The sequence below is a fragment of the Nicotiana tabacum genome, chromosome 22, assembly GCF_000715075.1.
Source record: "Nicotiana tabacum cultivar K326 chromosome 22, ASM71507v2, whole genome shotgun sequence".
Taxonomy (NCBI): domain Eukaryota; kingdom Viridiplantae; phylum Streptophyta; class Magnoliopsida; order Solanales; family Solanaceae; genus Nicotiana; species Nicotiana tabacum.
In genome coordinates, this window is record NC_134101.1 from 201,727,231 (window position 1) to 201,799,319 (window position 72,089).

A 72,089-nucleotide genomic window follows, 5' to 3' on the forward strand; every position below is an offset into this window, starting at 1 on the left:
TGCTGGGTTTTCAGTTTAGTATTTCCTGGGTTTATTGGTTGTTGTTGCTGCTGTGTTACTGTATATGCTACTGTTGTGTTTCTGCACTGATCTTCCCCTTTTCTTCTTGTGTCCATACCAGGTACACTTTTACAAATCATTTTGATGTACACTTTGAAGATGAAATGAAATGCAGAATTTTAGCATGTTTTGTATTTTAGATAGACTTTAATTATGTTGTTTTATGTTAAATGAATGTTAGACATTTGTATAAGTATGATTGTTTCTTCTATAAGATCATGTTATTAGCAATAAGTGATAAGTAACCTTAGATTGTGGAACTGAATTCCTTGAAAAGATATGAGCACCAATTAGTATAATATGTGTGTTCAATTTGAGTAATATGTAGGTTTTTTTTTGAACTTTTAAGTCTCGCGTGAGTTTCATAGTTAAATAATGTTAGTTTTGTTAAAGCGTGTCATCAAATACCTTAGTTCGGAATCATTTTGGCAAATAATCCATGTAGGATATCAATTTAATATTGGTTGGTTAACAAAAATCTAGTTTTGAACTCGCGGACATTAAAATAGAAGTAATTCGCAATTTTGTAATTGTTAAATCTTTAAGTAACAAAGACCCGCAAATTTAGGCAAACATAGGGACTCTTAACTTGTAGAATTAGCAGGTTTAGTATATTTGAAGGGTGAATCAATATAGCAAGACTAAGAACATTAATCCAATAGATATGAGTCGAGTTCAAAAATGAGTTAATATTGAAGTTCAATATTTTTTCGAAAGAGCATTAGCGATTAAAGTTAATTCTAGTTGCCGATATTTGTAAGTAGTTAATACCCATGGTTTGTTCATTTAACAAATTGGGCTTAGGATAGTTATAAGATGTTTAGTTTTCTTTTGAAAAATACTACTTGTCAATTTTGTACTTCATTTACAATTTCAGTTTTGGTGATGTTTACTTTTCAATAATGGTCGTAAGTTGGTAAATAATGAATAACGGACCGATTAAGCATGTAATTAATTAGGATTTTTATTTTATTTTTAGAGACTAATTTAAATAGAAATGTAGTCACTTTAGGTCCTTAAAATAAAGGAGGCGTGCCTTGCCACAGTAAATCACAAATTGCGGGACCCTCAATAAAAGGACTCAATAACCGGATAGACTTTGGAGTTGGCCGTCTAATGAATTTTCACGGCCTCCTCCCAAAACAACAATACGCTAGTCGCTTTAGGCGCGTTTTTAATAAATTATTTTCTTAAATACGGGTGCGCATTCATGTGGCCCAAATCCAAATCTCAACGGAGTTGAAATGTGTCGATAACCACGGGTGCATTGACTGTGACGTGGTTCGAGATACGTTTTCACAACGTTGCAATTCTCCGTAAAATAATAACAATAATAATAAAATTGATAAAAGCGGTTCAAAGTTAAAATTTGCATATAAGTTCTTAATTGTTAAAAATCAGATAAATAAGCCGAATATAACAGTTGAGCGACCGTGCTAGAACCACGGAACTCGGGAATGCCTAACACCTTCTCCCGGGTTAACAGAATTCCTTATCCGGATTTCTGGTTCACGGACTATTCAACAGAGTCAATCTTTTCTTCGATTCGGGATTCAACCGGTGACTTGGGACACCACAAATCTCCCAAGTGGCGACTCTGAATTACATAAACAAATCCCGTTTCGATTGTCCTTTAATTGGAAAAACTCCCTTATACCCTTAGGGGTAGGAAAAAGGAGGTGTGACAGCTCTGGCGACTCTGATGGGGAACGAACCCAGAATCTCTGGTTCGGGGTTCAGAATTCGAGCTTAGATGAATTGTTATATTTGGCTTTATTTATTATTTGATCTTATTACATGTTTTGGCCTAAATGTGCAAAATGATGCCTTTTACTACTTTGATATTATTTGAACTGTACATATAAACTGTGCCGAAACCTTCTCTTCTTACCTCCGGGAATGTGCTTACTGGTTGAGACTCCCTATTCTGTTAGTGTCATACCCTAAATAAAAGAGGCTCGGAAAGTTTCTAAGCCGGCTGGCCTTTTGGTTCCCGGAAAGGAGCTCCTTCCTCAACTCGAGTTGGCCGCTCGGGTACACTGTCTAGAACATATACCCAGGTTGAACCTAGAATAACTTGACTTCATGTCGGATCCCTAGTAGGAACGTTTATTTGCATCATGTTGCATTTGGATTAGGGGACTCAACACAGGGGTTGGGTCCGTCTAGGACAAGCAACCTGAAATGAAAAAGACCATCCTGCTGCATCTTGTTTGTTTTGCACATTTATTTGCTTCAGATCTGCATGATGACCGGCTTCTGAAATCGGGAATTTTTGAAAAATTGTGAAAAAAAAGAGAAAAAGAAAAAAAGGAAAAATAGCAGTGTAGGGAGATAACTACTTATTTTTAAAAAAATAAAACTAATGTCCAAGTAGTGTCAAAACCGTGCCGAAATTTTGAAAAAATGAAAAAAAAGAATTGTCTTTTTTTAGTTTGATTTATTTGAAAACAAAAGAAAGGAGTCTTGTTTACAAGTTTAGTTTAAGTTTGGCGAATTACTCCGGTTTGATTCTCACAGGGCGTGAGATACGTAGGCAACCCTTGTCGGGTCCAACCTCCCATTTTGCAAAAATAGCCCAAAAATGTCAAAAATTTTAATTTTTCGTCATAGAGTCGGGTGATGCCATTTTTATCAAAAATAGCCGAATGTTCCCAAAAGGAACGCCGGAAGGCTAACTTTGTATAAACGACCACTTCTGTCATTTTTTATTTTTATTATTGATTGGTTAACTCGTGCAACCTTAAAATCTTCGTCCCTGAAGTGCTGAAAGGTCGTGTTCGGAAGATCTGTTTTTTTAGGAAAAATGATCAAATCATTTTTAGTCAAATAAATTTTCTTTTGTTTAATCTTATTAATAAATGTGCAGAATGAGCACGACTCAAATTGAACCTTTTTCAATCATGAATAAAATCCCCCTCCAGTTGCGGCTATGGTGGAATGATTTAGGCAAAGAAGGGCATGACGAAATCAAGAAACATCTGAAAGGTCTCACGAGTTTGTTGGGTATCAAGCCTCGAGGGGATATTATAAGGGCACTGGTCCCTTACTGGGACCCTGCGCACAATGTCTTCCATTTCTCGGACTATGAACTCACCCCAACTTTAGAGGAAATGCAGGGTATATCGGCAGTGCTGAGGTTCCGTTGAGGCATAAATACCTGGTTGCTCCAAGAGTCGTAGCAGTGTACCGATTTTTGGACTCATTAAAGATAGTAAGAACAATCCATAACCCTGACTTGGCAAAAGGTTTCTGCACTCTGAGCTTCATATACCAAAGATACAGCCACATAGGAGGATTTGACAAGCCAGAAAACAAGTTGTGCAGCAAAAGTAACCGTCGAAAGTGGGATGAACATAGACGGGTTGCTTTCATGATAACCTTCTTAGGGATTTTAGTGTTCCCAAGAAAAGACAGGAATATTGACATAAAGATAGCTGGGGTCGTCAGTACTTTGCTCACTCAAAAGGATAGCACGCTTGCGCCCATGATTGTATCTGATATGTTCCGAGCTCTCACGGCCTGCAAAGCTGGAGGAAACTTTTTCGAATGGTGTAACTTGTTATTGCAAATGTGGATGACCGAACACCTATGTCACCGGGCCCAGTTCCTGAGCCATGGATCTTCTGAAAAGACCTGCATAGAGGAGTTCTACACCAGAATTAATGAGGTCCGCCTACCTTAAGGAGTCTCGGCATGGACCTCATATATCAGGACTCTCAACGCTAGTCAAATACAGTGGACACTGGGATGGCTACCGATCGACGAAGTCATATACGTGCTAGCAGCTAGGCCCCATTTTCTCTTGATGGGACTTAAGAGCATTCAACCTTATGCGCCGTATTGGGTTTTGAGGCAACTTGGGAGGTGTCAGATAGTGCCCAAAGATGAGGATCTACGCACCCAGGTGATTAAAATCAGTTCCAATGGCCAGTTTCCTAAAGCAAGGGTCCGCGAGATTTGGAGCCAATGTCAATACTTAGAGGCAAATACTTGTGTACTGAATCAGGCAAGAGGGGAAGTTTCACCCGGATATCAGGCTTGGTACAAAGGGGAAATATCGTCTGGAAGGCCGGCTAAAAGACCTCACCTTTAAGAATTTGCCAAGTCCTCACAAGAGCATTGGGACTGGTTGGCCAAAGAGCGGGAATATCTTGCCGAAATAGGCAAGCTGAAACAACAGATTAAGGATCTGAAATTCGAGAACAAAGTGCAGGTTGTTGCCGACGAAGGAGAAAAGAACAAACTAGCCGGAGAAAGCAAGATCCTCAAAGCTCAGATTCGGAAGATGAAAATGGATGCCGACAACCAACGGAGAAGTCGGGCCGATAAAAGGTTGATAGCAGGGTTAAGGAATCAGGTCGTTGAAAGCCGAAAAAACTTGGAAAGATCCGAGGCTAGCATAGCAAGAATACGGGCCAGATGGGCAAAAGGTACAGCAGCGCGGAAAAGGCACCTATGGCAAGTGAGAAGGGATTATGAAGGGAGCGTTGCAATATTAAGAGAAATAAATTCCACTCTCAGTGATTGGGTCCTTAAACAAACCCGAGATGCTAGAACAGATAGGGAGCGCTGCTATGATTCAATAGCCCGAATGGAAGAACAAATGGAGTGGTTCCAAGAGCAGTTCATTGACAACACTCAAGTATTGGGATTAAAGAATCAACGAATAGAACAGCTGTGTATGGAAAGGGATAGAATCAGGGGTAGGATCGATGAAATTGGGCGCTACATCGCCACGAAGTGCTTAACATGTGAAGAAATTCCCCGTGATATCCTTTTTGCCTCAGTCATGGGTTATGTCCACCGGATCATGGAGGAATTAAAAAGCTTGCAAAGAGGCCTAGCACCAAAGCCCGCGGAAAGGCCGAACGATGCCTCGCGGGCACCAAAATTCAAGGCTTTAATGTATCCCTAGTTCAAGCCTGCACTTGTTTGTTTTAAAGAGTTTGTTGTCTACCCTTCTGTTCTCTTTTCATATCAAACATTGTTAATAGTGTGGAGTCTGTACTTCGTTTGTTTTTCTTTCAAATGATAGCTTGTAATAGCATATTTTGGTAATAGAATGCAAAATTGTGTCTTTATTTTACTTATGGTAGAACTACGCCCGGTCTGATTCATGCGGGGACATGATACGTAGGTAATCTACATAAGATTCGACCACCACTAAAAGATAAAAAGAAGAGGCAAAGTGAATAAATAAATAACATAAGCCGGAATGACGCATGCAATCGAAGCAAAAACATGTTAGAAATGGTTAAACTGCTTAGGAACATTGCACTCCCCAATGTGAAATTGCACTATGTGTTAAGCTCTAACTCTAACAAGTTTGTTGTTTATACCAGAGAAAGAGATTTCAAAACAGTTAGCTCGTTAGAACGTTCTGGCAGATTACCATTACCACACAAGATCAAAAGGGCCCATTCCGGAAAGTATGTCTGGTTCAGACAAAAGTGTTGAGGAGGAAAAGACGGAGATGCAAATGATGAAGGAGGAAATGGACAGGATGAGACAAGAGATTGCTGGGATGCACCTAGCCTGGGCTAAGGGACAAACACCACCAATGTTTCCCCTTACTCCTACCCTTTCACCAGCTCGGACTCCGGAGCACCCTTCCATTGGTCCATCATCGAGCTTCCCCATTGCCCAATACTATCAGGGGGAAACTTCCTATAATCTCCAAGCTTCACCACCTAAACAAAACCCTCATCCACCAACTGTTCCTATTTTCGTGGCACCTCCACCCGCCACGTTGCAAAAATCACCTGATGAACCAGTGTTTCAGGTTTAAGACAATCAATACTATCCTCCTGAACTCACCTTCAAACCATCCGAGCCATACACTTACACCCCTCACCTTCAGTTCCCTACAGAAACTGAGAGGCCAGCTAAGGATCCGGAGCAGGAAGAAGTGCTCCGTAAAGTGAAAAGCCTGGAGCAATCCTTTAGGAATATGCATGGATTGGGCAGCCAAGTTAGTGTGGCCTACAAAGATCTGTGTCCCTTCCCTAATGTTCAATTACCGGCAGGTTTTAAGATGTCAAAGTTTGACTTATATGAGGGACATGGTGATCCCATGGCACATCTACGAGGTTTCTGCAGTAAGATGAGAGGGGCAGGTGAAAAGGATGAGTTGCTGATTGCTTATTTCGGTCAAAGTTTAAGCAGGTCCGCATTAGAATGGTACACGAGGCAGGATCCCAGCAGGTGGTATACTTGGGACGATCTAGCACAAGCATTTGCAGGTCATTTCCAGTATAACCTTGAGATCGTCCCCGACCGTCTCACACTGTTAAAACTTGAGAAAAAGCCTGGAGAGAGCTTCAGGGAATTTGGATTCTGTTGGAGAGAACAAGCAGCAAGAGTCGATCCGCCAATGAGGGAAGGTGAAATGGTGGACTACTTCTTACAAACGTTGGAGCCAACCTATTTTGTTCACCTGGTGACGTCGGTTGGTAAATCTTTCAATAAAGTAGTAAAAATGGGCAGCATGGTTGAAGAGGGACTCAGGTCCAACAAGATAATGAGTTATTCGGCGATCAAGGCCACAACTCAGGCTATCCAAAGTGGCACGGGAGGTGCGCTTGGGAAAAAGAAGAGAGAGGAGGTCGCAACAGTCGAAGCAGGTACTTTTCATTATTGGGAACTGTTCCCAATATTGTATAGTTAGTTATTAGAAGTCCAGCCCCTCGCTATCAAACCAGACCCCATTACCCAAACTATCCGCACAATCCATACAACCCTCCACAACCCTATTATCTACCACAAGAGCCACACTTCTCTGTCTATCACGCCCAAACTTACACCCAGCCTCTGGCTCGTCTGCAATGATGTGCGCCGACTCCCCAACATACATATCTACCTCCACAAAACACATACCCCCCTCCACAAAACACATATCCACCAGCAAGGGCCTACAGAAATCCTTCAGGGCCAAGCTTCCACGGAAATCAGGCTTTCAGAAATGAAAGGATGCAGAAGCCGAGAACATTCACTCCGTTGGGAGAAACCTATACTACTCTGTTCCACAAGTTAAGACAGATAGGCTTATTAAATCCTGTTGAACCCAAATTGCCAAATCCCCTTCCCAGAAATCTGGACCATTTAGTATGCTGTGAATATTGTTCAGGAGCTCCGAGGCATGATACTGAGAAGTGTTGGAAATTGAAGATTGCCATACAAGATCTTATTGATACAAATATGATCGAGGTTTGGGCACTAGAGGCACCCAACATCAATGAAAACCCGTTACCAGTGCACCATGAGGCCCACTTGATCGAATTAGTGCACAAAGGAGGGAAGCTTAAAACATACTCACAAACGGTAATTATGATTCGTGCCAGTCCGAACGAACAATCGACCAGTGAAAAGGCAGTGGTACAGTTGGGAAAGGCAGATGACAAGCCATTTGTGGTAATGGGGAAAGGTTCATTTGTTGCTGCAAAGAAGCCAGAGTCAGCCAAGGTAGTGCTGCAGGGAGTGTCACACCTCCTTTTTTCGCCTGCGCCGCCCAAAAGGGACACGGAAGAGAGTTTTTTTCCAATTAAAGGACAATCGAAATGGGATTTATTTATTTATTTCAGAGTCGCCACTTGGGAGATTTATGGTGTCCCAAGTCACCGATTGAATCCCGAATCGAGGAAAATACTCGACTTTCCAAATGAAGTCTGCGAACCAGACTATACAAGAGTTGGGTAAAGGAAAGTTGTCCTTTGGGCTTGCCCTGTTCAGATTGAGGTAATCGACACACACCCTGATCTTCCCATCTTTCTTTGGCACCGGCACCACATTAGCCAACCAATCAAGATATCGAGTGACACGAATAACCTTCGCTTGCAGCTGCTTGGTTACTTCCTCTTTAATCTTCACACTCATATCCATTTTGAACTTCCTTAATTTCTGCTTGATGGGAGGGTATGCCGGGTCAGTGGGTAATTTATGAACCACTAAATCTGTGCTTAACCCTGGCATGTCGTCGTATGACCATGAAAAAACATCTTTGAACTCAATAAGTGTTTCGATCAATTCCTCCTTGATATTTGGTGCAATGTGGATGCTTATTTTAGTTTCTCTGATATTGCTAGCATCCCCTAAATTGATGGCTTTTGTGTCATTTAAGTTGGGCTTGGATTTTTCTTCAAACTGGCTTAACTCCCTGTTTATCTCCTTGAATGCTTCATCCTCATCGTATTTCGATTCATTATCATAATTGATCTCTTGTATAGTTAGTTCGGAATCGACCTCCGGGACTGGCAACTTTCTGCACCCTGCTTTGACAAATGATCTAGACAGGCGTGAGATTGGCTTAGGAAGGACCCAGACTCTTTTCTTCAATTTGCGGGCCCATTTTACATCCGCTGCGGTAGGTTTGAATCCCAACATAAAAGTATCCAAGTTCTTAGGCAAGGAAACTGGCTGGATCATTCCCTGCAGATCAATCCCCAGACCTTTCCCTGGTACAAACCCACTATTCAACATTTCTGAGGCTATCATGAAGGTTGCAGCTGTGATTCTGGGAAGTGGAAGGCCCCCACCCTCAGGAATTTTGTCTACTGAGACTGTGTCGAAAACCTGATAAACCCATGGGCCCTTGTCATCGTCGGTTTCTATGAAGGACACAATAGCATCACTGACGGCATGTGTGCCATCATCCCTGTGTACCACAATCTCTTGTCTATCCCATTCAAATTTGACCATTTGATGTAGTGTAGAAGGAACTACTTTAGCTGCGTGGATCCAGGGTCGTCCCAACAAAAAATTGTAAGACACCACCACGTCTATCACTTGAAATTCCATGGTGAACTCGACTGGACCAATGGTTAATTCCAGTACGATATCACCCACTGTGTCAGTACCGCCCCCATCAAAACCTTGGACGCAGACATTGTTCTTGTGGATCCTATCATCAGCAACCTTTAGTTTGTTCAGAGTGGCCAAAGGATAGATATTGGCACTTGACCCATTATCAATTAGTGCTCGAGTGACCACCGATTCTTCGCATTTTACCGTCAGGTAGAGTGCTATGTTGTGTTCAGTACCCTCTACCGGTAACTCATCGTCAAAGAATGTTACTCGGTTTACTTTGAAGATCTTGTGCGCTATTTTCTCCAAATGGTTCACTGAGAGATTGTCCGGGACATAGGCTTCGTTCAGAATCTTCATTAAAGCCTGACAATGATCGTTTGAATGGATTAACAAAGATAACAACGAAATCTGGGCCGGGGTCTTCCTCAACTGTTCTATAATTGAGTAGTCATGTGCCTTCATCTTCTTTAAAAACTCCTCTGCTTCTTCCTCCGTTACTGGCTTCTTTATTGTTGCAGGATTGACCCTTCTCAATTCTGCGGGAACAAAACACCTTCCCGAATGAGTTAGTCCCTGAGTTTCGCATACTTCTTCCACCACCTCCTTTCCCTTATGCATCACTGTCACTTGACTGTAGCTCCATGGCACAGCTTTCTCACTTGTTACCGGCAACTGCATGACTGGTCTGATAACAACTGGTTCCACGTGGACCCCCTTCACCACCAACACTGGTATGCTTGATACTCCCAGCAGCGTTGCCTTGGCTGTTTCTGGTTTCTTCGCAGCAATAGATGAATCTTTCCCCATTACTACAAATGGCTTATCATATGCCTTTCCCAACCGTACCACTGCTTTTCCACTAGTCGAATTTTCGTTCGGACTAGCACGAATCATCATTACCATTTGTGAGGGTGTTTTAAGTTTCCCTCCTTCGTGCACTATCTCAATCATGTGGGCCTCATGGTGCACCGGTAATGGGTTTTTATTGATGTTGGATGCCTCTGGTGCCTAAACATCGATCCTATTTGTATTAATAAGATCTTGTATGGTAGTCTTCAATTTCCAACACTTCTCAGTATCATGCCCCGGAGCTCCTGAACAATATTCACAACTTACTAAATGGTCCAGATTTCTGGGAAGGGGATTTGGCAATTTGGGTTCAATAGGATTTAATAAGCCTATCTGTCTCAACTTGTGGAACAAAGTAGTATAGGTTTCTCCCAACGGCGTGAATGTTCTCGGCTTCTGCATCCTTTTGTTTCTGAAAGCCTGATTTTCGCGGAAGCTTGGCCCTGAAGGATTCCTGTAGGCCCTTGGTGGTGGATATGTGTTTTGTGGAGGGGATACGTGTTTTGTGGAGGTGGATATGTATGTTGGGGAGCCGGCGCACGCCATTGCGGACGAGCCGGAGGCTAGGTGTAAGTTTGGGCGTGATGGACGGAGAAGTGGGGCTCTTGTGGTGGACAATAGGGTTGTGGAGGGTTGTATGGATTGTGTGGATAATTTGGGTAATGGGGTCTGGTTTGGTAGCGAGGGGCTGGACCTCTTGATCTGGACCAAGTACCTGCTTCGACTATTGCGACCTCTTATCTTTTCTTTTTCCCGAGCGCACCTCCCGTGCCACTTTGGATAGCCTGAGTTGTGGCCTTGATCGCCAAATAACTCATTATCTTGTTTGACCTGAGTCCCTCTTCAACCATGCCGCCCATTTTTACTACTTCATTGAAAGATTTACCAACTGACGTCACCAGGTGACCAAAGTAGGTTGGCTCCAACGTTTGTAAGAAGTAGTCCACCATTTCACCTTCCCTCATTGGCGGATCGACTTTTGCCTCTTGTTCTCTCCAACGGAATCCGAATTCCCTGAAGCTCTCTCCGGGCTTTTTCTCAAGTTTTAACAGTGTGAGACGGTCTGGGATGATCTTAAGGTTATACTGGAATGACCTGCAAATGCTTGTGCTAGATCGTCCCAAGTATACCACCTGCTGGGATCCTACCTCGTGTACCATTCTAATGCGGACCTGCTTAAACTTTGACCGAAATAAGTAATCAGCAACTCATCCTTTCCACCTGCCCCTCTCATCTTACTGCAGAAACCTCGTAGATGTGCCATGGGATCACCATGTCCCTCATATAAGTCAAACTTTGGCATCTTAAAACCTGTCGACAATTGAACATCGGGGAAGGGACACAGATCTTTGTAGGCCACACAAACTTGGCTGCCCAATCCATGCATATTCCTGAAGGATTGCTCCAGGATTTTCACTTTACGGAGCACTTCTTCCTGCTCCGGATTCTTAGCTAGCCTCTCAGTTTCTGTAGGGAACTGAAGGTGAGGGGTGTAAGTGTATGGCTCGGATGGTTTGAAGGTGAGTTCAGGAGGATAGTATTGATTGTCTTGAACCTGAAACACTGGTTCATCAGGTTATTTTTGCAACGTGGCGGGTGGAGGTGCCACGAAAATAGAAACAATTGGTGGATGAGGGTTTCGTTTAGGTGGTGAAGCTTGGGGATTATAGGAAGTTTCCCCCTGATAGTATTGGGTAATGGGAAAGCTCGCTGGTGCTCCGGAGTCCGAGCTGGTGAAAGGGTAGGAGTAGGGGGAAGCATTGGTGGTGTTTGTCCCTTAGCCCAGGCTAGGTGCATCCCAGCAATCTCTTGTCTCAACCTGTCCATTTCCTCTTTCATCATTTGCATCTCCGTCTTTTCCTCCTCAACACTTTTGTCCGAACCAGACATACTTTCCGGAATGGGCCCTTTTGATCTTGTGTGGTAATGGTAATCTGCCAGAACGTTCTAACGAGCTAACTGTTTTGAAATTTCTTTCTCTGATATAAACAACAAACTTGTTAGCGTTAGAGCTTAACACATAGTGCAATTTGGGGAATGCAATGTTCCTAGGCAGTTTAACCATTTCTAACATGTTTTTGCTTCGATTGCATGCGTTATTCCGGCGTATGTCCTTTATTTATTCACTTTGCCCTTTCTTTTTTATCTTTTAGTGGTGGTCGAATCTTATGTAGATTGCCTACGTATCATGTCCCCGCATGAATAAGACCGGGCGTAGTTCTGCCACATAAGTGCGAAAAAGAAAAAAGATAATTTTTTTTTTTGGAAATTTTCGATTTTTCATTAATAAACATTTTATTACAAACCAGACACTTTTTGGAAAGGGAAATAACAGACTCGGGACTAAACCAAGTACGAACTAAATAACTACTGACATACTCTGATGCGAAATAAAGACAGACTCTAAGAAAAAGAAAAATACAGATTCAAACTATGAATGTGCAAGGCCCCTTTGCAGATCCTCCAAATCTTCCATGATCTAGTGGACATAAATCTTGATTCAAACAAAAAGATTCCTTTTGCATTGTGCTCATCCTGCACATTTATTAAGGTGACTAAGCAAAAATAAAATTTATTTGACTCAACCAACTGGCTATTTTTTTTTATTTTTTTTAAATTTTCACAGATTAAAAGAAAGATCCTGTTCCGAACACGACCTTTCAGCACTTCGGGAATGAAGATTTTAAGGTTGTGAGGGTCAACCGACCATAACTCTAAAGGATGATCAAAAGTGGCTGTTTATGCAAAGTCAGCCTTCCGGCGTCCCTTTCGGGAACATTCGGCTACTCTTGCAAAAAACGGCATCACCCGACTTATTTATGTTGACAATTAAAATTTGACATTTTTTGGCTATTTTTGCAAAAGGGGAGGTTGAACCCGATGAGGGCTGCCTACGTATCTCACATCCCTATGAGAATGAAACCGGCGTAGTTCGGGCATAAACTGAACTTTGTAAATAATATTCCTTTTTTTCCAATAAATCAAACTAAAAAAAATCAAAATTTTGGCAGGGTTTTGACACTACTTGGCCATTGTTTTTTTATTCCTTAAAAAAATAAGTAGTTCTCTCCCTACACTGCTATATACCCTTCTTTTTTCCAAAAATTCCCGATTTTAGAAGTCGGTCAGCATGCAGATCTGAAGCAAATAAATGTGCAAAACAAACAAGATGCAGTAGGATGGTCTTTTTCATTTCAGGTTGCTTGTCCTAGACGGACCCAACCCATGTGTTGAGTCCCCTAAGCCAAATGCAACATGATGCAAATAAACGTTCCTACTAGGGATCCGGCATGAAGTCAAGTTATTCTAGGTTCAACCTGGGTATATGTTCTAGACAGTGCACCCGAGCGGACAACTCGAGTTGAGGAAGGAGATCCTTTCCGGGAACCAAAAGGCCAGCCGGCTTAGAAACTTTCCGAGCCTCTTTTATTTAGGGTATGACACTAACAGAATAGGGAGTCTCAACCAGTAAGCACATCCCCGGAGGTAAGAAGAGAATGGTTTCGGCATAGTTTATATGTACAGTTCAAATAATATCAAAGTAGTAATAAGCAGCATTTTGCATATTAAGCACAGATCATATGAGAAATCAGATAATAAAGCCAAAATACAACAATTTATCAAGCTCGAATTTCTAACCCTGAATCTGTGGTTCTGGGTAAAATAATTCTTTTTCCCCAGCAGAGTCGCCAGAGCTGTCACACCTCCTTTTTTCGCCCGCGCCGCCCAAAAGGGACACGGAAGGGAGTTTTTTTCCAATTAAAGGACAATCGAAACAGGATTTATTTATTTATTTTAGAGTTTCCACTTGGGAGATTTATGGTGTCCCAAGTCACCGATTGAATCCCGAATCGAGGAAAATACTCGACTTTCCAAATGAAGTCTGTGAACCAGAAATTCTAAGTAAGGAATTCTGTTGACCCGAGGGAAGGTGTTAGGCACCCCCGAATCCCGTGGTTCTAGCACGGTCGCTTAAACTGTTGTAATGGCTAGATATCTGATTTTAATACATATAATAATTTATGTGCTTTTATCAACTTTAAACCGCTTTTATTATTATTACTTTTAGAATTGCAATGTCGTAAAAATGCGTTTCGAACCACATCGCAATAAATGCACCCGTAGTTGTTGACGCGTTTTGACTCCGTTGAGATTTGATTTGGGTTGCATAAATGCTCACCCGAGTTTAGGGATGTAATATTATTAAAATCGTGCCTAAAGAATCTAACGCTTCACTACTTTGGAGAAAGCCGTGAAATTTGCTAAACGGCCCATCTCGAAGTCTAAGTATTCAATTAAACATTTATCGAGAGCCCCGCAATTTGTGCGTTTTATTGGGCGAGGCTCATCTCATTTATTTTAAAAGGATAATCCTAAAGTGCCTACATTTTTTCTATTAAATTTGTCTCTACGAAATGAAAGAGAAAAGGTCTTAATTTATTTACATGCTTGAGTTGTTATAGTTGGGTTTCGAATATGATTCATAAAATCTGAAAATGATGCAAGCAGGGCAATCCGTTGCCAAAGCGGGCCCAGGCCCCACGTGTATGGCACAAAACTGGACCTGGGCCATCTCATTCACATGTTACTACCTAGTTACATTATACTAGGCATGTTCACAGTTTGTCAAACTAAAATAAACTTGGCAATCTAATTTTAATCCTAAACCATTTACATGCTGAAATTAACCAATAGTATTTAACTAAACAATATTCCTACAAATTCCGAAATGGTCTATTCGTTTAATGAACTAACTGTTGAATGTTTAAGAATAGTCTAAATCAGCTAACATGCTTTTTGAGACATGATAATCATATAACAATAACGAATTAACTAGGCAGAGTTACTACACCATTTATTTATTTATTAGGCAATACATAGATAGTTCGTCCGCTAAGCTATCGTCAGATGTTCCACTATATATATTAAACAGTTACATAATTCTGATTAGAGTAAGCTAAATAATTTATATATACAAATAAAATTCAGAATATAATTAAGATAAATTCAGAACTTCAACTCTTCATTTTTGTATTCATGCTTCATTTTCAGTTTACAGTAACCAATGTGTCAGTTGTGTACCTGATATTGGAAGCAAAAGAAAAGGAAGATTAGCAGGAATGCAGTAGCATACAACAACAGCGACACCCAGCAACCAGTAACAACCAGCAACGAGAAACCAGTGACAGATTTTAAAATCAAGATAAAAATCCAGCAAACCAGTGAAGTAGTGGCAAACAACCAACCAAACTCAAGGAACAAATCAAACGAAAATCCCGAGACACCAACAACAATTAACAGGCAGAAGCAAAGGGAATCTTTTCAGATTGAAAGACTAATTAATGTTTAACCCTTAATTTCTGAATCCGTATATCAGGTGTATACTACTCTCTCTTTAAATTTCCAGAATGTTTTTTTTTACTTTTTGGAAGTCTTAATATTTTCGGAATTCCCTCTCTCCTCAATATCCATCCCTTTTTTTTTTAAATTCTGTCCAAGTCCCCTCTATTTATTACCAACTTTCAGCATTTTAAAAATTAAATCCCACTATCTTCCACCCATCCCCCTTTTAATCCCACTACCTAATGTTTTGTCCCCCACTACATTAAATAAATACATTATCCCCTCCATTATATCTTGTCCCTCATGCCTACCTTAAACAATTATATTATTCCCCCACTACATTATGTCTTGTCCCCCACCATGTACTATTTTAATATTATTAAAATACTATTTAATCTTAATGGACAGAGCACTCAAAATAAATAATTGTTCAGATTTTCAATTCCAAAAATACCCCTCTGAACTTACCGAGATTACCATTCTACCCCTGAAAATACTGCAATTTACCATTCTACCCCATCAAGTATAATCAATTCAACTAATCAATTTTAACCAAAATACAGCAGCTATAACCAATTCCTAATCAAATTTAATCAACAAATTCAAACTAAATGAAGAACATCAAAGAAATAACTGGAATTATTTTGACTGAACAATATTTCTAAACAACAAATCTACTTTCAGATTCAACAACAATAACAAACAAGTATATTCAAATCATTGAGCATCAAATTCAAATTAAACTTAAACAGAACAAATAAACAGATTCAAATCACTAAATTAAATAACCATTTGAACTTCAAACTTAAATCTAACAATATTACAGTCAAGACGAAGGATTCAAGTTATCAAACTAACATATTTATATCTTAAAACTAAATCCTTTTTAAATTAATAAACACAAACTGAAGAAATAATTAATTGAACTTCAACTTAAAACTAACAACATTATAATTAAACTAACAATTTTTTACATAAAAACAAGAAAAAATGAAACAAACTGAAGAAATATAAAAAACGATAAACACGAAATTAATATCAAACATATCTGATTTCAGATTCGAAAATATCAAATAAATTACGGACAGAAACGAAACTTAAACCAACTAACCGGATCGGAACGACGATGAACTCGAACGAAAACAAATCTGCTCGGAAACAATTATCGCACCAAAATAACTCGACGCCGAAGACGACCACGAACGGAGGTATCATGGTCGATGAGGTCGTTCATGGTTGTTCGTTGGTTGCATGGAAGAAGCAGCGATGGTGATTGTTTGGATGTGAAGGAGCAGAAGCCATGGTTGCTTTGGGTGAGAAGGAGCAGAAGCCATGGTTGCTTGGGCATAAAGGAGCAGAAGTCGTGGTTGCTTTGGGTCATTCATGGCTGTCGTTGGACGATGGTGGAGCTGGAGTTCATGCTGTATGTGGGTGTGTGTGTTGAAGGAGAAGAGGCGGGGGGAAGGGAAGCCATGGTTGGAGCTCGGAGGTCGTTTGGGGTGAGTCGAGGAAGAAGAAGACGCAGCGAAGGGGTGGGTATTTGGGTGTAGGGTTTGGGGTTATGAAAATGAAAATGAAGAAAAGGGGTTGGGCGGGTGGTTTGGTTATGGAGCGGACTGGGTCGGGTTGACCCGGTATGGGTTCGGTTCTTTGGGCCTGTGGTTTAAAATTTTAAAGAAGAGGACCAATCCGATTTTCGTCTATTTTTGTTCTTTTCTATTTATTCGATTTCCTAATTAATAAAGCTAAAATGTTAAGATTAAATTATAAAACTAAAAATTATCTAAAAAAAACTAATTAACTCCTAACAACAATTATCGCACATTTAAATAGCAATTAACGATAAAATCACATAATTTGGACGTTAAATGCTAAAATGCACCGTACAATATTTTTTATGATTTCTCATTTTGTAAAAAAAATTCAATTAAATATTAAATGCAAAACGCGACATATTTTTATATTTTTTATTAATTTAAATAAATAAACATGCACAGACAAAAATACAAATAATTATCCAAAAGTGCCACGAAAAATTTAAAAATTGCACACAAAGGAAAATTGTTTTATTTGAATTTTTTGGGAGTAATTCTCATATAGGGCAAAAATCACATGCTCACAGGGAGTATCAAGCACACCAGTGTTGGTGGTTAAGGGGGTCCACGTGGAACCAGTTGTTACCAGGCCAGTCATGCAATTGCCGATAACAAGTGAGAAAGCTGTGCCGTGTAGCTACAGTAAAGTGACAGTGATGCATAAGGGGAAGGAGGTGGTGGAAGAAGTATGCGAAACTCAGGGGCTAACTCGTTCGGGAAGGTGTTTTGTTCCCGCAAAATTGAGAAGGGTCAATCCTGCAATAATAAAGAAGCCAGTAACGGAGGAAGAAGCAGAGGAGTTTTTAAAGAAGATGAAGGCACATGACTACTCAATTATAGAGCAGTTGAGGAAGACCCCGGCCCAGATTTCGTTGCTATCTTTGTTAATCCATTCAAACGATCATTGTCAGGCCTTAATGAAGATTTTGAACGAAGCCTATGTCCCGGACAAGCTCTCAGTGAACCATTTGGAGAAAATAGCGCACAAGATCTTCGAAGTAAACCGAGTGACATTCTCTGACGATGAGTTACCGGTAGAGGGTACTGAACACAACAGAACACTCTACCTAACGGTAAAATGCGAAGAATCGGTGGTCACTCGAGCACTAATTGATAATGGGTCAAGTGTCAATATCTGTCCTTTGGCCACTCTGAACAAACTAAAGGTTGCTGATGATAGGATCCACAAGAACATTGTCTGCGTCCGAGGTTTTGATGGGGGCGGTACTGACACGGTGGGTGATATCGTACTGGAATTAACCATTGGTCCAGTCGAGTTCACCATGGAATTTCAAGTGATAGACGTGGCGGTGTCTTACAATCTTTTGTTGGGACGACCCTGGATCCACGCAGCTAAAGCAATGCCTTCTACACTGCATCAAATGGTCAAATTTGAATGGGATAGACAAGAGATTGTGGTACACGGGGATGACGGCACACATGCCGTCAGTGATGCTATTGTTCCCATCATAGAAACCGATGATGATAAGGGCCCATGGGTTTATCAGGTTTTCAACACAGTCTCAGTAGACAAAATTCCTGAGGGTGGGGGTCTTCCACTTCCCAGAATCACAGCTGCAGCCTTCATGATAGCCTCCGAGATGTTGAATAGTGGGTTTGTACCAGGGAAAGGTCTGGGGATTGATCTGTAGGGAATGATCCATCCAGTTTCCTTGCCTAAGAACTTGGATACTTTTGGGTTGGGATTCAAACCTACCGCAGCGGATGTAAAACGGGCCCGCAAATTGAAGAAAAGAGTCTGGGTCCTTCCTAAGCCAATCCCACGCCTGTCTAGATCATTCATCAAAGCAGAGTGCAGAAAGTTGCCAGTCCCGGAAGTCCTTGGACCCTTGATAGGGCCAGATGGAGATTTGAATAAGGGCTTTGAAAGAATGTTCGCAGATGTCAACATGATAGAAGCTGGATAGGGTTCCAGTAAGGCAGACATACAGTTTTTGGGTCCTAAGGCCAAGGTCAACAATTGGATAGCTACTCATCTTCCTACTCGGAGGGAGTCCTGGTAGTTGGCTCTGATTTTCCTTCTTGTTTTCTGGGGTTGTAATCCAGATTCCTTTTTATTGTGTTCAATAAAGTGTGAAACCTTGTTATCCCATAATTCAATAAAATGAAAAGTTTCTTCTTTATTTCTTATTTTATATGTTATTTTTTATTTTGTTTCCTTCGTTTCTTTTTCTGAACAGTTCTTTTCATACTGGTTCTAAAGACATGGCATGCACAACGAATCTTCAACATAGTCTAAAAGATCAATCTGATTCCGAACTAACAATACAAGAGGTCGATTATGATAATGAATCGGAATACAATGAGGATGAAGCATCCGAGGACATAAACAGGGAGTTAAGCCAATTTGAAGAAAAATCCAAGCCCAACTTAAATGACACAGAAGCTATCAATTTAGGAGATGCTGACGATATCAGAGAAACTAAAATAAGCATCCACATTGCACCAAATATCAGGGAGGAATTGATCAAGACACTTGTTGAGTTCAAAGATGTTTTTGCATGGTCATATGATGACATGCCGGGGTTAAGCACAGATTTAGTGGTTCAAAAATTGCCCACTGACCCGGCATGCCCTCCCGTCAAGCAGAAATTGAGGAAGTTCAAAATGGATATGAGTGTGAAGATTAAAGAGGATGTAACCAAACAGCTGCAAGCAAAGGTTATTCGTGTCACTCGATATCCTGATTGGTTGGCTAATGTGGTGCCAGTGCCAAAGAAATATGGGAAGATCAGGGTGTGTGTCGATTACCGCAATCTGAACAGGGCAAGCCCAAAGGACAACTTTCCTTTACCCAACATTCATATCTTGATCGACAATTGCGCCGAACGTGAGATTGGATCTTTTGTAGATTGCTATGTTGGGTATCATCAGATTCTGATGGATGACGAAGATGCGGAAAAGACGACATTCATCACGCCATAGGGAACTTATTGCTACCGGGTGATGCCATTTGGTTTGAAGAATGTTGGGGCAACGTACATGAGAGCAATGACTACTGTGTTTCATGACATGATCCACAAAGAAATCGAGGTGTACGTGGACGATGTGATCATAAAGTCTAAGCATCAGGAAGACCACGTAGCAGACTTAAGGAAGTTTTTCCAAAGGCTTCGAAGGTATGATATTAAGCTCAACCCGGCCAAATGTGCATTTGGTGTTCCATCTGGAAAGCTGTTGGGATTCATCGTCAGCCGGCGAGGTATTGAACTGGACCCATAAAAGATCAAATCTATCCAAGATTTTCCCCCGCCGAAGAACAAGATAGAAGTAATGAGTCTGTTGGGAAGATTGAATTACATCAGCAGATTTATTGCACAACTCACAGCAACCTGTGAACCCATCTTTCGGCTTTTGAAGAAGGATGTCGCGGAAGAATGGACGGTGGAATGCCAGGAGGCATTTGACCAGATCAAAGGATATTTATCAAATCCACCAGTATTGGTTCCACCTGAGCCAGGGAGACCGTTAATTCTTTATCTAACGATCTTGGCGAATTCGTTTGGCTGCGTGTTGGGGCAACACGACATTACAGGAAGAAAGGAGCAATCCATCTATTATCTCAGCAAGAAGTTTACAGTATATGAGGTTAAGTACACTCAACTCGAGAAGACATGTTGCGTCCTAACCTGGGTGGCCCAGAAGTTGAAACATTATTTATCCTCATATACTACTTATCTCATTTCCCGGTTGGATCCGTTAAAGTATATTTTCCAGAAGCCTATGCCCACAGGAAGGTTAGCAAAATGGCAAATATTACTCACGGAGTTTGACATCGTCTATGTGACGAGGACAGCCATGAAGGCCCAAGCGTTGGCAGATCACTTGGCTGAGAATCCTGTTGATGAAGAATACGAGCCGTTGAGGACGTATTTTCCTGACGAGGAAGTAATGCATATAGATGAGTTGGAATTACCTGAGGAACCAGGTTGGAAGCTTTTCTTTGATGGAGCCGCAAATGCGAAGGGTGTTGGAATAGGAGCGGTACTTATTTCTGAAGCAGGACGTCATTATCTGGTTATAGCTCAGCTGCATTTCTATTGTACCAACAACATGGTTGAATATGAGGCATGCATTTTGGGTCCACGACTAGCTACAGACATGGATGTCCAGGATGTTTTGGTCTTGGGAGACTCGGACCTCCTTGTGCATCAGATTCAGGGGGAATATGAAACACGGGATTTGAAGCTCATACCATATCGACATTGTTTGCACGATCTGAGCAAGCAATTTCGATCAGTGGAGTTCAGACACATCCCGAGAGTTCACAATGAGGATGCCGATGCATTGGCCACTTTAGCATCGATGTTGCACCACCCAGAAAAAATTCATGTTGACCCGTTGTACATCCAGGTTCGTGATCAGCATGCTTATTGCAATATGATAGAGGAAGAAGTGGATGGCGATCCATGGTTTTATGACATCAAGGAGTACCTCAGGATAGGGATATACCCGGAGCAGGCCACCGGAGATCAAAAAAGAGCTATTCGGCGATTGTCAAATGGTTTCTTCCTTAGTGGAGGAGTGTTGTACAAAAGAACCCCAGATTTGGGATTGCTGAGATGTATAGATGTCAGTCAAGCCACGACAGTTATGACAGAAATACATGCTGGAGTTTGTGGGCCACATATGAGCGGATATGTATTGGCGAAGAAGATTCTTCGAGTAGGGTATTATTGGCTCACTATGGAGCGTGATTGTATCAGTTTCGTGCGGAAATGCCATCAATGTCAGATACATGGAGATTTGATTCATTCTCCGCCGACAGAATTGCATACAATGTCAGTGCCATGGCCATTTGTGGCCTGGGGCATGGATGTCATTGGACCTATTGAGCCGGCAACTACCAACGATCATAGGTTCATTTTGGTGGCCATCGACTATTTCACTAAGTGGGTTGAAGCTAAAACTTTCAAATCAGTAACCAAGAAAGCAGTGGTGGATTTTGTTCACTCCCATATCATCTGTAGATTTGGGGTCCCAAAAGTGATCATCACGGATAATGGTGCTAATATTAACAGCAATTTGATGAAAGAAGTATGTCAACAGTTTAAGATTACCCACAGTAACTCCACACCATATCATCCCAAGGCGAATGGAGCAGTTGAAGCAGCCAACAAGAATATCAAGAAGATATTGAGGAAGATGGTAGAAGGATCCAGACAATGGCATGAAAAATTACCATTTGCATTGTTGGGTTATCGCACCACTGTCCGGACTTCAGTAGGTGCAACTCCTTATTTGTTGGTATACGGAACTAAAGCAGTGATACCGGCAGAAGTTGAAATTCCATCCATTCGGATTGTCGCTGAGGCTAAAATTGATGATGACGAATGGATCAAAACCCAGTTGGAGCAGTTAAACCTAATTGATGAAAAGAGATTGGCAGCTGTGTGTCATGGCCAGTTATATCAAAAGAGAATGGCAAGAGCATATAATAAAATGGTGCATCCCCGAAAGTTTGAAGTGGGCCAGCAAGTGCTAAAATGCATCCTCCCACATCAGGTTGAGGCAAAGGGCAAGTTCTCCCCGAATTGGCAAGGGCCATTCATTATAACCAGAGTGTTGTCCAATGGCGCTTTATGTTTAACAGATATTGAAGGGAAATGCGTCGACATGGCTATCAATTCTGACGTAGTTAAGAGATATTATGTATGATTTCTTTTTATTGTAATTGTTGTTTGTTTGTAGTTGGCATTTTTCAGAGAATGAAATGACGGAGGCAATTCTTTCTTCTATCCAAACACTTTAACGTTTGCTTCCCCTTTTGAGCCTTATTTATTCTTTCATATCCCTCTTTTGGAATCAGCAATTAAAATGAAAGAAAAAGAGAGAAATAATGATAATAAAGGCAAAAGAAAGTCACAAGAAAATAAAGGAATTGGGAACTACGTTTGACCTGATTCCTCAAAGAAAGATACGTAGGCGCCTCATGGCTCGGTCATAGTGTAACAAAAAATAAAAATCCCCATCCCCCAATCAAGAAAACTGGGGCAGAAGTTATGTTTTAAAGTTTCAAAAGAGGTTTGATTCCAAGAGTTGTAATATTTCACCCATCAAAGTTATTTTTGAATTTTGATAGCCTTTTCTTTTAGCCAGACACGAAAATCCATATTGATGTCCAAAAAAGACCTCCTAATAAGTATCCGAGAAGTGCCAAGTCATGCAAACGGAAGCTGGGAACAACACTCTGATCCCCAGTAAAGTAGAGGATCATAAACCAGAAATGAATTGATAGCCGAAAGAATCCCCAACAGAGAGAGTCATATCGGCAGCACTCCAATCCCCAGCTGAAAAATAAAATAAAATGAGAGAGTCTTATCGGTGAAAACCTTCACAGGCACCATAAGGCGACGGGAGTGAGAGAAACGAGAGAGTCTTATTAGTGAAAACCCCTCGAAGGGCACTATGAGACGACAAGACAAGATTTGCGGAAAGGATCCGCATTTGGCAAAAAGTTGAATGCCTGTTTATCCCCAGCAAAATGAGGCCATCCGAAAGATTGATTAATACAAATAGACTGGGTTGATCAATCCGAAATGCACGACATGATCATTGGGATCGGTTATATCATTCAGATAAGTTCTATTCTTTCTTTTTCCCCAGCATTTGTTCAGAAAGACTTCTTCTTTTTCTATTTTTGAAATCATCACTTTTTTATTTCTTGGTTTAAAGACTTTACCTCCCCAGCAGTTTGTTTTTGAAAAGGATTTCCAGAGCTTACTATCAATTGCCAAAATGGCGTAAAGCAAAACACGAATAGGACAGGCCAAAAATAAGGCGACAAAGCAAAAAGAAGTTGGTCGCAGGACCAAAGGATGAATGAGTCTAGATCCCAAGAGGACCAAATTTCCAGGGAAAGTTGGAGAAAAACGGAAAAACAACAGTTAAAAGGTTATGAGGATCCCTAGCAGATTTGCGAGATACAGGAACAACTCTGACAGATTATCGACCAAGTCCCGCAATGGTCGGACAACATAGAGCGGGGAAGGAAGAGAAAAGAAAAACCATCCCCAGCAGGGGTATCATCCCCAGAAAATACATGTCCCCAACAAGTTTTGTAGCAAAAGCAGGATAAGGAAAAGGGGAAAAACCATTCCCAGCAAAGTGGCACGACCACTCGCCCCGTTTTAAACTAACAAATTTTTCTTTGATTTAAAACAGGGAAAGGAAATATTATTGACAGCAGGAAGCAGGGTCACAAAGAAGATTATTAAACTGGAGCAGAAAATTTTCTCTCATTACGAAAATTTTCTTGAAATCAGATAACCATTTGGGAAAAAGAGAAGAAACACAAGTTTTGAAGAAAATAAAATCCCCAGCAGTATACAAGAAGGAAGATGCAAAGTTTTGAAAGGAGAGCAATCTTGGAAGAATCAAGATAACCCAAAGTTATAAAAGCAATGACTTGAGAATCAATATCATCCCCACCATTATTAAAAGGAGAAAGATAATTCCCCAGCAGTGTTATTCCCGGCAGGTTTTAGGGAAGTGGAAGCACTAAGCTTTAAAGGAAATAGTTTTTGAAGAGGGAAGATGACATATTTGTGAAATACAATATCGGTGTTATTCCCAGCAAGTTTTCAGAGGAACAAAACACCCATTTGGAGGGAAGCAGTTGGAGAAATCAGGAGCCCGCCTGGAGAATGGAGGTGTTTATTTTAAGTTGTTGTTGAAGTCAGGAGCCCGCCTGGAGAATGGAGGCTAAATTGTTTTAAGCAATTGTTGACGTCAGGAGCCCGCCTGGAGAATGGAGGTGTTAAAATTTTAAATTGAAGAAGTCAGGAGCCCGCCTAAAGAATGGTGGCTGAATTTATTTTAAGTTATTGAAGTCAGGAGCCCGCCTGTAGAACGGAGGTTGTTTATTTTAAGATGGAGAAGTCAGAAGCCCGCCTGTAGAACGGAGGTTGTTTATTTTTAAGTTGAAGAAGTCAGGAGCCCGCCTGGAGAATGGAGGCTGAATTGTTTTAAGCAATTGTTGACGTCAGGAGCCCGCCTGGAGAATGGAGGTGTTAAAATTTTAAATTGAAGAAGTCAGGAGCCCGCCTGGAGAATGGAGGCTGAATTTATTTTAAGTTATTGAAGTTAGGAGCCCGCCTGTAGAACGGAGGTTGTTTATTTTAAGATGGAGAAGTCAGTAGCCCGCCTGTAGAACGGAGGTTGTTTATTTTTAAGTTGAAGAAGTCAGGAGCCCGCCTGGAGAATGGAGGTTGAATTATCTTGAAGAAGTTGTTGAAGTCAGGAGCCCACCTGGAGAACGGAGGTTGTTATTTTAAGTTGGAGAAGTCAGGAGCCCGCCTGTAGAACGGAGGTTGTTATATTTTAAAGTTGTTGAAGTTAGGAGCCCGCCTGTAGAATGGAGGTTGTTAAATGTTAAGTTGGAGAAGTCAGGAGCCCGCCTGTAGAACGGAGATTGTTATATTTTTAAGTTGAAGAAGTCAGGACCCCGCCTGGAGAATGGAGGTTGTGTCATCTTTCAAAAGTCAAGTTGGAGTCAGGAACTCGCCTGCAGAACAGAGGAATACATTTCAAGATCAAATCAGAAGTCAGTAATGAGGAAGGTTAAAAAAAATCCCCAACATAACAAGCTCTAATGTAGGAAGCAGTGTCCCCAGCAGACAGAGCGGAATAAGAAAACTTGTGTTCAGAAAAGCAAAAGGCAAGGGTCATCCCCAGCAGTTTTCGAAGAAAAAGCACTGGAGGAAACACAACCCAACAAGAAAGCAAGTCAACAAGAACAAGTCATAGATAGATAAGATTTTTTTTAAAAAAAAATTCCTAGTTTAAGTCTAGCTTCTTGTTTTCTTTTGGCACGGTGTAATAAGGAGATCGAAAAGCAGTAGCAACAGCATGCAACAGCAATAACAGCAAAAAGCAGTCCCATGGTAGTCCCAGCTACCAAAACTTCCCGAACTACATTAACCTGATTCTCTTTTAGCCAGGGATATGTAGGAAACCTTCGAAGCAAAGGTTCGGTTAAATCATTTTCAAAAAATGCTTCACACAGAGTATTCCAACGGGCAAAAATCGCTCGTATCTGCTCACTTTATCTTTGCACGAAAACCCTTCGTGCTTTCGGACAAAGAGGGGCAGCTGTGAGCACGTGATTTTTGCTTCACGAAAAAAACTACTCCAAAAGAAATCAAAAAATAAAACAAAATTTTCTTGGTGTACAATATTAGGATTTGCGTGGCATTTTTGGATAATTATTTGTGTTTTGTCAGTAAATGTTTATCTTGTTATAATTATTTGAATTAATAAAAATATGCGGCATGTGCACTTAGGTTTATTTTATTTTAATTAGGAATTAATTAAACCATAATTTGGTTTTAAAAGAGGGAAAATCACAAAAAATATGTATTTGTTGTAATTTTGTCATTTAAATGTGCCATTGTGTGATTTTATTAAATGTTTTAACTTGTGTGATAATTGTTGTTAAGAGTTAATTGATATTCTTGTGGTTTAATTTTGTTTTTACAATTTATTTTAGAATTTTTGTTAATTAATTAAAAGAAGAAAATGAAAAGAGTTAAAATATAGGGCCAATCAGATCTGGGCCAGAAATTTAGACCCAAAAAAATCAGCCCGAACATTCCAAAAGACCCGGTCAAATCTAGTCCACCTGCAATTAATCCAAACGACGTCGTTGTCACGACCCAATTTTCTAACCCGGTCGTGATGGCGCCTCTCGTGAAGACAAGGCCAGCCAACTAACCCAAATCGTATCTTTAACAATTATTAAACACAAATGAATAAATAAATACAGCTTAACGACAATAATAACCAGTGTTTAAATCCCAACATAACCCGACGGGGGTGTCACAAGTCACGAGCATCTAAAGAAATCCTAAACACAACTACAGGGCCAATAATATACAAAATTAAATTCTGAAATTCTAAAGACAATGTCCGGTGCCGCGAACGCTGGCGGTAACCTTGCTCAGCTACAATAGTAATACCTTCAATGAGCTAATATCCCGCTACCAGGTGATCAATACCTGCAGCTGCACGCGAGGTGCAGGGAGTAAAGTGAGTACTCCAACCCAGTGAGTAATAAAAGTAACTACAGTCTGAAGATAAGAAAATCCAGTAAATACACAAAGTAAGCTAAAATCCAAATATAAAGCAACATATGGAACTGAGCAGCTAAACAACAGTATAAATACAAATACATGAATGCAATGCAATGCATATGATGGTACATTCCAGTACCCACTGCGGCGTGCAGCCCGAGCCATCCATATTTATTTATCGTCGACGACGCTCACTGGGGGTGTGTACAGACTCCGGAGGGGCTCCTACAGCCCAAGCGCAATATCTTGGTCAGTCATTGTTACCTGACCGGTCAGCCATTGTTACCTGACCAATTTATATCATACAGTGCCATTGTTACCACTGTTCAAGTATATCATCCAGTGTCATTGTTACCACTGTTTCAAGTATATCACACAGTGTCATTGTTACCACTGTTTCAAGTCACTTTATAATCAGTCCAGAAAATAATATAATAAGCCCCTTGGGCATTTACAAAATAGAAGTTTCCAGCCCGAAATACATTTAAAATGTCATTTGAGTTTTCAACACTTAGAATTACGGCTAAGTTTGCAAAACAGTAATTAAAACCTTGGACTGAAATTAAATGATATTAATCCCCGAAGGATTCTACAAGTCGGCACAAGGCCCCCAAACGTGGCATTAAGCCCAAATATCATCAATACATGTGTGTATCAGTCGCCAACATAATATAAGTATCAATACAATGTGCGAATCAGTCGCCAATATACTATAATTATCACTCGGGATGGACCAAGTCACAATCCCCAATCATATACGACCCCGCACCTGCCATGGGATGCGTGTCACGCCTCAATATAGCGTTACGATGTGAAAGTCCGGGGTTTCAAACCCTCAGAACAACAGTTGCATCAATTACTCACCTCGAACCGGCTACTTCTTTAGCTCGCGACACCTTTGCCCCTCGAATTGGCCTCCACGTGCGTCGAATCTCCAATCACTTTCCGTCAAAACCCCTTCAATTCCCATCCAAAAGCTCTCAAGGTTACTCAAAAATGGTGGAAAAATGGGTTGGGTTCGCGGATGAAATGTTAATATTTCGGAAGTACTGTTCACGGGTCACTGTTCACGATACTGTTCACGGGTCACTGTTCACCCGTGTGGTTACTGTTCACTGCTGCAAAAAAATACAGCAGCTTTTTATGAAATTTGCAGCACAACCATTTTTCATTAAAATGGCCCTAACTCCATCATACGAACTCCAAATTAGACGATTCTTGTTCCTATGAGTCACAAATAATAATATGAACACAACCCTTCAATCGAAACTCAATTTGGATCTCGTTTTCCTAGCTCAATACCCATTTCACTTGTTAAACAATTAACTCACATTTCACGTCAAAAACTCAATCGTGACTTGATGAAATTAAACCAAAATTTCCAGATCAGTCCTATAATTCATGATTTAAATTCTGGAAGTCTCAAAATCAAATTTGGATCTCTAGAACTAAAAATAAACCTTTAGATCATTACATTTATGCTTAAAACGGCAAAAATCTTCCAAAAATGACCTGTTGGGCATCCGAAACACACCCGAGGCCAGTGGGACCTCAACCAATCATTCCCACATAATTTATAACATCATTAAGACCTGCTCCAATCATCAAAACACCTTAAACAATATCAAATTATCCAAAACTCATCGAATTCAAGCCTAAGTTTCCAAAAATTTCCGAACATACACTTTCAATCAAAAACCCGACCAAACGATGTCCGAATAACCTGAAATTTTGTACACACATCACAAATGACATAACAAAGCTACAGCAACTCTCGGAATTCCATTCCGACTCCCAGATCAAAATCTCACCTATCAACCCGAATTCGCCAAAATACTAACTTTGCCAATTCAAGCTTAATTCTACCCCGGTCATCACAAAAATATTCCGGACACACTCCTAAGTCCCAAATCACCTAACGAAGTTATCCGAACCATAAAATTTGCATTTCGAACCCTCTAACACATAAGTCAATATCCGGTTGACTTTTCCAACTTATGCTTCCTTAAGAGAGACTAAGTGTCTCAAACCTTACCAAAACTAGTCCGAATGACTTCAAATTTTGCACACAAGTCACATTCGATATTAAGGACTTGCACCAACTTTCAGAATCGCATTCCGACCCCGATATCAAAATTTTCACTTCCGGTCGAATTTTCTCAAAAACCTTCAAATTCCTATATATAGCCAAATGATTTCAAAATGACCTCCGGACATCCGAATTCACTTCCGATTGCGCTCCCAACTCCAAAATCACCATACAAAGCTATTCCCAGACTCGGAATCCCAAACGGACATCTATAACTCTGAAATGCCTTCCAACCCAAGTTTATGAAATTCTTCTAAAATACTAACTTCCACAATATACGCCGAAATGCTCACGGGTTATCCAAAACCAAATCTGGACATGCGCCCAAGTCCGAAATCATCATTCGAACATGCTGGAACTTTTAGATCCCAATTCCGAGGTCGTTTACTCAATTCCAATCTTAGCCATTTTCTTCAACTTAAGGTTGCCGCAATGAAAAGTTTCTTTCCAATTTGACTCCGAATTTCTTGAAATTCAATTCTGACCATACGTACAAGTCAATATACCTAAAATGAAGTTGTTCATGACTTCCAACTGATGAACGACGCGCTAGAGCTTAAAACGACCGGTTGGGTCGTTACAGCCGTATTGGCATCTCAAATTTGAGTCGTTGATCAAACTGGATCGAACGATCCAGTTCAGCCCCTGCATAGTTGAAACGACAACGTTTCAAATGATCAATCTAAGCCATCCATTTTATTTGATCTAACGGCCTCAAGGCCTCAACACGACCCGATCCACTTCCCCCCCCAAGCCGACCCATTCCCCAACTTAGACCAAACGGTGTCGTCCCCTTTAAGTGAATTAATCCAGGTCATGGATTGTGATTGATCCAACGATCAAGATCAGACCATCCCTCCCCTATATAAACTAAATATCCTACCCCATCCCTCCCTCAGACCAAACCTCTATCGTATTTCTGTTCATCATCGTCTCTGAAGACGATGCCCCCCCCCAAACCCTAGCCGCCCTAGCTCCTCTTTGCCTGAAACCCGGCTGCAACGACGCCGCCGGCCACCAAAATAACACCCCTGAACCTCCTAACCACCCCCAATCCAAATCTGGTAACCGTTTAGCTCGAATCTTCCTTGAGCTTCTCGAATCTTCATTTGAAGATTCGAGCCAAACTCAGCAACCAGTCCCTAATTAACACCACAGCACCCCCTAACCACCTTCGTTACAGATTTGTTGGTTGTTCACCTTGAATCACCCTACAGCTTCTCGAATCTTCAATCGAAGATTCGAGCATAACCTAAACCTACCCCAACCCATCTCAAATTCATACCAGTTACTCCCCTGACCTCACTTGTAACCAAACCAAGCTTGGTTTGGTTTGAATCTGCCTAGAAATGTTCAAACCCTAAATCCGGGAAAAAACGAACCCTAAAATTCCAAATCATGGAATTTGTCCAATTAATTGAAAGGTTGGGGTCTAATAGACCTTAATCGAGGTATTCTTAGTTGAGAATACTTCGATTAAAGTTTGTTCGACCTCAAAAATGTCCAAATCCGAGTTCGAGCCTGGGTCCGCATATTTCTGAGATTTTGAGGTGTTTTTCTTTTTCCTTTATTCTGTCTTTATGATCTATGTATATGTTTAGTTTAATTTTATTGATCTTCCCTACTTTTTTCGATTCATCTTCTCATCCCCAGTGACCTTTTATTTGGTTGATTTCTCTTTTACTGATTAAATTGTACATATTATAAACTACATATTCGATTTGATAGTTAGCTTCATAAGTCCCCTGTGTTGAACAAAACCATGAATCACCCTGTTGATATGATTGATTCTGTTTGTATTACCAATTGTGTATGTGTAATCGATTAATAAGTTGTGTCGATTAATTAAATTCCTGTTAGTCCCTACCACTGAAATTACCCGTGAGTTGCCTGATTCTCTGTGGTTGAGTGTTAGTATAATATGTAATCGATTAATTAAGCTTCGATGATTAGTTTGTTCGTATAGTTGAATCATTTTGGCATTCTATTGTTTATAGTTTTCGATTGTTAATTGTCCGATTAGTTAAAATTCTGTTTGATTATAAACATTGTTCTGAATCATGGGAATTTTGTATTTGATGTATTTTTTGCCTTAAAGTACTAGCTGAATTGGTTATAGCTATAATCAAAACAGTTTTGGTTAATGGTTAGTTAAATAGAATTTCAGAATTAAGTCTTAATGTATTTTGAATAGCTACCTTTAGGAAGTCAGTAATATTAAGGGGTTTCAGGGGTGATTTAGGAATGAAATAGTTAGTATTATACTTTATTGTTAGTGCTTTGTTAATGGGGGTATTATTTAATACACTAATGGGGAACAAAAGGGAATGAGGGTGCTGAAAATAAGGAAAAAGCTTCCTTAGTGAGATTTAAAGTAAAAAAATCAAATTTAGTGGGAAAATTCTGATTTGAATAAGGAAATGGGGGGGGGGGGGGCAGATTTGTATAAAAGGGATTGGGGACTGATTTAAAAGGCAGCAAGAATTGCAGGTAGAAAAAAAACTTTTGGAACAAAGAACTCTAATATTCAGAAAAATCAAAACTTGTGCATTAAGAGCTAGAGTTAAAGTGTTAAGGCTGAACTTTTGCATTCAAAGTTTCAGGCTGCTTTCTTTGAAGTGTTTGATAAAAACAGAAGACTACTGTTTCATTGCATCCGTCTGTGTTTAGTTTTGGTACTGCTGGGTTTTCAGTTTAGTATTTCCTGGGTTTATTGGTTGTTGCTACTGATGTGTTACTGTATATGCTACTGCTGTGTTTCTGCACTGATCTTCTCCTTTTGTTCTTGTGTCCATACCAGGTACACTTCTACAAATCATTTTGATGTACACTTTGAAGATGAAATGAGATGCATAATTTTAGCATGTTTTGTATTTTAGATAGACTTTAATTATGTTGTTTTATGTTAAATGAACGTTAGACATTTGTATAAGTATGATTGTTTCTTCTATAAGATCATGTTATTAGCAATAAGTGATAAGTAACCTTAGATTGTGGAACTGAATTCCTTGAAAAGATATGAGCACCAATTAGTATAATATGTGTGTTCAATTTGAGTAAGATGTAGGTTGTTTTTTTTTTGAACTTTTAAGTCTCGCCTCGAGTTTCATAGTTAAATAATGTTAGTTTTGTTTATGCGTGTCATCAAATACCTTAGTTCGGAATCATTTTGGCAAATAATCCATGTAGGATATCAATTTAATATTGGTTGGTTTAAAAAAATCTAGTTTTGAACTCGCGAACATTAAAATAGAAGTAATTCGCAATTTTGTAATTGTTGAATCTTTAAGTAACAAAAACCCGCAAATTTAGGCAAACATAGGGACTCTTAACTTGTAGAATTAGCAGGTTTAGTATATTTGAAGGGTGAATCAATATAGCAAGACTAAGAACATTAATCCAATAGACATGAGTCGAGTTCAAAAATGAGTTAATATTGAAGTTCAATATTTTTTCGAAAGAGCACTAGCGATTAAAGTTAATTCTAGTTGCCGATATTTGTAAGTAGTTAATACCCATGGTTTGTTCATTTAACAAATTGGGCTTAGGATAGTTATAAGATGTTTAGTTTTCTTTTGAAAAATACTACTTGTCAATTTTGTACTTCATTTACAATTTCAGTTTTGGTGATGTTTACTTTTCAATAATGGTCGTAAGTTGGTAAATAATGAACAGCGGACCGATTAAGCATGTAATTAATTAGGATTTTTATTTTATTTTTAGAGACTAATTTAAATAGAAATGTAGTCACTTTAGGTCCTTAAAATAAAGGAGGCGTGCCTTGCCACAGTAAATTACAAATTGCGGGACCCTCAATAAAAGGACTCAATAACCGGATAGACTTTGGAGTTGACCGTCTAATGAATTTTCACGGCCTCCTCCCAAAACAACAATACGCTAGTCGCTTTAGGCGCGTTTTTAATAAATTATTTTCTTAAATACGGGTGCGCATTCATGTGGCCCAAATCCAAATCTCAACGGAGTTGAAATGTGTCGATAACCACGGGTGCATTGACTGTGACGTGGTTCGAGATACGTTTTCACAATAATAATAACAATAATAATAAAATTGATAAAAGCGGTTCAAAGTTAAAATTTGCATATAAGTTCTTAATTGTTAAAATCAGATAAAATAAGCCAAATATAACAGTTGAGCGACCGTGCTAGAACCACGGAACTCGAGAATGCCTAACACCTTCTCCCAGGTTAACAGAATTCCTTATCCGGATTTCTGGTTCGCGGACTGTTCAATAGAGTCAATCTTTTCCCCAATTCGGGATTCAACCGGTGACTTGGGACACCACAAATCTCCCAAGTGGCAACTCTAAATTACATAAACAAATCCCGTTTCGATTGTCCTTTAATTGGAAAAACTCCCTTATACCCTTAGGGGTAGGAAAAATGAGGTGTGACAGAGGTTAGGCTTGGCACTTACTGAGTACCGTTGTAGTGTACTCATGCCCTTTCTACACATGTTTTTCATGTGCAGATCCAGGTACTTCGACTCAGTCCTACCACCCTTGAGGCGAGGAGTCTGCTCTAGAGACTTCGAGGTATATCTGCCGCGTCTGTAGACCGAGGAGTCCCTTTGTATTCTCGCTTTTAAGTACTAGCCATTCTGTATTTCTTTTCTTTGTTAGATATTTCGGAGTTAGACACTGTTAGGTATTTAAAGGCTTGTGGTTTCATGAGATTTTGGGTTTTGGGAAAGTGTATTAGCTTTTGAGAAGTTGTACTGCATATGCCGAGCGGCATTTTAAATACTGTTTTATTCGGTTATTTTGACTTTTAATTATTCTTCCGCAAGTTTTGTTTATTTTCCACGCTTGTTAGGCTTACCTAGTCATAGAGACTAGGTGCCGTCACGACAGTTCACGGAGGGCGAACTGAGGTCATGACACCTACTCATGTCTTGCCATCACGTGTTTTTTCGCGATTTTCATGTATTATAGGGATTGTCCAGAGAACCGGCTCAGGTATGTTAAGGCTATCCCTTCTTTCTTTTTTGCATGATCTATATGACACGAACGAAACGAGCAAATGCACAAATTCCATAAATGACTCTATTCATAGAAGTATTAGAGATGTCTATGTTCTTGAATTCTCATATGTCTTATTATTCTATCATCTGTTCATGGGTCTCAGAAAATACGTAAGTTGATAAAGTTTGTTTCATGATATTAATCAGAGGTATAATGGTCTTATGACGTACCGAGAGGTTTTATTGACGTACTTCTCATGCATTATATTCATTTATACATGTACATTGACCCATAACCAGACGACATTATATACGCATATGTATGTATATATAAATATGTGTATATATATATATATATGTGTGTGTGTGTGTGTGTGTGTGTATATATATATATATACACGTGACGGTCTTGCCGTGACGTATTTTGTCACGATTGTCGTGTGTTAGAGGGATTGTCAAGAGAACCGACTCAGGTATGTTAAGGCTATCCCTTCTTTCTTTTGGCATGATCTATACGACATGAATGACACGAGCAAATGCACAAATTCTATAAATGACTCTATTCATAGAAGTATTAGAGATGTCTATGTTCTTGAATTCCCATATGTCTTATTATTCTATCGTCTATTCATGGGCCTCAGAAAATACCTAAGTTGATAAAGTTTGTTTCATGATATTAATCAGAGGTATAATGGTCTTATGATGTTCCGAGAGGTTTTATTGACGTACTTCTCATACATTACATTCATTTATACATGTACATTGACCCATGACCAGACGACATTATATATGCGTATATATATGTATGTGTGTGTGTATGTATATATATATATATATATATATGGGATATGGGAAAAGGTTACGGCATTATATACGCACCACCACCGGATCAGCTGGTATATGTTGATGATTTTGCCCACAATGGCCTAGATGATATGATGGGATGCCCTTAAAGGCTTGATGATGTTACGAACACATGTACTTATGAAAGACATGACATTCATACTCATATGCATGACACTATAAGCATTTTGTGATTTACAGAGTTATCCAGACTTACAGGTTGAGTCATTTACTCCATGTTCTTCCATGTCTTTTATATACTTATTTATGTGCCTTACATACTTGGTACATTATCGTACTAACGTCCCTTTTTCCTGGAAACGCTGTGTTTCATGCCCACAGGTCCCGATAGATAGGTCGAGAGTCCTTTAAGTTGGCTATCAACATATCGGAAGATGTTGGTGCGCTCCATTTGCTCCGAAGTTGCCTGTTTGGTCAGTATGATTTAGACGCGTATTGTTTGGTATGGCAGGGCTCTGTCCCGACCTTTATGTTAAGTATGTACTCTTAGAGGCTTGTGGACAGATGTCTTGTATACGTATGCGTGTATGGCCTTGCCGACCTATATTTTGAGTTTACAAATGATCATTTTGTCCTTATATGCCCGTATATCACATGTATAAGTTTTAATATCAGGTTGGTTCGTCCTATATTTAGTATTCCTCTATGTTCATTCCGGTTGGCAATGAAAGTACAATAAGAATGATATGTTATGTTGGTACTCGGATGAGTAATGCACCGGGTGCCCATCTTGGCCCGTCGCTTTGGCTCGTGACAATCAGACTCCTAATCACTCATCTTTTACCCCAGACTCGAAATTGAAGACTATGGTTAGAATCTTACCTTTTGGATGAATATCTAGTGATATTTCTTGTTGAATTTCAAGGCTTGAGCAATATTTTGATGAATAATTAGCTAGATCTTCTCTTTCTCTCTAAGATACTCTCACCTCTCTCTAAAAATATCAGATGAAACCCTTAAAAATGACCACCAAAGCCTGTTTATAAAAATGGGATCGAATATAATTTTTCAGATCTTAAATTGTACGAAATCGGGTCTGCGGTCGCAGACCTAGCCACATAATCAATCTGCGGCCCTCAATATGGCCACAAAATATGATACCCAGAAACTGAACCAATCTGCGACAATTCTGTGTTCCACAGACATGTTCTCCGACCGCAGAATCACCTTCGAAATTTGTCATGTTGGTTTATGCGATGAATTATGCGGCTCGCGAAACCATTTTGCGGTCACATAATTGACTGCAAAATGTCATCTAAAATTCGCCCAGTTTTCTACTTTACTTTGTGGCCGATATGCGACCGATGTGCGGCCTGCATAATGATTCTGCAGTTGCAAACTTGACTGCAAAATTGCTTTCCTCAGCCAAAATTTTCCATCAACAATTTAGTGCATTCTTCAACCCAAAAGGCTCGCCGTGAGAAATTTTTATAACCTTTATACTCACTAGTCTACCTCGTCACCGCAAAACCTTAAATTCCTTACTGAAATTTTTCGGGGCCTTATATGATTACTACCCACATGGAGGGTTTTTTAAGTGTTTACACTTATCCCTTACGTTGGGCCCCTTGGACTCGGTCATCATCGCCTTTTGTAAGTGATACGAGGTGATCCTCGGTCAAATCCATCCTTCTTTCTGGTGGAATAGTAATTCTCCTCCGATTCTTCGTAAGCAAAATTGAGGGGTTTCCCTTTACCCTCGAACATCTTATGCGCCTGTACAGTCCCCGACTCTATCAAGGGGGATTAATAAAACATGCCCGTCGGCCAGTAGGGCCCCATTCTCAAGTATAGACGAGGACCAGGACCGAAGTTCGTTGGGCCGATTCGCTCGAGTGAAGACCTCGAATTTAATCCCGCCGAGGACATGCCATTTCCCGAGAAATAGAACATGAAATGTAAGTATAACCTTGCCTTAAATATTTCGTTTATTGTTTTTCCTTTTTTCCTCCTTTCTTATCGGCATTTTGTGGTGCAACCATCTCTCGGATATCGGATGCAGTTCCTCGACTCAAGGATTGGGTCGAGGGCTTCGTGTCACAAAAACCATATTCCGAGCGCGCGTGGAGAAAACTCTCGATGGGCCGGTGGGAGGCCCATTCCAATGGTAAGTTTCTTTTTTGAGCTAATAATATTCGATTCATGCTGTTGAGTTATTATTTGTTCCGTTTTCTTTTACAAGTCATCCCAAGGATGTTGCCATGAGGCTTTCATCCAGTGACGAGGATGTGCATGTCGAGTCCCCTGCTCCAAGATAGAGTGATGAAAAGAAAAGGAAGATGGTCCCGAGTTCTCCCAGCTCGGAAAAGAAAAGAACAAAAAGAAGCTCGGTGCGTACATCTAAGGGTAGCACCAGTGCTCGGGCGCCCTCTTCGGACTCACTTCATCGTTTGAGGGATGATCCAGAAGAAGAAGAAGAACCCTCCGAGTTGGTGCCCCGTGTGCGGTCAGGGCTCGAGGTACGAGGGGGCCCCAAACTGGTGAGAGCTGAAACTGGATTACCTCGACTCAGGGAGGCCGATGAGGGAGGTTTAGCCGAAGCTTCCAAACCGGAAGGAGGCAAGGCTGCTTTGCCTTGAGATAGGGAGGTCGATAACGCGAGATCGTAGTCAGTTCTTCCCGGACAGTGGATCAGAAAGACATGCCGACCTGGCCAAGCAGGTAAGAAGAATTTTTGCAGTTAGTGATGCCGAATCAGACATTGTGACTAACGGTCCGAACCCACAGGTCCAACAGAACATTGACAAGATCGGAAAGCTCCGTGAAGAGGTAGATGTGGTAAAGGCTGAGGCCGAAGAATGGAAAAGGAACATGGATCGCCTGGCCTCAGAAAAGGAGATCGCCCGGGCCCAACTAACTTTGCACTACAACAAAAAAGTCTTTTAGGGTAATTAAATAGCGGCAATAAGCTAATGGCTAGTAAATAATTCCAAAAATCCAAATGCTAACAGCAATTGTGAATCAGCCGGTATTGCATACCTTTTTACTGGCAATAAAAATGAATGACCACTAAAAGACATTTCTTGAAAGCTGTTAGTTAATATTTTAGCTTTCCCTCCAGTTATTTTCACTAAAATCACCCATTCCCTCCAATTTTAATCAACAACTAAGTTCAATAAATTTGGAAAATATTTCAAAAATACAAACGAAGTTTGTCATTGCAGTTTCCCTCTTCTTGTTATTGCTGGTCACCATCCCAAAATAAAGGCTTTTTTCGTCGCCACTGCGCCTTCTCTGTCGCACTGTTGATGGCCACCATCTATCCATACGTGAATACTCTCATCATCAATGCTTGCCCGCTTCTGACTAACTTTTCTCTGTCTCGCCATCACTGGCTGCTATTTCATGGTAAGACAATTGATCTTCTTTTTGGCTTTATTGAGATGATTAGGACTGTCTGATAAGTATGAATGGAGAAGATGACGATTGTTGTCCCACATATCCAACACCTTTTTTGTAGTTAGTTCTAATATTTTATCTGTAAATTATTGAGGGTAATTGGATCACTCCTTATTACTTGATGTGTGTTATTAATTACAGGTTAGGGAATTAGGAATATGAATTTGGAGAGAGGCGAGAGAATGGAAAGAAAGAGAGTTTGTGTCAAATAAAGGTGCTACATTTATAGTGAATCCTTTGGACAAGAAGTATATTATGAAAGGTATAGGATTATTTTATGAACATGGTATGTCTATTCTTTCCATTTAAGAGAACTGGGTCTCACTTTTCTTTGATTTTTGATTGGTATTGTGGCTTTAATGAGGTTTATCATGATTGGAATGAAGGCTTTGAAAACATTGGAACTCTCACTTTAGTAAAAGTTTGATAGGTATATATAAAGTAGTGATATTGGTGTAGCATAATAGATGGAGGAAACAGGAAGAAAAATATCACAAATACAGTTGCTTGGAACAATATCACATTTAAAGCACATAGATATTGAAGAAAAAAGGATGGGGTACAGCACAACTCACATTGATTTATCTCTATAGAGTAATTTTATCTCTTCATTTATCTGCTTCTTTCTCTACTTCTTAAATAACCTAGCTTTTTTATTTTAACTTCGACTTGAATCTAAACACATACTTTTCGGTTCATTTTCTAGATGTCTAGTAACTAGGCCTAATGGTACAAATATTAGTCTACATAGCAAAATATGCTCAAGCAAGTTGTCGTGCAGCACCCATAATTTATTTATGAGGGCGTTCCATCCGCATATGACAAGATGAAAAGGATAGTTATTCCTGATGCACTCAAGTATTAGTTTACGCATAGTATTATTGTTTCTTTTTATACTAAAGTTACTACCATCCTCTCGTGTAGCTAGGGTATTGAGGCTTGAGGCAGGACACACATACTGCTTTGAGCAAGCTTTCATCAGAGGTTGGATGGAATTATTATGACACTATCATGGTAAGTTTCTTGTATCTTGTTTTTTATTTATTATACATTTATTCTCTCTAGTTAGTTGTTGTATTACTTCACAACTAGAATCAATGGAGCAACATATAGCAGTTGTTAGCTATTTCTTGTTAAATAGTGTTCTTGACTTTATTTTCATGTATTTCTTACCAATATGAAAATGTAATTTTCTGCTCCAAGCAGCACGTGGAGTTCCTTTTCTTTCTACTTAAACGTTTTTCATGTAAAAATGAGCTCCGATTCATATTTCTAAAAAAAATTGTAAGACGAGTTTTCATACTTGTAGTCTATAATTATAACTGAAGTCTCAGTTTTCTATTAAAATATCTGACTTTTGATGGTGACTTCTCCTTTGTTTGTGATAACCACAGGATCTTGAGAATAAGAGAGCTCAAGCAACATATGAGAGGAGAAGTCAGTTAGCAAAACAAGCAGTACAAGCACCATGAATGCCATTTCAAACTTCAAAGTAACAATTCCTTTTCCTTTTTATATTTGAATGTATATATTGTTAATCTTTGTTCCTGAATTGTTGAGAACTCATAGGACACAATTAATATGAACTATGCAAAATAGGTTCTTTTTTGCTAGTAATTTCTACCTTATCTTTAAGAAAGGTAAAAGTCAATGTGCTGCTAGTGGTCTTTATATCTCGTGATGCTAGTCTTAAAGATTACAAGTTGTTCTATCTTTTTGCTTGCTGGACTAGTTCTTTGGTTGAACCATTACTATTGTCTGTGGATGTGTGATATAATATCTTGGTCATGACTTTCATTATTCACCACTTTCCTTTTTCTTTAGCTAGTCTCTGTTGGAAGATTTTTTATTTTAATTTGGTTGAAATGGCAATACATGAATTCCTAAATATTTTTGTTTGTTTACCAACTGGTTGGCTGCATTAGGGACTTTCGAAATGGCATTTTACAAGATAGATAGTCCTGATTCCAAAGATATTGATCAAACCTTAAGTATGTTGATTCGTCTGAACGAGAAGATATTGAGGCTTCTCTCACACGTATAAATTCTAAAACCTAGACAGTCCCTCAGCACCTTCACCACAAAAAAATACCATCAATAATTTTTTTTAGTTCCTTTATCAGAAATTCTTTCCAGCATCTTTTGTATAACCTTAAGTATTAATCAAGTGAGGACCACCTAATTTTTTTGCAGGTCACGTGAACTTGATATTGAGAGGAAAATTTGAAAGTTTTTACAAGAGAAGATATAGAGGTACAAACAATCGATTTTTTCCGGTGAATTTCAGGAAGTGTATGTTCCTTTTTCTATTAATAAGAAGGCCTTAATTCTTGTTAACACACTAGTGTAAGGAGAGATTACGTATATTAGCATTTTATTTGTAAGTATCGGTGTGACACAAGCTTTGGTACCTATCTTCGTGTGCACGTTTAATAGTAAGTAGATGAGTAAAATCTCGAAAATGGATTAAAAATATCACCTTTGCATCCTTGTCGGAACATTGGGTTTTGCACATTTCTCTAGTCTTCTTTCTTTTTCTAAAAAGAAATGTGAATACGTCCATTCTGCTCTTGTAGGCGAAAATAGCAAGTACTCCACATGTTTGTGCTATCTCTTTGTTGGATTGCTATTGTTAAATACAGATAGACTTAAGAAAACTGCAACATTAATGAAAACCATTGAGACAAATCTATCTTTTGAGAAACTTCTTGTTCACTTGTTTTAATGGTATTTTGTAGTAGCACTTCCTTAAAATGCTAGTATAAGCGTATAAATGTCACGCAGATGATTTACTACCTATTGTTGAACATCATATGTGGTTGTCATACAGTATGATATTCAAAATCATCGCTCATGGAAGATTTCATTATGATCAAGAGTTGGAGAATCTTTCTTATGTCGCTTATTGTATACAGCTATTTGATAAATAATTCATTAGATTCTAAATGACACTAGTTATTAGATTCAAATAGGTTAGTGTTTTTGTTATGTTGTTGACACTTCCAATTTATGGATTCATAGTTCTGACGTGTGGATTAATTAAGTGCATTAAGTTTTTTGAAAGGAGTATCATTTTAAGATAAATGAGCATACAAGGCAATAATTAAGTAAAGAAAATTCTTTCTTAATAGTTAGCGGCAATAAGAAAAATTGTTAAAAGGTCATTGTTATAGCAATTATATGAACTTTTATCGATAGTAGTAAAAGCTATTAAATAAATGAATAAAGGTGAATTCAAGGATAACTTTAGTGGCCATTATATTTGTTGCCAAAAGGGGTTCTCTTTACCGGTTTTAAATTGAGTTTTAGTGGCAATAATAAAAGATGCAAAAGGTAGGGCCTATGAAATTTTTATTGAGTTGTAGTGCCCATTATAATTGCCAGCAATATTTGTCGCTACAACTAACGGACCTTTATTGGCCATAACAGGGGCCTTTACTAGCATTTAGATAAATGGTCGCTAAAGGCTTTTCCAACGCCGACTACAATGGCTAATAACTAATTGCCGGTAAATGTTTTGGCGGCCATTTTTATTGCCGCTATAAAGTATTTAATTGCCACTAAAAACCTTTTTTGTTGTAGTGTCAGTTGATGTCCAGCTAGAAGTCCTTGGCGCAGGACAAGAAGATTGAGGAGCTCCAGTCCCAGTTGAATTCGGTCATTTCTGATCGAGAAAGTCTGGCCACGGAGCTTGAAGCGACCAAGTCGGAGGCCAAAGTAATTAAGGCCAATGTCGATGAGATGGTGGCCGTTTATAAGGCCGATGCCTAGGCGGCTCAGGTTCGAGCAAAAGACATTACTGAGCATGCTAAATGGCAATCTTGAACTGAGGCCCTTGAGGATATTCATGCTCGGGGTTTCGACCTATCAGCTGAGATCGAGAACGTCAAAGATATTGAACCTGAGGCTAAAAAATGGTCTCTCCCGAAGATGATGAGGAGCCGAAGATTTGGGAGAGTCCGAGGATAGCGAAGATCCCGATGGTGCCAATGGTGCCCCTAGTGAAAGCTAGGCCACTTAGGGCTTTCTAGATATTTCTCTTTTTTGAAGGCCATTTTGGCCGTTGTATAATTCTGTATCGGGGCCATTTTGGCCCCTGTAAAAAGAATTTTGGATAATATATAAGGCTTTCTTTCCCTTTCAGCTTTCGAATTTTTCCTTTGCTTTATTATTTGTGTTCACAAAGATCGAAATGTCTTAGCATAAAATAATTTAGATTATATTCGAAGGTTCAAACAATCCTTGCCTTTACATTATTTTGTTTCAAGGCGGTGTGACCGAAAACTTTCTCCTAAAATATGTAATTCGGATTGTAGTTTGTCGAGGATAGCTTTTAGAACCGGTTATGAAAATTTTTTCTTTTTGAAGGCCTGGTTTTTGTTACGGGTCTCGGACGTCTCCGAACCATGCTATTATAGCTGTAGCTATTTAGTTTGGGAGTCGCCCAGTAGACTTGCTTTCCCGAGTTATCCTTGCCCAAGATAACATCCCCTGAGTGGAGGTGGCCTTGACCTTTTAAAACTCAAGGTTTGCCTAATAGGTCTTATGCCCTCGAGGTCTAATAACTTTGACCGTCCGAATTTGTTTTCGTACGGCAGTCCCCGAGTGAGAGAGTGATCGTTCGAACTCAGGCTAAAGCGGCCCTGGGGCTCGTTACCTTTAGGGGATTGGAAGCAGGGTTCCTTAAGGAATGTATAGAATAAAGTTTTAAAGGTCAAGATGATTGCAAGGAAGAGACTTCTCTTTATTCTTGTGCATAATAATAACATGTGGGTACATGCTTTGTGTCAGGGTTCGAGCAGCCTATGTGGGCACGGTTTGCTTGACCATTTGGCCCTTACAATAAATACTACCTATTGAGACCCTTCCATCATGATGTAATTTCCTTTCTAAAGACGATATCTGAGGGTAATGCCTCAAGTATTTGAGGTTGATCATAGAGAGAAGCCTCAGATATTGTTGATGCGATCCTTAACACCAATTCATGACTAAGTTAGCACGATTCACTGTTGCCTCATTAAAAACCTTGCCGGAAAATCCATTTGGGACAAAACCGATTTAAGGGAAAAAGAGTGTAACACATGCTTTCAGACCTAAAAGTTCGTACTATTCCTTGTTGGTCACCGACAAGTATTAGTCAGAAATATAAATAAAAGAAAATAAATGGGGTCGTACCTTAGCAGTAATATCATTTTAGGTGAGTTATCTTCCAATTGCTCGGTAGTTGTTCATCGTTCATCGTTTCGAGCTTGTAGCATCCTTTTATGGTGATTTCGATGATATGATATGGTCCTTCCCAGTTCAGTCCCAACTTTTCCTCGCTCGGGTTTCGGGTGTTCGGCGTGACCTTCCTTAGCACTAAGTCTCTGATGTTGAGTATCAAAGGTTGGCCCTTCTATTGTAATATCTCTTGATCTGTTGCTTTTTGGCAACTAACCGAACAAGGTCGGCTTCCCGTCATTTGATTCCTTTGTTGCATATTGGAATCCGATACTTGGCTCTCCGACTGGTATTAGAGCTTCGGCGCCATAAACCAATAAGAATGAGGTGACCCCGATACTAAACTTTGAGGTCGTACAGTATGCCATGACTTCGGGTAGGATTTTCTTCCACTTTCCTTTGGCGTCAGTTAACTTCTTTTTGAGGTTTTGGAGTATGGTTTTGTTGGTCGATTCGGCTTGTCCGTTCCCACTAGGGTGATAAGGTGTTGACAGGATCCGTTTGATCTTATGATCCTCGAGAAACTTGGTCACTTTGTTGCCGATAAATTATTTTCCATTGTCACATATGATTTTGGATGACATTCTGAACCGACATATGATGTGTCCCAAATGAAGTCGATGACTTCCTTCTCCCTAACCTTCTCGTACGCCTGTTCTTCAATCCACTTAGAAAAATAGTCAGTCATAAATAATATAAACTAAGCCTTACCGGGTGCCCATGGAAGAGAGCCAACTATGTCCATTCCCCTTTCATGAATGGCCATGGTGATAAGATTGAATGCAGCAATTCCTCAGATTGGTGAATCATCGATTCTTTTGGATCCGAGAGCAGTTCCGGTCTTCAAATATTCTACATATTTGTTTCTCCTATCCCAAGTCAAGCTTGTGGAATTTATTTCGGCGTGACCTTCTTCTACTACCGATCTCATGAGCTATACGACTGCCCCCAAGTTGAGCTCGTTGTCATCGACCGACGACCCTAATTTTGCAAGGGCATCAACCTCGCTATTTGATCTCGAGGTACGTGTTGCAAAGTCCACTCTTTGAACTGATATAATGTTACCTGCAACTTGTCTATGTACCTTTGCATTTGTTCTTCTCTGACTTCGAACGTTCCATTAACTTGGTTCACCACAAGGAGGGAGTCGCACTTACCTTCGATCACTTCTGCCCCCAAGCTTTTGGCTAGTTTGAGACCTGTAATCATGGCCTTATATTCGGCCTTGTTTTTAGTCAATTTCACAATTCTAATGGATTGTCTAACTACATTGCATGTGGATGGCTTCAGTATGTTGCCAAGTCCGGACCCCTTTGCGTTTGAGACACCATCAGTAAAGAGGGTCTAGATTCTCGAAGATGTCCCCGAGTTTAACAACAACTCTCTTTCGACCTCGGGTATTAGGGCCGGCATAAAGTCAACCATGCAATCTACCAAAATTTGAGACTTAATGGTTGTCCCGGGTCGATACTCAATATCGTACCCGCTGATTTCCACGACTCATTTGGCCAATCGTCCCAAGAGTTCGGGTTTATGCATTATATTTCGCAATGGGTAAGTTGTCACAATACATATAGGATGGCACTGAAAAACAGTTTTAGTTTCCTAGAGACACTTAGCAAAACGAGCACCTTTTTTTCTAGGTGAGGGTATCTAGTTGAGGCCTCACCTAGGGTCCTGCTAACGTAATAAATTGGAAATTGCGTACCTTGTTCTTCCCAAACAAGGACTCCATATACTGCTATCTCTGATACTGCCAAGTACAAGTATAGTTGTTCGTCTTCCCTTGGCGTGTGAAGCAGTGTCAAGCTCGATATATACTACTTAAGTTCTTCGAAGGCCCGTTCGGATTCTAGGGTCCATGTGAAGTTGTTTCTCTTCTTTAGTAACGAGAAAAATCGGTGGCACTTACAGGAGGACCTCGAGATAAATCGCCCCAGGGCGGCAATGCACCCGGTTAGCCTTTACACAATCTTCACGTTGTCCAATACCGTGATATGCTCGATAGCTTTGATCTTGTTAGGTTTGATCTCGATTCCTCGATTGGATACTATGAACCCAAGAAATTTTCCAGATCTAACTCCGAACGCATATTTTTCCGGATTCAGCTTCATGTTGTACTTCTTCAATATACTGAAGTTTTCTTGCAAATGCTTTAAATGGTCCTCTGCTCGCAGGGACTTAGCCAACATATCGTCAATGTAAACTGTCACGACCCAAACTGGAGGGTCATGACTAACACCCAGGCCATATTTGCCGAGCACCAATGTACATTTTATCTAACCTTCCTTATTATCTTTAAGGGTCGACGAGATCAATATAAATGGTAGACATGGATCATGAACAACCAACAATGAAAGATAATGGCATGAACATATATAACATGAGATGAACAGACAGCCAAGAAACTATATACAAGGTATGAGCTACCACGCTGCCATGAAAGACTATACAACAAAACTCAGCTGACAAGGCATACCAAACTATACATGAGTCGACACCTGTCTATGAGCCTCTAAAGGAACATAAGTGCTGCAACATTGCCGTAACAGGGCCCCGACATATCCATAATATCTATAACAAAAATGCATACCAAGACCACGGTAAGTCCGGAGAAGGGATCTCGCCAATAACCGCTGAACTGGGCAGCCTACTATGGCGGGGGAGCTATATCTACCCATCTATCAGGACCTGCAGAACAACATGCATCATCCACAAATAAAAAGGACATCAGTACGAATAAAGCATTGAGTATGTAAGGCATGAAAGCATAAATAGAAGCAGTAATGTAAATAGGGATAGAGAATATACAACCTGTAACATCTGGGTACCTGTAAGAGCTACTGACATGAAATGCATGATACATACATATATATACATAAGCTTATAAAACATACGCCTTTGTGGGCATCATCATAGCGTACCCGACCGTAATAGGCTGGGTAAAAATGTACCTTGCCATCATAAGGCTTGGTAGAATCGTACCCGGCCATGTGGAGCTCAGTAAAATCCAACTGATCAGTGGTTGCACAATAGGTGCCGTACCCGGCCGTCTATAGCGCGGCTCGGTAGAGTAAAATAGATACATATATATAATGCATGCTGGACTCAATGGAATAATATTCTGAACCTTTCGAAGTGACGTAAGGTCGGCATCCTCTGTACACGTTATTAGGACTAACTCTTCATCATGAATCTTATAAGAATCAAGAAGTACCAACAACATTGATAACATAAGAATAAGAGAAGAAACATCAACATCAATCGCTCTATAAGAAGGGAAACAATGTAAGTACTGCTAGCTTCTAAGAGTAGAGTATCTTTGGAAGGCCGTTCATTACATTATGTACAATCGGAGTCGTGAAAAAGAAGGTAAGGGATAGCCTCACATACCTTGTATATACTGCCCAACCTCAAGCTATGCAAATTTCACGACTCTTTAGTCTACAATAAGAGAAATGACACTATATTTATTGTTTAGGTGTAACGACCCGACCTATCGTTAAAAGAATTAGCATCTTGTTCAATGGCTTAAGACCTCGAGGAGCTTCATAATACACATTATGACATGCATGTATGGTCAAGTTTGATTTTTCGTAAGATTCAGAGTTAAATTTAAAAAAAAATCAAAAAACTTATTTTTTTGAAGCTCAAATGGAAAGAGTTGCCCGAAGAGTTTACTTTCGAGCAAATGACCCCAAATTGGAATTTTAATGATGTAAATAGATTTTTATGGTGTACTTAGACGTGTGTCCAAATTTGGATTTGGAATTCCATAGGATAATTCGGCGCATTTTAGCGAAATAAGATAGTTGATGTGTTTTAATTATATTATTTAGTATGTGGAAGAGGTTTATTAACATGATGGATGGCAAATGGATATGATAGCAAGTGTACGAGGCATACTATAAGATATATGGGGTCTAATTAAAGTCCTAAGCCTAAGCCAAGTTGGAAAATTTCATAATATACTAAAGTTGAAAATGAGTACGCACAAGACCTCATTTTGGACGAGCATATCTACATGGATATAACGAGATGTCTGATGCATAACCTATAAAATTAAAGCCCTTTGAGTCTAGTTTCCATAGAATCAAACCGTTTATCATTTGGAGGTGTATACAGAAAGTTATGACCATTTTACCGGACATGTGTCATAAGCGCGCCCAGGCGCGCGACCGCGCCGAAACCGCGTCAATTCAAGAGTTTTATGCCTTTGAGCACGGCGGAACGCGGAGGAACGCGGCAGGAGCGCGGTGGAGCATGTAAAATCCCTAAAATACCCCTAGGCAGTGTAAAAACCGAAGGGGGTCCGAAATTCTTCCATTTTTGGTCATTCAAGCTCGGATTTGGGCGATTCCAAAGGGATTTTTCACGATTTCGACTTGGGTAAGTGTTCTATATCCAGAAGTGATTACATTTCATGAATCTATATCAATATTCATCTTTGGATGAAAGAAATTGAAGTTTTTGTAAAAGTTTCCAAAAATGAAGATTTAGGATTTGAAGGTCTATTTGACATCGGAATTTGATAATTTTTGTATGGTTGAACTCGTATCGGAATGAATTGTCGGATTTTATGAGTTTCATCGAATTCCAAGATGTGGGCCCCACGGGCAAAAATTTTGGGTTAATTTCGGATTTTGTTGGAAAATTAGTATTTTCATATGGAATTAATTCTTATAATTAGTATTGGCTGAATTAAATTAACTGTGGCTAGATTCGGATTGATGGAGGCCGATTCGAGGGGAAAAGGCATTTCAGAGTAGGATTTTTCTCGGATTGAGGTGAGTAATGATTGTAAATGATGCTCTGAGGGTTTGAAACCCCGAATTGCACATCGTAGTGCTATATTGAGGTGAAGCACACGCTTGATGACGAGCGTGAGGTCGTGTACTATTGGGGATTGTGACTTGGTCCGTCCCGATTGATGATTTTACCGCATATTTGACTGAAACTTATTTGTTATCATCGTGATTTGGGCTGATTGCCATATTTGGGCTTCGTGCCAACTATTTGAACCCTTTGGGGATTTTTATTACTATTTCCTCACTATTTTGACTTATTAATTGAACGCAGTCATGTTATTTTCCACTGTTTTACTACTCAGCCATTTTTACTCCGTTTTGAGACTTAAATAATATTTAAATGATGTTTTGGGCTGAGAAATACTGTTTCACTAATGCTCGATGGGCTTGTTAGTATTTTTTTGACTGAGTAAGGCCGAGGGCCTAATTGTGAGGAAACACAGATACTGATTGAGGCCGAGGGCCTAAGATATGTACGCCACGAGGTGGCTTTTTGATATTGTTTATGAGGTCGAGGGTTTGAGATACATATACACGCCACGAGGTGGCTTGACTAATATGAGGCCGAGGGCCTAGATTTTATGCCACGAGATGGCTTGATATTGCGCTTGGGCCGTAAGGGGCCCCTCCCGGAGTCTGTACACCCCCAGTGAGCGCGGGTACCCATTGTGATATGATATTGAGCCCGAGGGGCTGTTACTGATCTGATATTGATCCCGGAGGGCTGTTACTGTTCTGATATTGAGCCCGAGGGGCTGACACTTTTCTGATATTGAGCCAGATGGGCTGGTTCTGTTGATATTATGCATGAGGGGCGGTTTGTTGTAAATGATTTGCCCGAGGGGCTGTTTACATTTCTATCATTTTGTTACTCACTTGTAAACTACTTGCTTTACTTGTTGGAAAAAGGGATTTTCACTTGATTTCTCACTGCTTTACTGTTTAAAGTGATTTTACTACTTCAGTATGGAATGCCTTGTGTTTTTACATGATTTCTTATCTTCAGTCATTATTTATATTTATTACTCACTGGGTTGGAGCACTCACATTACTCCCTGCACCATGTGTGCAGATTCAGGCATTGTTGGTTCCACTCCTGAGTGCTGATTTCCTCCAGTTTCAGGCGGCTTTCAGGGATTACGAGGTAGCTGATGACGTCCGCAGCCCCGTGTCTCTATTATCTCGTCTTCTATATTCCTTACGGACATTGTACTAGTTATTAGATTCAGCAAACTGGTATTATGACTCATAAATGCTCATGACTTGTGACACCCCGGTTAGGGTTGTGTCGGGCTGGACTTCCGCATTATTATCTATATTTCCGCTATTTAGTATGATTTACACCATGCTTAGACTATATTTGTATTAATTAACTGTAACAAAAGATGATTTGGGTTAAGTCGGTTGGCCTTGTCTTCACGAGAGGCGCCATCACGACCGGGTTCGGGATTAGGGTCGTGACATTAGGCGTCGTAACTATTATGTATCTACCACAACCTATTTTACGAGGAAACAGACAACACCTCCCCTATTTATATGACTTCCCACAAGTTAAAACAATCACCAAACAGCCCAAACAACATCAATAATAATCATATTGAGCCTCCAAAAATGGTCCACCAACCAACAACACTACTACCAAGCCTTTGGATATATATATTCCACAAGTTCTAGCTTCAACGACTTAGCCGCAACTTGGATAATTTTAAATACATATAGAGTAAGAGGTTCCTTACCTTTATACAGAAAGAACAACTCCAATTTGACCTTAATTTTCCATGAAATATCCCTCTAATGCTGCCACAATAACAAGGAAGCGAAACTAGCAGTGAATTAGGGGTTTTCGACACTAAAATCACTTTAGAAGACTTGAAATCACCTAGGGTTGATATTAAAAACTTGAGGGAGTATTTAAAGAACATAAACCACTTAAAACAACCTCCCACAGGAGCTGGAACAACACAAAAATGAGCAACAACAAGAAGAACAAGAAACTTACTAGCGCCACGGGATTCCTGACACTTAATTTGTGTTGTTTGCCATTTGTTTGGGTCTTAGATCATGAGAGAAACTTGAGAGGATGTTTTTAGGGTTCTAAGGTCTGAAAAAACTAAAAATAATGACTTATAATGGGGTTGAGGCCTCTTTTATATATATCCATATGTCTTAAACCGCCTATGTGGGCCCCATAGAGAGGTGCTTGGCGCAGTCTCGCTAAAATGCGAATATCTCTCTACTCCAAGATCGTACGGATAAAAGATTTAATGAGTTGAAAACTAGACTCATATATCTTCAATTTGGTGGGTATATAACCCCGTAATTCCCAGTAAATTGGGAGAAAAGCTTAGTAACATTTGACCTAAAGTTTAAGTAAAATTATGAATGTAAGTTTCGCCAACTTTTGTCGAATTTTTTTCATAACTCATTTGACTTCAACACTTATGATACGGATATTATATAATTAAAATAACTTATAACATAACCTCTTGAGTATATTAAGTACCTCAAGGTTTACCCGAGAATACGGGTTACAACATCCTTGATTCGTTTAACTTCTAATATTTGTTAACCCCCCCCCCTCTTATACACCCTTGTATCATTTAAGACCAATAGTATTAACTTCTTATCATCTCAAAGATAATATCTTCTCGGATTTACGTTGACTAACTTACGATATGAACTAATGTAAGTGAATATGGGTTGTAACACCAAAACTTCCATGGATTTCCCTATTTGTTCTTCGAACATCCGGTTTACTAAGCATTGGTAAGTGGCACTGGCATTTTTTAATCCAAATAGCATTATGTTATAGCAGTATGTGCCATACTTAGTAATGAAGGAGGTCTTTTCCTAATCATCCGGGTTTATCCGTATTTGGTTGTACCCGAAGTAAGCATCGAGAAAACTAAGGATCTCGTGGCCGGCCGTAGCATTGATCATACGATCTATGTTGGGCAAAGGGAAAGAGTCCTTAGGACATGTCTTATTTAAATCTTTATAATCTACACACATTCTTAGTTTGTTCCTTTTTTTGGGGACTACTACTACGTTTGCTAACCATTCTGGGTATTTGACTTCCCGAAAGGACCATATTTTAACGAGTTTAGTTACCTCGTCCTTGATAAAATCATGTTTAATCTTGTACAGGGGTCTTCTTTTCTGCTTGACGATAGAATTTCAGGTCCAGGCTCATCTTATAAGTGGTTATCTCTAGTGGGATCCCTGTCATGTCGAGATGTGACCAAGCAAAACAATCTATGTTATCAATGAAAAATTGAATGAGTTTATTCCTGAGCTCAGAGGTTAACCCCGTGCCTAGGTACACCTTTTGATCAGGTAGATGTTCGATCAATATGAGTTTCTCCAGATCTTCGATCATTGATTTTGTAGTGTCAGAATTATCGGGTACTATAAAAGATCTGGGAACCCCGTAATCATCATCTTCATCAATCCCCTGTTTATCCGATTGGGTCATGGCTGGTGTCAATAATTGCTATTTAGTTTGTTGCTTTGTATTCAAACTCGGTTCCTTCGATGTCACCAGTGTTGATACCGGAATTACTTCAATTTCAAATATTTCCTTTGCGGCCGGTTGCTCCTCGTAGATTGTTTTAATCCCTCATGGAATTGGGAATTTTAACAACTGGTGGAGAGTCGAGGGCACTGCCCTCATGTTGTGGATCCATGGCCTCCCAAACAGGCGTTGTACCTCATGTCCACTTCAATCACATAAAACTTGGTTTCCAAAATGGTCCCAACGGCATTTACTGGTAATGCTATTTATCCCTTAGTTGTTTCACAACCCATGTTGAATCTGTTTAGCACTCGGGTTGCAGGCACAAATTGGTTCTGTAGGCCGAGTAGTTCTACAACCCTTGATAGAATGATGTTGGCCGAGCTACCTGGATCAATTAACACATGTTTAACTTGATATTTATTCATGAGTATGGATATTACCAGTGTATCATTATGGGGTTGAATGATTCCTTCTGCATCCTCATCTTGAAAGATAGAGTTCCTTCTAGTATGTAATCTCGAGTCCATTTCTCCCTTGTGATGGATACTTTGGTGCCCTTTAACATCGGACCCTGAGGAACATCGACCCCTCCGATGATCATGTGGACGACGTGTTAAGGTTCTTCCTGCTCGGCTTGTTTATTAGAGTCTCTATTTCAAAAATGATTCTTGGCTTGGTCACTTAAAAATTCTCAAAGATGTCCGTTGTTGAATAACCAGGCTACCTCCTCCCTCAACTGTTGGCAATCCTCTGTCCTGTGGCCATGAGTGCCTTGATATTTGCACATTTGGTTTGGATCCATTTGAGCTGGGTTGGATTGTAGAGGTCAAGGCCATTTGGTATCTTTGATTCATCCTATAGCAGATATGATGGCCGAAACATCGACATTAAAGTTATATTCTGACAACCTCGGTGCTTCTTTGGGTCCTATAGGCTTGTCAAAACCATTCTTGCTCATGAGTACCTGGTTGCTCTAGCCTCGGTAATTTCTTTTTTAATTTCTTATAGAGCTCTATCTGGACCTATTGCTTCTTCGATCCTCATTGTATAGCTGATATCGATCCCTACTCAACCTCGGTTCACAATAAATATCTCTCTTGACTCTGTCTACGGGTATAATAAGATAAATGGACCCAGAGGAAGCCCCCAGTTGATCATCTTCAACTATGATCTTTGATTGATATCGATTTTTCATTTCGTATAGAGCTCCGTCTGGACCTATTGCTTCTTCGATCCTCATTGTACAGATGATATCAATCCCTACTCGACCTTGGTTCACGATCAATATCTCTCTTGACTCTGTCGATGGGTCTAACAGGATAAACGGAGGAAGGAGCCCCTAGTTGATCATCTTCGACGCTAATCTTCGATTGATATAGGTTATGCATATCAGCCAAAGTGATATCCCGATATTCTATCAGATTTTTCTTCAATTGCTGTGAAGCCACCGAACTTCGAACATTGAGTCCTTGGGTAAAAGCTTGAACGGACTAATCATCAGCGACTGGTGGTAGGTCCATCTGTTCTATTTGAAATCGAGATATGAACTCTTTGAGCATTTCATTATCTTTTTTCCTTACTTTGAAGAGGTTCGATTTCCTAGTTTCGACCTTGATAGCTCCAGCATGTGCTTTCACAAAAGAGTCTGCAAGCATAGCAAATAAGTCAATAGAGTTAGGGGGTAAGTTGTGGTACCATATTATGGCTCCTTTTGACTAGGTTTCTCTGAATTTCTTCACAAGACAGATTCGATCTTGTCATGACCCCGGTTTGCCTTCCATGAACCATCGTGATGGCACCTAGTCTCTACGACTAGGTAAGCCTAAATTGCAGAAGAAAAACCAAAATTTGCAGAAGTAAAATAATTTAAAACAGGAATAAAGTAATAATAGTGTTTAAATGTGCCGCTTGGCATACACCATGTTTAACTCTCAATACCAATACGTAAATCCAAGACCCGAAAACCCACGAATCACAAGCTAAGAAAAATATACTATATATCTCTAACTCCGGAATGTCTAAAAAGAGCAGAAAAATACAGAAGGGCTAAATACTAATAACACGAATAGAAAGAGACTCCTAGGTCTGTGGACGCGGCAGATGTACCTCGAAGTCTCTAAAGCAGTCGCCTCCCTCAAGGATGGTAGGCCTAAGTAGCGGTACCTGGATCTGCATATGAAAACATGCGCAGAAGGGGCATGAGTACACCACAGGAACTTCCATTTTGCAACTAACCTCCTTCTCTCTAGGATTTTCTGTGAATAGTGCCACCACCACTATTCACGCCCCATAACTCCAGCGTCCGGCAAGGTAAGATTGCAAGTTTGGTCTCAAAAGAACCCCCTTGTCTTAGAGAACAATCCCCAATTGTTTTCATCCTCAAATTCATAACCAATCTTTACAGATCTTGATTTTTCTGGATTTTAGCTTCATTTGATGTTCTTCACATCATTTATGTGATGTTCTGACCAGCCATGGCTGCCTTCGTCTCTCCCCAGATCCAAGCTGTGGGAGAGCCACATCAAGTACCTGTAAAGAATGTTCAAAATGATAGCACAAAGAGCAAAAACTGGGCAGTGGTGAATAAATCGATAAACAAAAAGCAAGCTACAGGTGCGCAAAATCAGATTGTTCCATCAAATGTTATTGGGGTCTTGAACTCTTTTGATGCTTTGGTGAATGAGGGCGAGCATGTTACGAAGGAGGCTGGAAATAGGGAGCAATAGATGTATGATGACACACGATCAATAGTTGGAAAAACCAACTCTACAGGTAGTGGGAAACAACAGATAAATGCAAAGGACATAGGTGCTCGACTTGAGATTGCAACTGTTGATAATCACTCTGCTATGCTGACAAACACAACTTCAAAAAATGGGCAACCAAAAGCCCCACGCAGTAACACACAACAACAAACTTTCACAAAAACAGGTGATCGAATAATTATTTCGAAGGACATTGTACCTGTTGATGCGCAAAAGGCAGAAGCACACAGCTCCAATGCTCCTAAGTTGCATTTTTCCAATCCTAATGTAGAAAATATAATCAAGGATGCCCGATATGAAATGATGATAAAGCCTACTTTGCTGAAACAACCGTTGGCAACCTTGAACATCTCCGTATATGATATCCCTTCTCAATCTGTGGAGTCGTTTGGGAAATTTGAAGGTGAATCTGGGCAGCTTATGTTGTCAACGGGGAATAACAACGAGGTTATACAAACAAACGTGAGGCTAAGGCTATTAAATCCAAACTGTGGCAAGATCAACGAGAGGAAGATGAAGAGGAGGACTGGGGCGATGGTTTTGCAGGTTACTCAGCTAAAGAAGGAGACGAGGAGGTGGAGCAGGAGAGTGCAGGTGAGGAGCTTCTAGATAAGTCAAAGTCTCATGGGAAAATTGCAGCAGTCCCCACGAGCAAATTAAACCTCCATGCTACTGCATTTGTTCCCAGAATGTCTCCTAGTGCTGCAATTCCAATTGCCCCAGCTGGAATTTTGCCTCAAGATGTAGCAACTTCTTCCAAGCAGCTTACTATAGGTGCTAACATCAGTTCCCCAACTACAAGTCCAAGTCAAGCTGCAACAGCAGGTACAAGGCAGTCTGTTAAAGCTGCACATCCTATAGCTGCTCGAGAAAAATCTGGGCAGCAACAACTGATGAACACTAAACCAGTTATTTCAGAGAAGGAGAGAAAGCTTTTGGAAGCTATGGTAAGTTCCATACCTGTAAATCCTATTACATCTAGCACAGGTCCTGTAGGTAGGAATAACAACAAATTACAACACATTGGACAACAACAAAGTAAGGCAATGGTGGCAACTGGAGAATATGCCTTGGTGTCACTACAAACGATTCAAAATGAACCACAATCTGTGAATTTAGGGAGAGTTTTTTGAACAAGGAGAAGAAGATGCAATGCTACAATAGTGCAGAGAAGAAGCGGCAAGAAAAAGGGATTTATCACCATTGCATAGTGGAAAAAGTTGCAAATCTCATACAAGGAAAAATAGTTGGGATGACAAGGTTAGTGATTTTTTAAATGTTAGGCGGCCTCCAATGAGAGTTTCCAAACAAAAGAAGGCCGCCCCAACTGCATCTACAAAGTCCAATCATTCAAAAAAGAAATCATGATTTTTGAATACATCTTGAAGAATTGGGGTTGTGATGAAAAAGAATTACAAATTGAAGAATTTACAAGTTCGGACAAGAAGGGACAATATTGTAATTCCTTCATCATTTTATTCTACCATTATATTAGTATAATCATTTGTAATATCATCACAGAGTATTTTATAAACTCTGTGATGATCAATGAATATTTGGTACTTTCTAGTTCTTTTTTTTACATGCTGCTAGTAGGTGAGGTTTTTTATGCCTCAATAGGATTAGTAATGTAAGGTTTAGTCCGGTTTGTGTTGCCTTGGTCCTATGCCTTTCGAAAATATCCACACGGCTATGAGATTATATGCCCTCGTGAGACTTTACAGGCAGCTATACCATGAATCCTCTACATGAGGCTGCCATAGGCAATGTGAGGCGCAGAGGAGTGATTATATAGCCAAGGCATATAGGTAACAATATCGGTACTATTGTCCCCCTTATTTGTACTTTTCCTAATTGTTGTATTTTTCTTTTCTGTTATTAATAAATAAAAAAAAACCTATATTTTTTTTGTAAAAAAAAAAAGTACACCACAGTGGTACTCAGTAAGTGCCAAGACTAACCTCGGTCGGGTAGTGACGCAGAAGGTCAAGGCCCTACTGAGATTAAATAAATAATAAGATGATAGGATAAGATAAACAGTACAATTGAGAATCTGCAGTAAGAATCTATACAGGATAATAAGAGTACAATAACGAAAACAGAGATAAAGGCAAACCACAAGGAAATACCACTCATAGCAAGGATGATAACCGGGGGATCTCTTGGTATCCCGAGGATCTCTTGGTATCCTCTATGTATACAAGAGATCTCTTGGTATCCCGAGGATCTCTTGGTATCCTCAATATATGCTAGGGATCTCTTGGTATCCCGAGGAAATCTTGGTATCCTCAATATACATGCTAGGAATCTCTTGGTATCCCGCACCTCAGTCTAGATCATAAATACGTACAATGGATCTCTCGGGATGTCGTCCCGTAGTCCAAAATTAAAAACACATAGAAGCAACACAAGAATACTCAATTTAATGCTAATCTCGTACCAAGTAAATAGTTAATTCTAGCCTAACATGCTTCACGTAATGCAATTAAGGCAATTTAAGCAAATAGGCAATTAAGTCAACTAAACATGCTTTTCTAAGCTACAACAGGCTAAATTCGCAAGTAGAATAAAACAGGAAAAAGGAACTCAATTGAAATACTTAAAGTAAAATCGGATTTTCAACAATCAGCTCAAGTACGCACTCGTCACCTCACGTATAAGGTATTTCAATTATCAAATATATCATATCCTAAGGGGAAGGTCCCCCACACAAGGTTAGACAAGCCACTTACCTCGAACCAGCTCAAAATCAACCCGAGACCACGTTCTTGCCACAAGTACTCAACTCTAAATGGCCCAAATCTATTCAATTCAATTGCATAATGTAAATAACACTTCAAATAACTGATTCTACAATTAAATTCTAAGCTAATACGCAAAATTATGTAAAATAACCAAAACGCCCCTCGGGCCCACGTCTCGGGATCGGGATTTATATTTCCAGAAACCTCGCACTCTCATGAGTTTAGTCATGTCAAAAGTACCAAAATTGGACCTCAATTTGTCCTTCAAATCATCACTCAAAGGTCTCCAATTAGACAAGCCCTAAACCCCCAATTACCATTGATTTTCCTTAATAGTTCATGCTTAAATTGATAAAAATCATTCCAATAACGAGTTTAGGAACCAAAGTCCTTACCCCAATGAACTCCTCTGAGAATCTCTCTTGAAAAGTATTTACCAAGCTTCTTCCCGTTTTGAAAAAGATGAAAAATGGCTAATTTTTGCGAAGGCAGCAATTTATATGTTCTGCCCAGCGATTTTCGCATTTGTGGCCATGGGACCGTATCTGCGGTCCCACTTTTGCGGAGCCTAGGTTGCATCTGCGACTTTCACTTAAATGCCCATTTTCCGCATCTGCGGTTACCCTTCCGCAGGTGTGCTACCGCTTCTATAGTGAACTACCCGCATATGCTGTCCCTGAAGAGATGACCAAATTCTGCTTCTACGGCCACTTAGCCGCTTTTGCGGCACCTCACCTGCGGAACCCAAACCGCAGGTGCGGTTATGACAGAACCAGCAGCTGAAGCTACAACTTTACTTCCAAAATCTTTCCGTCAACCATCCGAAGTCATCCCGAGGCTTCCGGGACCTCAATCAAAGGCACCAACAAGTCACAAACCACTATCCAAGCTTGTACCAATCCTTAAAACACCTAAAACAACATCAAAACCTTGAATTAACCATGGATTTAAGACTAAGAACTCCAAAATTCTCAAAATACGCTTTCGATCATAATGTCTATCAAACCACGTCCGAATTACCTCAAATTTTTCACACACGTCACATTCAACACTACGGAGCTACTCCAACTTCCGTAATTCCATTCCGACCCTCGGATCAAAATCTCAATATCGGACCAGAAACTTCAAAAATTCAACTTTCGGCATTTCAAGCCTAAATTAGCTACGGACATCCAAAACACAATCTGAACATGCTCCTAATCCTAAAAATCACCTAACAGAGCTAATGGAACCATCGGATTTCCATTCTGAGGCCGTCTTCACATTATTCCGACTACGGTCAACTTTCCAATGCTTAAGCTCTCATTTAGGTACTAAGTGTCCTAAAACTCTCCAAAACTCAAAACCGAACATCCCAGCAAATGAAAATAGCAAAAATAAACTCGGGGAAAGCAGTTAATGGGGATCAGGGCGTTAATTCTTAAGACGACCGGCTGGGTCGTCACAGATCTCATCATCCTCCAAGTAGTTTCCTTTAGTGGCGCATGTGTATGAAGTGACATGCTCGTTTTGGTCAGTCGTTCCGTTGTACTTAGGAATCTTGGGCATGCGGAATTTTTTTTAGGGATCGGCTTCAGAGGGAAAGGTTTCTATACAAACCTCTTGGAATCCAAGCTTTCAGTATCGGCGGCGCTCCCGGGATTTGGTTGACCCTAGAATGGCAGGTCTCCACCTTTTTGTCATTTGCTTTGATTTTCCTCTACCCTAACTCTATTCGCTTTGTCAGCTCCTCGAGCATTTTTATGATCTCGGGGTTATTACGGACTCGTTCCCACTCAACCTTTCCGTGACCGGTTCTTCCCTACGAGTAACTTCTCGAGACGGGCCGGCTTGATCCTGCTCGGTGCGCGGCTCTTGTTTTGTAACTGAGCTATTGCCGCCTGTTGAGCCTGCAACATTTCAAAGTCGACCGAGCTCCACCACAGATGCTATTCTCGGGGTCAGTAGGGGGCTTTTGTCGATAGCCACATGCGAATTAGCGTCCAACGGGTCGGCAATTAGAATTTCGACGGGATCAATGAGCGGTACCTCGTTATCGGGTGTTATGTTATTGTTTTCACCGTGGTGACCAGATTCATTGCCCGCAGTTAGGAGTGCTAATTGTGAGTTTGACATTTTGAGCTTAAGCCTGAAATCAGAGACACTTCAAAGAACAAGTGAAAGTAGTGTGTGTTATGGAAATTTGTATCAAATAACCACTGTTATCTTTAGCCCCACAGTGAGCGTCAAACTGTTTACCCTAAAAAACGGATAACAATTGAATTTATACGATGTTTTAAGGATACGTGATCTAACTTGATTCAAATTGAGAAAATCATATTAGTATTGAAATTAATGATAGAAAAGTAAATGTAAATCACACAAGTCGGACAATCTTGGCCTGAAGGTTGGTCACCCTCGAGTCAGAAGTGCTTTAATCGATACCAGAACAGAATGATAAGATAATAAGAACTAATAACAACAGTATATTGCCTTTTGATGCTTGTTACAATGTGTATTACAAAGAATCAGACCCCCTTTATGTAGTAGCGGAGTCCTACATTGGGTACAATCCTATAAAAGGTAAGGATCTCATGATTTGGTAATTTATCGATTTCTCATTGATATATGCCGAGATTCCTGCCATGATATTCGACCGATTGCGGATATTTCGGCCTTCCGTTACTTGGTACGATAATGTTTCCTCGAGATTAATTGGAGTCGGGTTCGGTTTTGGAAGCAGTCACAGGCTCGATGATCTTTAACGATGTACCTTGGTTCGATGGAATCCAGGATCAATCCCCAATCCATCACATTTCAGTCCCGGTCTGTCACGCAATAAATGAACTCGATCGCAACCGTGTACAATAATGTTTCAGTTTGTAACTACATTACTATATTATGGGAGGGAAAGAGAATAATTACAGCGTGAAGGGGGCATGTCGTTGTTCCTATCCAACATCTAGTAGTTACAAAGATACTGCTATTTGGGAATAAATCAACTTCAACACTTTTATCAAATACATAACTATTTAATTATATAATTAGTTCGATACTAACATATTTTACCGCATTTGATACTTGTCAGCAATTTTGAATAGTTAAAGGGGGTGTACAAAGGAAACCGATAAACCGCACCAATTCGATAATTCGAGTCAAATCGAGAAAAAAATCAGATTATAATTTGGTTTGATTTGGTTTGGTTTTGAAAAAAAACCCGACCATAATTGGTTTGGTTTGGTTTTAACTAAAGAAAGTCAAACCGAAACCAAACCAACCCGACATTACATATATAAATTTTTTAGATATATTTAATATATAAATATATTTATTGTGATGTAATTTATAAATATTTCTTAAAAAAATTCATAATTTAATCTTTTAAGGTATTATTTCAAGGTTGGACTTAAAACTTTTGAATATTCCAATAAGTTTTATAGCCATTAATATTAGTAAATTAGATAATGCTAACGAAAGCCCAAACCAAAATCAAATCTATACTAATGCTAACAAAAGACATTCAATTCAATACTACGAACGGAAATGTATTGAATATCTATTTTTTGTTTTGCAATAATTTAGACAAAAATGCATAACCTATTTTTTTTTCTTTAGCGTTTAGTCATGTAATTAATACTTTCTTATTAGTCTACTTATTTTAGCATGACTTAGTACTTTTAGATTATGTTTATTTTTATTATTTAATTAGGAATATTTGTATTACATAATTTTATTGTCTTTATTGTTGAATATTTTAGGATAATGCCATGAGACATCTCATATTTTATATTATATTCTTGAAAAATACTTTATATAGTTGTATCTTACTAGGGTTAAAAAAATATTTTGAGCACAAGTTATATGTTTTGTTCTACGAAGATTTTCCGGGAAAAAATCCCGAGAAAAATCGAGATTGAAAAACCCGAGTTTTATTGGTTTGGTTTGGTCTTTAAATTTAATAATCCGACACAATTGGTTTGGTTTGGTAATTGTAAAATTCGAACCAACCCGACCTATGTACACCCCTATAATGATTGATGTTTTGAAATTTTAAATTTGCTTTCAATTCTTCTCATTCTTTATCTATTTTTCAATTGTTTATCCTCTTCTCCTGATGTTTAACAACTCGACATATATCCCAACCTTTTATTGAAACCTATATTTGTATGTTCTGATGAACAATTGCCCGTTGAGGAAGCTTTCCTCTCGTAATAGTCTAGTTATTAATTTACAATCGGTTTGGATCATTGTTCCCCGTCGTTTTATAATGTATTATATTATATCGTATTGTTTTATGAATATAATGTTTGGATAGATTGTATTGTTTGTTATTGATAAATAATATTTTGCTGTTTGGTTTGGCTGTATTGTACTCTACTGATAAGTTTACTAAAATACCCTTAATTATTTAAATATTAAATTTGTCAAAAATTATGTATAAAAATAATTTTAAAAAATAAAACAAAAGAAGACAAAACACCTTAAGAAAGCAAAACAAAGGAGCGAGACAGAAGAAGGAAAAACAAAGGAGCACAGCTAATTAAAATTGGGTTAAAAGCAAATTAGGAGAAAAAATAAAACAGAAGGCGGCAAAACACCTTTAACGTTCGCGGTAGAAGTTCTGGAAAAAAACAAAGTAGGTTATAGGTTGGAGATTTGGAGTTAAAATAAAAAAAAAACTAAAGGGTAAAATATAATTGTGGAGTAATAAGTTAGGGTATAATTGGAAAACAAAAATAGGAAACAATCTCTCCACACAAATCGGTTGTTTCAACAAAGGAGACTTTTCATTGTTCCGGAACAATGAATTTAACAATACACTACAACCAATTTTAATGAAACAATCAAAACAAACATTATTTTAGGATAACAATACAATATGATACAACGAGAACAACCATCCAAACAAGCACTTAGGCGCTAAATAAATGATTCTACTAAACAATATTAGGTACGAACACAAGCAACATGGTGTTCAACTACTTTCTAGTAATTCAGCAACTTAGTTAAGACAAATTATCATAACGGTATAACCAGTAATTGCACTATTAATTAATTATCTTAGGGGTCTCTAATACCTTTTCAAATGGCTACCGCCATGTAAATGAACAACAGCTAATAGTGAATTTATGCCTTATTTTATATTATAAGTTTCTTTCTTTGAGACCTTGAATAGCTTCATTTGGTGATTTGTGACTTTTGTGTGTGGTTCGTTTCGATTCTCGAAAAGTATAAATGTATTTTTATTAAAAAAAATTGATTTCTAGACTCTACTTGTGGGAATATACTGGATTGTTGTTGTTGTTGGTGTAAAGTTGTTAGAGTTGACCATGGTCAACATTCTTGGTAAACGACTTCTGATTGGTGTTTTAACGATTTCGATAGGTTCTGATGATATTTTGAACTTGTACGCATGTCTGATTGGGGTCGCGGGTGACCCGAGGCCATTTCAGCGCTTATTATTGAAAGATGGAAAAATGAGTTTGCGAACATTGAAATCTTTGAGCTTTGATGCTTTATTCTTGATTGTAGATGTTATTTGATGTATTAAGCTTACGAACGGCTTCGTATAAGGTTTATATACTTATCTGGAAGTTTGGAATGGGACCCGAGGGGCTCGGTTAAGTTTTCAATTGTTTCAGACTGGTTTTTCTATACTTACGATTGTTGGTGATGTAGTTATTGCAAATGCGAGGTTTGCATTTGCGAAGTGGACTACGAATTTGCGAAGAAAGGTTCGAGGAGGCTAGCTTCGCAATTGCGAAAGACTCTCGTAATTGTGAAGAGGATGTCGCAGAGCTTTTGTGGCTCAGTGCCTCGTCGCATTTGCGACCAGCAGTTTGCATTTGCAAGTTGCGAAATTACGAACAAGAGTTCGCAATTGTAACATCTCCAGCTGAGTAAAAATAAGGAATTTCGGGTTTAGCCTATTTTATTTTCTTTTTGAGATCTTGACTTCATCTAGAGGCGATTTTAGAGAGCAATTTTTTCCCAATTTTAAGGGTTTGTAACTTTAACTTATTTTTTAAAATTAATTTTCATTACTTTTCATAGATTTTTATTCCTAAATATAGATTTTCATAGAGTAAAAATAGGATTTTTGGATAGAAACTAAGGATTTTGTATTTTAGAGATTTAAGCCTCAATTTGAGGTCGGATCTCGAAACAAATCACATATTTGGACTCGGAGACAAATGGGGTAATCAAGATTTGATCTTAATTTGGAATTTCGATCAAGTGAGCCCGAGTTGACTTTTAAAATATGTTTAAAGATCGACCCTCTTTAATATTAGGGTAGTTTTAAAAGCTTCTTGTTTTGACTTGTTTGAGTATTATTTAACTAGATTCGAGTTGTTTGGAAGTTTGTTCTAAAGGTAAAGTTGTGTTGGATTGTTGATTTGGTTCCGAAAAGAGGTAAATGTCACGACCTAAAATCCCAACTTATTGTGATGGCACCTAACACACTTGGTAGGCAAGCCAACAATCAAATAACAGCTAAACATTAACAACAGTGAAAAATCTCATAAACATCTAATAAAAATAACTGAAATACTACTAAAACCACCCAAAAACCTGGTGTCAACGAGTACATGAGCAATACTAAATCTCATCATAAGCCAAACTCTAGTACAACTGTCTGAATAATAGAACAGTACTGAAGAAAATAAAAGGAAGAGAGCCAAGGCTTGCGGTCGTCATAGAGCTACCTTGAAGTCTTCAAGCAAGTACATGCACCGATCTAGCAATCACCACATCCAGATTTACCTGGATCTGCACACGAAGTGCAGAGTATAGTATGAGTACAATAGATCCCATGTACTCAATAAGTAACAAAATTAATATTGTGCTAAAAGTAGTGACGAGCTCAGAAGGATATAGTCAGAACCAATATAATGACAACACATGTAAGGTAATGACAATGACACTAAATAAATAAGAGAAACTTTCATATTCAGACCGTTCATGGTATAGAATTTTAGATAGCTTTTAAGTTTACAATTAAAGACTAACACTGATAATAACATGTCAAATATAGCTAGCATGAGGAATAGCACATCTACATGGCTACATGTCAAATATGCATGCCAAATGTAAGGTATCACAATGATATTCCCAAGTACTCACACTCTTAGAGTACTCAATCTATCTATCTCAAATACACACTCCTCACATACATAATCACTCAGCACTGTACGGGTGCCTGGCAGCAATGTCCCTCACCAAAGCACGTGAATATATCACTGTGCCTGCACTATGTCAGACTCTGGAGGGGCGGATCCTGACCAAGCGCTAATATAAAGCCTATAAGACCTACTACGGTGTGTAGCCTGATCCACAATAAATAATAATCCATCGGAAACAGTCTCTTTGCCCTTCCAGGATAGGGGTAAGGCTACATACATCCTACCCTCCCTAGACCCCACTTGCGGGATTATACTGTGTTGTTATTGTTGTTGTTATTGATGGAATGTTGCGGTGTGCAGTCCGATCCACAATAACACTCACAACCTAGCTTTAAATCCCACCCCAGTCATCAATCCCTCAATTCTCAAGGGCTCACAGATGTCAAACCACTCAGCCCAAACAATGATAATATGTAATGTAACAGTGAATGATAATAGAGATTGAGATATGATATGCAAATGAAGAATCATGAATTAGTATATGATTGTAGTTAAAGCACATAACCCAAAAATAATAAAAATAACCTCATTAGATCTCAATCGGATAAGCACAAAGCCTAAGCATAATTTCTAACATGCATCACAGTTCAATTTCTCTAACAAGTAGGAATTACATAGATAAAACAATACTTGATATCTACACAGTATAAGAATTCACCTGGATCATGATTACGACGGTGCATGCCCACACATCCGTTACCTAGCATGTATGTCACCCAACACAAACTATATAATACGTTTTTCAGGGATTTATACCCTCAATTCCAAGTTTAGAAATGTTACTTACCTCAAAGTACGCAACTCAATGCTCCAACAAACCTTTGGCTCGCGAATCGGACTCCGAACGACTCGAATCTAGTCACAAATAACTTAATATTATTTAACCTTTTTTATGCATTATTTCTAAAGCTAATGGTTGTAAACATTGATTCATGCCTAATTGACTTAGTTCTTGCTTGATAAAGAGGAATCTGGCTAACAAGAAATTGAGCTAGTTAAGGTTTTGACTAGTTTGATTAAAGGGTTTGAACTAGAGATATGAAAAAGTCGACTTGAACTCATATCAATTGTTTGCAGTGCTACTCAATTGGACTTGAGAAATCCAATTTGGGCATAAGCACTATATAGCTGAGAGGTATTGAGTGACTACTTGGGAATTAAGAGTTATAATATATCCCGATCTGCAAAACAAGCATTAACGTAATTTACCCATTCAATTTGCACCTAGGTGAATGTTGCATCCCTATACTTCTTTTCAATTGATTAAAAACACCAAAAACAATTAATGGAGGTCTCGGAACACATAAATAAAAGGTAGTACTCAAAACGACCTATCGGGTCGTCACAAAATATTACTAGTTTTGCAAGCTTTTTTGGAGCTTTATGCAGTAAATTAATTTTGGATGGAAAATTTATTTTGAGCGTAATAAATAATCATTGTATTCGAAATTATTTTTTGGATTATTATATTCTACGTTTAAAGCAAGGTAAATCACATTACATGAAATTAACAAACTTTGTACCCAAAAAAAGAAAAACAGAAACGATGAATCAAAGTCATTGTTCAAAGGAAATATATTTGGGAAAGAGATAATGGGAAGCTGGAATTGTGGGATTACAAAAGTATTTGAAAGAAAAAATATGGAAGGAATTAATTATCTAACCATGGTTAGCGCCTTGCTATAGTCAATTAAATCTTGGCCTTTAATTTTAGACTATAACATGTGTCTCTAATCCAAATAGGAACTTGAAAATAGAGACAATAAGAAATGGAGAGGAGTTGGTGTAGGCATATAAAATTTATTGAATTCAAATTCAATAAATAATTTGGATTATATTTTAAATATATTAGTCCAAATAAATAATTTTGGGCTAATATAATTGGATTAATTATATAAGACCAATATTGTTGGGCTAGCCCATTTAATTGGGCTAAAGTAATGAGCCCACTTCATTAAGCTCAAGATGTCATCTTCCTAGAGGCCCAGTTTGGTGTCACGTGTCAAATGACGTGGCGCGCCAAGTCAAGCGGAAGAGCCAATATGACCATGCCATGTGTCAAAATGACAAGGCATGCCTAGTCACACTGAAAGGCCAATGAAATCGCGCCACGTGTGCAAGTGACATGTTCTGGTCAATCAAATGCGGCCATGTCACACTTCAATTTGATTGGTCGAAAAGAGTTTGTCTTTATCATAATTCCTCCCTTCCACAACTATAAATAGGGGTCTTCATAACCCAGAAAAGGGACCAAAAGTTATAACAAGAAGCAAGAAAGAGCTCGTGGATCAAACGGGTCAAATTTCTCTACAAGTTTCAGGCTTCAAGCAACCAAGTTCAAGAACGAAGAACGAATCGAATTCAAGCTCAAGAACGAAGAACAATTCAAGTATTCAAGATCAAGAACGAAGTCAAATCAAATACAAGGCGTTCAAGATCAAGGCTACTTGTTCGTGATAGAATTCGTGGCAACAATCAAAGTGTTCGCGACGGATAAATCAAATTCAAGATCAAGCTCGAAGGCCCTTGAATTTATACTAGAAGAGTAGAATCAGAGGAATCATAGAGATTGTAACACTCAATTATTTGAAATAAAATACTACGATTGTTGCGATATTTTCGGTCTTGATTTTATTTTCTTGACGCAAATTTATTGTCTACAAATTCTGGCACGCACAGTTCGTACCCAAGTCTGAATCCAAAGAAGCTATGAATGTCAACACGTCACCTATGAAGGTCACGACGAAGGTGAGCAAGAAGCAAAGTATGAAATCTACTTCTTTTCAAGATAAGCCAAGTGGAAAGTTGGCTCTAAAAGAAATGCACGAGAAAGAGTACCCATTCCTGGATTCTAATGTGCCAGCCATTTTCAAAGAACTCCTCAAGTTAAATCTCATTGAGCTTCCGGAGATGAAGCGGCCAAATAAAGCTGGGAAAACAAATGACCCAAATTACTGCAAATATCACTGACTTGTAAGCCACCCTCTGGAGAAGTGCTTTGTCTTTAAGGACAAAGTCATGGACTTGGCTCGCGAAAAGAAGATCGTGCTTGAAGAGAAAGCAAGCGCAAACCAAGTCTCTATCACCTTTGGCTCATTTAGTCTGGATGAATTATGTGGTATTAAAAAAAGTAAAGATGAAGAATTACTGGAGAATGACAAAGCTAAAGTCAATCAACTTGAGGATGATGAAGGTTGGACATTGGTGACTCATCGTAGGCGCCACAAAAGGAGCCCACAAAAAGAATCAATAGAACAACCAACAAGGAAAATAATGGTGAAAAGACCGAAGAGATGGAATCCAATTAAGCACGTAACGAAAGCAAGGTTGGAGGTGCACCACCCTCAAAAGCTATGCCATCCAGTGACCTTGGAGGATTTCTTGCCATGTTGGTTCCGCATGAAGATTTCCCGTGATGGTATTGAAGCCTCTTGCTGCAATGCTGATAAAGGGGAAGAAAAGAGTGACGACCTACCATTGGCACCATCTTCAGAAAAGCTCATCGAGTCTATTCCTCAAGAAGCTAATGCGTGCCAGGAAAAGGTTACGTTCACAAACGATGTTCTTCTACTAGGTGACACTCTTCACAATCGCCCATTATACCTGGTTGGCTATATGCACGATGAAAGAATAAATCGAATTTTGGTTGATGGGGGATCCTCAGTGAACATTTTGCCAATTCGCATTGTGAAAGAACTTGGTATTCCCATGAGTGAACTCTCAGAAAGTCGTGATGATCCAAGGATTCAACCAAGGGGGAAAAGAGCCATAGGCGTGATCAGGCTGGAAATCACTATTGAAGATATGCAATCAAGTGCATGGCTACATGTGATCGATGCAAAGACTTCATACAACGTCTTGCTTGGAAGGCCTTGGATACATAAGAACAAAGTGGTCCCATCTACCTACCATAAATGTTTGAAATACTACGAGGGTGAAGTTGAGAAAAAGATAGTTGCTGATGATGAGCCATTCACCAAGGTAGAGTCACACTTTGCCGACACAAAGTTCTACTTGAAGAACTGCATTGTGAAGGAGATAAAAGTTGATGACGACATCAAAAGCAAGAATGACGAGCCCACAACTAAAAGACCAGAGGTGACTACTCGTGAAGCCAAAGCTGTTACTGAGGAGATACATGCCAACCTGAATAAATCTCATAAAAGGGGGTATTGCGTCTTATGGCAAGAAAGTAAGTCCTGTGCTCCAATATGATGGCGCATCATCTAATCTCCAAACCAAGATGCTAAAGGAGTTAACTCTTCCGGTAAAATGAATTGAGGCAGTAAAGTTTTCCTCAAAGCCGCTTGCAGGGTTTGTATCCCAAAATCATTTGCAGAATATGGCACTCCTTACAAAGCAAACAGACAAAGGTTTTGATCCTAACACTTACAAGTTATTTGCAAAAGTTGGATACAATACCAATGAGCCATCAAAGTTAGGGAAGCTCCCATCAGAAGCTGCAACGCGGCAACCACGTGAAGGTCTAGGATAAAAGCAACCGTCACCAGTGCGCATCTCAATAAGAAGGGCGAATAGCAATTATATAACTGTAGAATATGAATCTACTGCTGTGACGACCCGACCAGTCGTCTCATGAGTTACCACTATGTTTCCCCCATTTCTGCTTTATTATGCTTCGTTATCCATGCTTTATATGATCGAGTTGAGTAGGTTGCGTTCGGAGTGGATTTGGTAAGAAATGAGACACTTAGTCTCTTTTGAGAAGGTTCAAGTGGGAAAAGTCAACCGGATGTTAACTTGTGTGTTATAGGGATCAAATGAGAGTTCCGATGGTTCAGTTAGCTTCGGGAGGTGATTTATGGCTTAGGAGTGTGATCGGGATTGGTTTTGGAGGCCCGGTGTAGAATTAGGCTTGAATTGGCGAAGTTAGTATTTTGGCAATTTCCAGTTGTTAGGCGAGATTTTGATCTGAGGGTCATAATAGAAATTCGAGAGTTGATGTAGCTTCGTTATGTCATTTGTGATGTGTGTGCAAACTTTCAGGTCATTCGGACATGGTTTGGTTGGGTTTTTGATCGAAAGCGTATTTCGGAAGTTTTAGAAAACTTAGGCTTGAATCCGATGAATTTTGGGCAATTTGATGTTGTTTGAGGTATTTTCATGATTGGAGCAAGTTTTAATGAGATTTTAGGATGTGTTGGTGTTTTTGGTTGAGGTCCCGGGGGCCTCGGGTGAGTTTCGGATGGTCAATCGGACCATTTTTGGCTTTGAGAAGTTGCAGAATTGGCTGATCACATATTGCAGGTTTTAAGCCTTCGCGATCGCGTAGGGTCCATCGCGATCACGTAGAAGGATTTTAGGTTGACCTGAGTTTATCATTCGCGTTCGTGTTCGAGGTCTCGCGTTCGCATAAGGCTAGGAGTTTGTGCTTCGCGTTCGCATGAGGCTCTCCGCGTTCGCGTATAAGGATTTGGGGTCCAGTGGAATTTTCTCATCACGTTCGCATCAGGTGTCTCGCGTTTGCGAAGGTCAAGACGGAAGAGGCATCACATTCGTGACTGGCGTGTTGCGTTAGCGTAAGGTAAAAGTTGGTCAACGTAAATTTGTGCTACGCGAACGCGAGAGGTTGACCGCATACGCGTAGAAGGAAAGTCAGACATGGGCAAAAAGTTTATAAGTTATTTCATCCGCGATTTTGAGTCATTTTCCCCCCCATAGTTGATCATTTTGAGAGCTCTTTGAGGGAGATTGAAGAGGGATTCAAGGATAAGTGATTGGAGGTAAGATTTACGAACCTAAACATGATTCTATTGTGAAATTAACCTAGAAATTCATGTAACCTAAGCAAAAAATGGAAGAACTAGGGCTTGAGATTTTGAACATTTAAATTGGGATTTGAAGGACCATTTGAGGTCGGATTTGAGAACTTTTGATATGTATGAACTCGTGGGAGGATAAGAAACCCGTTGATGCAAAAATTTCTGAGCTTCAAGAAGTAGGCCCCGGGCTCGGGTTTTGCTAATTTCGGGATTTTTGATATTTTCGATTGTTTTCGCTTGGGCTTTGTTCCCTTAGCATATTGTGACGTATTCGTTCTGATTTTGGATAGATTCGACGCGCGTGGAGGCCGATTCGAGGGGAAAAGGCGTCGCGAGCTAGAGTTGTAGCCGGTTCGAGGTGAGTAATGATTGTAAATGATGTCCTGAGGGTTTGAAACCCCAGATTGCACATCATAGTGTTATATTGAGGTGAGACACGCCCTTGATGATGAGCGTGGGGTCGTTTACTATTGGGGATTATGACTTGGTCCGTCCCGACTGATGATTTTACTGCGTATTTGATTGAAACTTATTTGTTATCATCATGATTTGGGATAATTGCCATATTTGGGCTTTGTGCCAACTATTTGAACCCTTCGGGGATTTTGACTGATTTTTCCTCACTATACTTGTTAAAAATCATATCCTAGGTCATGTTTATATCTGTTTTAAACGATTCGAGCCCGTTTTATCATACTATTCCTAAATGAGAGGAATTTGTGGGTTGAGATCCCTATCTTCTATTATTGTGCCTGAGAGGCTGTGAGGTTAATGACTGAGAGGGGTTAAGAACCCAATGAGGATATTATATATGTTATGCATCGGGCTGCACGCCGCAGCAATACTTATATGGATCGGGCTGCATGCCGCAATAATATAGCGCTTGGGCTGTAGGAGCCCCTCCGGAGTTTGAACACCCCCCTAGTGAGTGCAGTCAACTATCTATATGGATCGGGCTGCACGCCGTAGCGATTATTCTAATTTCTGTTATTATGAGATATATGGGTCGAGAGCTGAGAATGAGCACTAAGTGATGAGACTGAGCCCGAGGAGCTGATACTGTTCTGAGTGATTGTTACTGTGCCCGAGGGGCAGATTTCTACTTGTTATTTACCTGCTAAATTACCTGTTTTACTTGGTTTTAAAGTAATTTCATTTGACTTCTTCATGGATTTACTGCTTTAAGTGATCTTATTGCTTGATATATAATTGCTTTGTGCCTTTACGTGTTTTCTTGCTTTCAACCATTATTTATGATTATTATTCACTGAGTCGGAGTACTCACATTACTCCCTGCACCGTGTGTGTAGATTCAAAAATCGCAGAGTCCATTCCTGAGTGCTGATCCTTCCAGTCCAGGCAGTGTTTTCGGAGACTACGAGGTAGTTGTTGGCGTCCGCAGCCCCCGCGCCTCCCTTATCTTACTATTATCATGTTCTTGAACTTTTGTATCGGATTTTGTATCAAGTAGACTGGTATCCGAATTTATTAGTTGCTCATGACTTGTGACACCCCGGTTTGGACTGTGTCGGGATGGTTTCTACTGTTGTTATCGTAAATTCCGCAAATTATGGTTATCATATCATGTTTTAGAACTATTTATGGTATTTAACTGTTTAAAAGAGGTGTTCTGTTTTGGTTTGGCTGGACTTGTCTTCACGAGAGGCGCCATCACGATCGGGTTCGGGGTTAGGGTTGTGACAGCTGCTTCTAACAGGCCTTCTGTCTTTGATCGACTTAGAAAATCAGCTGTGAGAACTTCTGTATTTGAGAGATTGGGTCCATTAAAGAAGGGGAATAAGTTCCAGAGAAATTTTCAAAGTATAAGAACACTTGCTTCGCCCAAAATCCAGAAGATCTCTAAGGATTTCCAAAGTTTTGTTCCTTCTAGAATGAGGCGACAAACAAAACTTGTGGTTTTATCTAAAGAAGTACTAAAGGTAAAGCCATATACTGTGGTCTACACTAGGGAGCGTGACGAATATAAAGAAAGTGTGGGTTCTTCGTATC

The 72,089-nt window shown here is 39.5% G+C and overlaps 1 long non-coding RNA gene across 1 annotated transcript; it reads left to right on the forward strand.

Annotated features, from left to right (window-relative positions):
• The first annotated feature begins 37,706 nt into the window (after window positions 1-37,706).
• On the forward strand, window positions 37,707-42,201 carry LOC107823412 (uncharacterized). The gene is made up of 5 exons (XR_001656630.2): window positions 37,707-38,028; window positions 39,004-39,093; window positions 39,474-39,571; window positions 40,273-40,332; window positions 41,662-42,201. It is a non-coding gene; the product is annotated as an uncharacterized LOC107823412 (long non-coding RNA).
• The last annotated feature ends 29,888 nt before the right edge of the window (window positions 42,202-72,089 follow it).